General features: G+C 33.6%; 6 protein-coding genes across 8 annotated transcripts in view; 4 read left to right on the forward strand and 2 right to left on the reverse strand.

Annotated features, from left to right (window-relative positions):
* Positions 1–9,284: 9,284 nt before the first annotated feature.
* Positions 9,285–14,097, forward strand: LOC145615290 (uncharacterized). The gene is made up of 3 exons (XM_081670357.1): positions 9,285–9,721; positions 13,592–13,713; positions 13,802–14,097. The coding sequence occupies exons 1-3, from the start codon at positions 9,373–9,375 to the stop codon at positions 13,922–13,924; spliced, it is 594 nt and encodes a 197-aa protein (XP_081526483.1). The 5' UTR covers positions 9,285–9,372; the 3' UTR covers positions 13,925–14,097.
* Positions 14,098–31,486: 17,389 nt separating this feature from the next.
* On the forward strand, positions 31,487–42,572 carry LOC145624093 (ABC transporter C family member 14-like). 2 transcript variants are annotated; one of them, XM_081677050.1, is made up of 12 exons: positions 31,487–31,644; positions 36,150–38,293; positions 38,461–38,781; positions 39,055–39,141; positions 39,242–39,889; positions 40,067–40,231; positions 40,466–40,760; positions 40,863–41,077; positions 41,216–41,521; positions 41,606–41,669; positions 41,771–42,010; positions 42,106–42,572. In XM_081677050.1, exons 2-12 carry the CDS (start codon positions 36,218–36,220, stop codon positions 42,204–42,206), a joined length of 4,518 nt encoding a protein of 1,505 aa, XP_081533176.1. In that variant the 5' UTR covers positions 31,487–31,644; positions 36,150–36,217; the 3' UTR covers positions 42,207–42,572. The 2 variants fall into 2 exon arrangements, with proteins under 2 accessions (XP_081533176.1, XP_081533177.1); XM_081677051.1 differs by lacking the exon at positions 31,487–31,644 and adding an exon at positions 35,674–36,011.
* Positions 42,573–43,237: 665 nt separating this feature from the next.
* LOC145625273 (ABC transporter C family member 4-like) lies at positions 43,238–49,278 on the reverse strand. Its single transcript, XM_081678334.1, has 11 exons — positions 47,176–49,278; positions 46,712–47,032; positions 46,163–46,249; positions 45,458–46,084; positions 45,092–45,256; positions 44,650–44,944; positions 44,314–44,528; positions 43,891–44,196; positions 43,749–43,812; positions 43,420–43,659; positions 43,238–43,338 (listed from the first exon to the last, which is right to left on the reverse strand). Exons 1-11 carry the CDS (start codon positions 49,276–49,278, stop codon positions 43,238–43,240), a joined length of 4,524 nt encoding a protein of 1,507 aa, XP_081534460.1.
* A 6,453-nt stretch (positions 49,279–55,731) lies between these two features.
* LOC145624094 (uncharacterized protein OsI_027940-like) lies at positions 55,732–61,179 on the forward strand. Its single transcript, XM_081677052.1, has 6 exons — positions 55,732–55,890; positions 57,787–57,973; positions 59,002–59,179; positions 59,257–59,294; positions 59,373–59,451; positions 60,760–61,179. The coding sequence occupies exons 1-6, from the start codon at positions 55,886–55,888 to the stop codon at positions 60,858–60,860; spliced, it is 588 nt and encodes a 195-aa protein (XP_081533178.1). The 5' UTR covers positions 55,732–55,885; the 3' UTR covers positions 60,861–61,179.
* A 3,717-nt stretch (positions 61,180–64,896) lies between these two features.
* Positions 64,897–69,830, forward strand: LOC145615299 (putative U6 snRNA-associated Sm-like protein LSm4). The gene is made up of 8 exons (XM_081670366.1): positions 64,897–65,082; positions 65,214–65,256; positions 65,361–65,402; positions 65,575–65,673; positions 65,759–65,836; positions 68,858–68,894; positions 69,028–69,183; positions 69,440–69,830. Exons 2-8 carry the CDS (start codon positions 65,254–65,256, stop codon positions 69,457–69,459), a joined length of 435 nt encoding a protein of 144 aa, XP_081526492.1. The 5' UTR covers positions 64,897–65,082; positions 65,214–65,253; the 3' UTR covers positions 69,460–69,830.
* Positions 69,831–70,461: 631 nt separating this feature from the next.
* The window catches only part of LOC145615310 (WD repeat-containing protein GTS1-like), a 4,640-nt gene continuing 3,316 nt past the window's right edge, over positions 70,462–71,785 (reverse strand). For both annotated transcript variants that reach the window (XM_081670376.1, XM_081670384.1), the window contains exons 7-8: positions 71,232–71,316; positions 70,462–71,148 (exon numbers count right to left, since the gene is read on the reverse strand). In XM_081670376.1, coding sequence (XP_081526502.1) covers positions 70,789–71,148; positions 71,232–71,316 — 445 coding nt within the window. In that variant the 3' untranslated portion in view covers positions 70,462–70,788. The remainder of the gene's footprint in view (positions 71,149–71,231; positions 71,317–71,785) is intronic.

Here is a 71,785-nt window from a genome sequence, read left to right on the forward strand (position 1 = left end):
CGTCCCTATCGATACTTTGACTTTTGTTTTCGAAACTTGCGTTTCTCCAAACTCAGTCAAAGTGGGGGCTTCTGTAGACACCCATTTGTGTCTCCCCAAAACCAAACCCAGTGATGAGTACCTTTCACGTCGAATCATAATCGAATGAAACGAAATTGTGGAAAGGTCTAGTGTTGCGGAAAGTTTTAATTTCTTTTCTCTTCTTTCTGTTTTTGAAAACTTTATTTTAAGAAAACAGCCAATCCAGTTTGGTTGGTCCATGATATGGGTCCAATAGTGGTGTAGTTGGATAGGGCTTGCAAAGACCTTTCCAACGATATATTATAAGCCCAATTCCGATGAATATTGAGGAAATTATGGCCAAATTACCAAACTGGGCCCGATTTGAGCTTTATGTACGGCCCAATGATCTTGGGGAGGGCCTAATATGATTTATCATTCCTAATGCAATTAGAAATGGTTTTAGTCTTCTAGAATCTTCTATAAGGTTCTTTTCATTCCTAATTCAATTAGCATTGATAAGTTGACTTTGTTGACTTTTCAGAGTTTTAATCAAAATCAAATAGCATTTTCGAAGAAATTATATTATTTTATCCTCCAGTACGGGAAATTTATCAGATTTTCGAAAACGTGTTGAAATCAAGCTTGGCGTCCAACCCCAGGCCTTGGCGCCAGGCGCTAGCCATTGGCGCCTGGCGCTAGCCATTGGTGCCAGGCGCCAGCTAGCCAAGGTTGGCGCCAGCTCTGTTTCCTGAGCGTCAGACTCTATTTTGTTAATTTATCTTTTTTGGCTGATTTTCTCTATAAATATCGTATTAAAAACTCCGTTTTGAGACACCAATCATCATCAATCATCATCTACATCTACATTCATTCATTCACCAATTGAATCATTCATCTCTCTTTCATCTTTCCTCTAAACCTTGTTTTCATACAAAATTCCGCATTCGCAAGATCTAGAAACACCTAGCCATATTCGAAGTTGCCTTCACCCTAGACGTGAAAGGTTTAATTTCTGAGGGTTTGGTCCCAAATCTCTATTTCAATTATTTAACTTAATTGTTTGTTTTATATTTTTCTTGAAGTTACTAACGTGTGTATTTTGTTATTAGAAAGGGGTACGAGGCATCAAAGTAAGTACTTTAATTGATTTATTGATGTTATGATGTAGAATTCATGTTTATATTATTATTATGATATTCCTAGTATCATGTCTAGGGTAATTTTAATATTAAGTATGATTAAAAGTACGATGCCTTTTATATTCTTCCTAATATTTATGATTGTTAGTATCATGTTAGGGTTAAAGATTTGATTTTTATTGTTTAGTGACACGCTAGGGTTTGTTATTAATCTTGTTAGTATCATGCCTAGGATCTTGCTATGTTTATTATGCTTTAATGTTAACATGAACATGATTATGATTATAATTGTTATAAATCATGATGATTATGAATATTATTATTGTTATGATGATGATTATTTTATTGTTATAATTATTATTGATGATATTGATTATTTATTATGTTGCTTGATGATATTTATTATTTATTGCTTGATCACACCTCTATGCATGTTTAAAGGGAATTGGTACTTGTAATCACGCTTAATAAGATAATTGGTAATCTTGTTAGGGTTAATATGATTATAATTCAAGTGATCACCAATAATAGATTTATTTGTGCATTAAATTCAACCAACATAGATTAAACAGGTTTAGGGTTAATCCTATTGATTGTATGTTAATCAGAAAGCGCACATGAATACGATCAGAATAAAGTAGAGGCCTATTATTAGGGCAGGTTCAATCTCTTTTAGGTTGGATTTTATACCTTCATCCCCGAACCCTTATTTGGTTCTAGACCTTATGGAGTTGACGATCTCTTGGATCGTTAAGGGGTGTAACCTTCATCCTATGAACGGTTTACAAGTTCCTAAAAAACTTGTTGGCGACTCTTTTGCTCTATCTTCTTCCCTTTTGGACGCCACCGTACTTTAGTGTATGATCACAGTGGGATTCAAGCTAGTGGGATTTTAAAGGCTTGAAATTATTCCCTACAGTGTCAGTTTTGGATAGAGTTTCATATCTAATTCATATCATTTTTGTTATAGCTCGTATTTAATATTATAATATATCATTGGAAAGATAATTTCAAGATCTATCCAACCATATAAAATTTTGATAAAGATTATGAGGCACGAAAATAAAATCTGAATATATTCCATTTCGTACAAAATAAGGATTCTAAAAAGGAGTAGTTTTATTCAATTTCAAACTCTTTGATACATAATTATCAATCCTAACTCCATTAGGATTTAAAAGAACCTTATAGAGTATTCTAGAAGACTATAATCAATCCTAATAGCTTTAGGAATGATAATTAATAATAGACCCTCCCCTAGATCATTGAGCCGCATATAAAAACCAAACCGGGCCCAGTTTAGTATTTTGGCCATAACTTCCTCATTATTCATCGGAATTGGGCTTATAATTGTAGACACCTAAAAATGTCTCCCCAAAACCAAACCCGGTGATGAACAACCTTTCACCGCCAATATTGGTCGGGTTGAGTATTTAATCTTGGAGTGCTTAAATCCATATTTTCATTTCATAAACCAACCCAATTCCTAGTCCATTTTCCCAAACCATAACTTATTTTCCTCTTTTCGTGCCTTTAAAACCAAAATAATTCATTTCGTGTCCTTTAAAATCATTTATTTCGTGTCCTTTTTATAAAAACGTTTAATCCAGTTTATTTTGGTCCATATTCTTGGTCCAATGATTAAATAGTTGGATGGGACTTTAAAAGAGCTTTCCAACGATATATTATAAGCCCAAATCCGAGTTATAACGAATAAGTTATGGCCAAAATATTAAACTGATCCCAAACCGAACCTAAGTCCACCTTACCTACGACCCAATGATCATATGGAGGGTCCAAATTATTTAAACCCATTCCTAAACCAATTAGGATTAATTGGAAGATTCTATAAGTTTCTAAAAGATCTTAATTATCCGTTTTGAAAAGATAAGATTAAAGAGTTTGAAATTGAATAAAACTTTTCTCTTTGAAAATCCTATTTTTATTCGAATTGAAAGACATTCAAAGATAGACAGATATTATTTTCGTGCCTAATAGTTTTTATCCAAATTTTATATGGCTGGATAGCCCTTAAAATTATCTTCGCAATGATATATTATAATATCAATTCCGAGCTATAACAGAAAAGATATGAATAAAATGTCAAACTCTATCCAAAACTGACACCGTCTCACTATTTCGGATATATATTTTATTATATAAAATATTTTAATCTGATTCTAATTGGGTTAGAAAGTATACTTCAATATCTTTCCAATGATATCTTATTTATCTTATTCCGATTTTTGGATCAAAAGATATGATAAAAACAAAAACCGCAAAAACTGATGTCTATCACAAGAGTTTTAATCCGATTCGAACTCGATCTTTTCTTGATTCTTCGACCCTCTTTTTCCCCTATAAATAGAGGTCATATCACCCCTTTTTCAATCATCAACAAGCTTGATCATTAAATAATTTTCTTCTCCCTCTTTAGCCTAAACACTAGCCTCCCCGTTCTTTCACTATTCCTTCCTTTAAGCGCTCCAAGGAGTCCATACTTAACCCGAGGTTCCGTCCTTAAACCAAGGCGTGAAAGGTACAAATAACTGAGGGTTTGGACCAAATCAACTCTACTTTTTATTTAATTTAATTTCCATTTACTTTATATTTTTATTGAAGTTACTAACAGTTTATTCATGATGTAGCAATTTAAAGGAACGCGCGGAATGTGAGTAATTAATTAATTTAATTACTCTTATTTTATTTTAATATTTCTAGCATCGTGATTAGGTTATTATTATTATTTGATTTGACTAACGATATTATGGTTAAATTGCTTCCAATATTGATGTTATTCTATTGTTTTTAATGATCACCATATTGCATGTTTAAAGGGAATATGTAATTGAAAATCACACCTAATAAGATAATTTGGACAACCGGTTTAGGTTCCTTTTTAATCTTGTTAATTATTAAATCAAGTGATCACAATATTTTAGAATTATGTGTTGCATTAATATTCAACCAATTTAGCTTAATAATAGTTTGGAGCAAATTGAATCTCTGTTTGTATGCCTTTGAGATCGCAGAAATCACTTTTCACTATAAGAATCTATCGAGTAGAGGCCAATACTGGCAAATGTGACTTCATGACTCACTTCGTACCATCATCCCTGATCCTCCTTTCGTGGTTCCGAACCATATGGAGTTAGTAATCTCATGGATTATGAATGGGGTGTAACCTTCACGGGTCAATCGTTGTTGCCTTCGTTGTCCCTTTTTTGTGGTTGCCTTAAATGATCCGTGATCGGTTTACAAGTTTCTTAAAAACTTGTTGGCGGCTCCCTACTTTCCTTGTCCCTAATTGTATTATGTCAATTCCCACTTCCTATGAGTGCCAAGCATATTCACACATGCTTTAACGTAGGCGCACTTCGAGTGACGCCTACAATAATATATCGTTGGAAAGGTCTTTTAATTTCAAGCCCCATCCAACTACATCATTATTGGACCCATATCATGGACCAAACTAAAATGTAATGCACGTTTTTCAAAAATAGGGTAGAAAAGAAATATTTTCAAAAACAGAAAGAAAAGATATTATAATAAAAACATCCTCATCGCTAGAATTTTCACTCTTTCGCTTCGTTCGATAATCAAATGACATGAAAGGTATTCATCACTGGGTTTGGTTTTGGGGAGACACAAATGGGTGTCTACAGCGGTCTTCGACGGCATTCGCTAAGATTGTGGAGGTTGTCACCAAGATGTGAGAAGAGCGGTTCGTGATGACGCGGTCTTCGACGACTTTTGCTATGATTGGGAAGGTTGTCACTATAATTCAATAAAAAGGCTCGAGATGTAGCAGCATTGATCGACGGCGTTCCCTAGCTTGTGGAGGGTTGTCAACAACAACAAAGCAACATCAACAAATCGGTTACTACAGAGACGTGTGCTCGACGATGCAAGATACGCGTTTCTTAACTCTCTTATCTGTTTTAACTAACGCTAGTTTGCAGGTATCGGCGTTACAAGAATGATTTAAGATCGCAGAACGTTCTGAGTCATTCTCCGTCCCTATCGATACTTTGACTTTTGTTTTCGAAACTTGCGTTTCTCCAAACTCAGTCAAAGTGGGGGCTTCTGTAGACACCCATTTATGTATCTCCAAAACCAAACCCGGTGATGAGTACCTTTCACGTCGAATCATAATCGAATGAAGTGAAAGTGTGGAAAGTCTAGTGTTAAGGTTAGTTTTATTTCTTTTCTTTCTCTTTGTTTTTGAAAACCTATTTTAAGAAAACATCCAATCCAGTTTGGTTTGGTCCATGGAAAGGGTCCAATAATGGTGTATTTGGGTCAGGTTCGAAAAGAGCTTTCCAACGATATATTATAAGCCCAATTTCGATGAATAATGAGGAAGTTATGGCCAAATTACTAAACTGAGCCCGGTTTGATATTTATATGCGGCCCAATGATCTAGAGGAGGGCCTAATATTGATTTATCATTCCTAATGCGATTAGAATTGATTATAGTCTTCTAGATTCTTCTATAAGGTTCTTTTGAATACTAATTTAATTAGCATTGCTAAATTGACTTTAGTTGACTTTTAAGAGTTCTAATCAGAATAAAAGAAGTGTTTTTAAGGAAAATACGATTTTTCCCTCTCATACGGTTAAATTTTATCAAAATAAGAAAACGCGTGGAAAATTATTTCCAGCGCCATACGACAGCTCTGTCGCCTGGCGATAGAGATGGCAATGGATCGGATTTGGATCTGGTGGAACTTCACTCGCATCCATCCATTATCCTAATTGCTCCATCCACATCCATCCGTCATCCGCTTCACCCATCATCCATATCCGTCCGTCCATCATCCGCGGATGAAACGGGTGGAGCGGATGACAAATGGATGAGTACTAAAATGAAAAAAAAACTCAGATAAACTTTAATTTTCGGTTATTTATATAATAATTTTTTTAATTTATTAATAAAAAAGAAACAATAACAACATATTGTTTGAAAAATTAATTTGCAACAAAAAAAAGACAAGTAATTTTCTTGCACATTCTATATTTTATTAGTAAAATTCTTTGATTAAAATAAACGGATGGGTAGATGGTTAGCGGGTGAAAAAAATATCATCCACATCCGATCCGATCCATCATCCGCTTCATCCGTCACCCGCTTCTCATCCATTTAATTCGGGTTTTCGTCCATTTATTTTAAGCGGATGGAGCGGGTTAGCGGATATCCACTTAATATTGCCATCTCTACCTGGCGACAAACCTGGCATCTGGTGGCAGGTCTGTCGTTTGGCAACAGACGTGTGTTTGGCGCTACGGTCGTGTTTTATTCTTTTTGAAACTCTGATTCGTTTTTTTATCATATATATCCGGTTGATTTTCTCTATAAATAGCCTCCTAAAACCTCCATTTTCCATCACCAACTCTCATCAAGAATCTCTTGATTACTCTCTCTCTTTTCTAAACTATCCTTTTGCACACAAAATTCCGCATTCACAAGATCTAGACACACCTAGCATAGTTCGAAGTTGCCTTTGCCCTAGACATGAAAGGTTTGATGTTTCTGAGGGTTTGGTCTCTAATCTCTATTTCAATTATTTAATTTAATTGTTTATTTTTTTTATACTTTCCTTGAAGTTACTAACGCGTGTATTTTGTTATTAGAAAGAGGTACGAGGCATCCAAGTAAGTGCTTTAATTGATTTATTGATATTATGATATATAAATCATGTCTAGGCTGTTATTATGATTCCTAGTATCCTGTTAGGTGTTTTGATCTTCCTAGTATTATGTTTAGGGAAAAGGTTATAATATCAAATATGACAATTGTGATTCCTGCGATGCTTCTTATTTTCTTCCTAATATTCATGTTAGTATCATGTTAGGGTTAAAGATTTGATTTTTATTGTTTAGTGACATGCTAGGGTTTGTTATTAATCTTATTAGTATCATGCCTAGGATCTTGCTATTATTATGCTTTAACATGATTATTTTAATGATGATGATCATTGATTTTAATTATAATTGTTATGATTATGATATATAATGATGATTATTGATTATAATAATTATTATTATTGATTATTATGTTGCTTGAGTTTATTTTATTGTTATTGTTTGATCACGCCTTTTATGCATGTTTAAAGGGAATTTGTACTTGTAATCACGCTTAATAAGATAATTAATAATCTTGATTAGGGTTAATTTGATTATAATTCAAGTGATCGCCAATAATAGATTTATTTGTGCATTAATATTCAACCAACATAGATAAACAGGTTTAGGGTTAACCTAATGATTGCATGTTAGTCAGAAAGCGCGCATGAATACGATCAGAATAAAGTAGAGGCCTATTATTAGGGCAGGTTCTTTCTCTTTTAGATTGAATTTGTACCTTCATCCCCGAACTTCTAGTCTTGGTTCCAGACCTATTGGAGTTAACGATCTCTTGAATCGTTAAGGGGTGTAACCTTCACCCTGTGAATGGTTTACAAGTTCCTAAAACTTGTTGGCGACTCTTTTGCTCTATCTTCCTTCCCTTTGGACGCCACCGTACTTAAGTGTATGATCACAATGGGGTTCAAGTTTGGGGTAATGCTTGAAATATTCCCTACAGACACTAAGAAGGATCATGGCAAATTGCTACTATACTCACCAACAAAGAAACTAAGCGCGAAGCCCCTAAGTAAAGGATTGGGTGTGAAGAGTTAGGAGAGAAATTATTTGCGACAAATAAGAAAACTAAGAGGTTAAAGCTTGTATTTGGGATTGAAAAAAGGGTTTTATCGAGCGAGGTTAAGGTTCTGAAGAATCAAATCAGTAATGTGAGATTTAGGGGTGAATAGGATGAGATTTGTAAACAAATTGGTTGATTGTAGGTTGTAATGATCTTCTTGTTAATGATGATGATGAGACAACTGAAATGATAATGTGTGGGTCGACTCACCGTGTGTCTGACTCACATAATACTTTTTATGATTTGAGAGCCTTTAAAATATGAGATTTAAATTTAATACCAAAAGTATATATGTCAAATGTTTTGTATGGAAGTTATTGCAACATGAACAATTACATAACAATCCTTCCACAATGTACCTATACTTTATTTTTTATTTTTTATTTTATTTTGAGGAAACAATGTACCTATACTTGGCTTATTATTATGTGTCAAAAAAAAAATTCATCTCCTTCGACTCATACGTTTTCCATAAAATAAACAATTTACTTCGTATTCATTAATCTATTAGCTTTAATTGAACATCCAACAATATTAAGTTTCTAACAAAATATAAAGTACATGCTTGAAAATTTCTAACATTGGATATTATTAGGAAAAAAAAAAAAGTATACGTTAAGTTTTTAGTTGCTTAAGTCTTTGGGATGATACCCAAATTCAGATATTGAATCTCATCTACATATTTGTGTAATTAGACTATGAAAACTTAATAAATAAGTAGTACTACTTTATAATACTTTAGCATCAAGACAAGCTCATGTGTGGTACTTCTTCAATATTTGCATTACTTTCATTTATGCATTATTCATATACTTTAATTGACTTAATTTTCATACTATTATAAGCTGAATATATGTTATTGTGTAATGTATCACGGATTAGTTACATATACCATGTCTATTTCCATAATTTAATTTTGGGTAATGTTATATATAAGCATTAAATACCAATTGGGTGTTGGTGTAGTGGTGATTGGGACTACACTTGGTAGGGAGAACCTGTGTTCGATCCCCCGTAACAACAATTGGGAGGGGACTGGAACCTAACCACCCAGAACTGATCCCCGAATCCGGATTAGCCCAAAGGGTGAACCGGGTAGAACACCAAAAATATATATATATATATATAAGCATTAAATATACTTTTGAAAATTGTATAAAATTAGGAATTCATGACAAAAATACGCGTAAATCAGTGTTATTAGTGTTTATATTTTCATGATTTCTTAACTATTTACGATTTTCAAGTGTAAATTTAATATTTATATGTAGTCCTAAGGGCTATTTATAGCATTTTCCTTTAAATTTTACTAATAGTAATAGACAATTATAAATATTAATGATCAAAGTTATATCTCGATAAATCATTTGACCCAGAGTAGAATACTAATGGTCAAAGTTATATGTCCATAAATCCTTTGACCTAGAGCAGATGTAATTTAGGTTTAGTTGCCCTAGAACCCTCGCTAAAACCCTCAATCCCTCGTCTCCTTTCTTAGCAACACAACCTCCAAAACCCACAAAAATGGGGGGATCAAGAAGAAAATACAAAAAATCAAGAATTCATAAGGTTAAAGTAGGACTTCCAAAGAAGAACCCTAAAATCGTTAAACCAGCCTTCAATCTTCCCCCTAAACTTCGTGCTTTGATCGACCCATTAGGCACTAAATGGGACGAACAGGGCAGTGTTATCAGCAATTACAAGCAATTTGGGGTTGTGTCTAACCCTAATCTTCTCAGTGTTCGTTCTCGTACTTCCCATATGATCGAGAGTGATTCTCTTCAGGTTCCTCCTCCTCGTCCTGATAATCCTGCTGATGCTAAAGTTGATGAATTTGAGCCTGTTGATTCAGGAAGTGACCTTGAAGAAGACGGTTAGTTCTTAATTTTTCTGGGTTTTGATTAATTTTTGTGGGTATTTCTTAATTGTTTGGGTTTGATTTTATTTATTTGTTGGAATTTTAGGCATAATTTTCAAAGCTCATTGTTGTATTGGTGGTTGAAAGTTGAAACTTATGTGTTTTTATTGTTCAATGATTTATTGGTTTCTGTAAGGTTAGGTTTGGTGTGTAAAATTTGTTGCTTCTTGTTGTTTGGTTTATTTGAGAAACAGGTATGAGAGGAGTTTAGTGTATATGAGGGGTTTGGCTCAAATTGTTAGTGTTATCATGTTATTCATGATTTGGCCTTTTCGAGCTTTTCGCCGGCTGGTTGTTTTCGGCAGTTTCACGGCGAGTCCTAGCCAAAAATGTTCTGCTTATATAGTTTTGGTGGTTGGAGGGCCTTGGGGGGAGGGTGTTTGTGGTGTAGAAATATGGATCCTTGGAATGCTTCTTGTGAGCATGAGGGAGGTCTTTGGTTGGGTTATAGTAATGTTTCATTGTTGGAAATGTTGATTGATTCAACTTGAGCCCCATGAAACTATATTGAGCATGGTATTGACCGCTAAGATGCTTTGTTGTCACTGAATCTACTTTAGACATTTAGTGGTAGTATTATTAGCAAGAGAATGCAAGCAGATAAGACTTATATTTTTATGAGTTCGGTTCAAGAGCTACATGAAGTGTCTTATGAATGAAATTTGATGGCTTTAGGATTGACTAGTATTCCATCTAATCATGAGCTTGTTAGAGTAGTTTAAGAGATTGAAGGGAGGGAAGGAGGGGTTAGGGGGGCGGGGTTGAGCAATTTGAGCATCTTGGTTGCTTTTGGTTCTTAATGGATGGAATTTATAATTAAATGGTATTACACTTACTTGGACTGGCTTCCTGTCCTTAAGATGATTGAGAATTTAGATGTATAGATGCTTCATCAACCAATGATCTGATGATCTGTGTACTTGCCTCTTTTCGTACAATGTCTGTCAGAATGAAATGGTTGATCTACCTGATTTAAGGAAAACCTTATAGTCTTATACAACAAAATGCAATGAATACTTGCATTTTTTTAATACTATCTGAAGAATGATGAATTATCATGCTAGGGCCTGGGGGATGGCAAAAACTTTGAAGGAGATTCATATGCATCTAAACTAGCCTTTTGGCCGTTCGATGCACGGGTTGTTACTTGGGTTAATTATTTTCATATATAGGTATGCTTTTTAAAAGTTGAAACTTTTGATACAATATACGAAGTAATTGTTTCATTGCTAAAACTTAAAAGAAAAAAAAGAGTCCAGAGTAAAATTGTGAAAGAAGACAAAGGAATTTGGTTAGGTATACTATATATATATACATGAAGATTATGGGATATGAAATGATATATTAGTTTAAGTTATATTTTTAGTCTAGGGGATGAAAAGACAATTTTTATTATAATTCATATGTTTATGTTATGTGTACTAATTATGGTGGAAATGAAACACTTCATTTTCTTCCTTGAATTTGCAATTTGTAGAATGCATAAAGCATTAAACAAAATTATTAAGGGAGGTGACATGTAGCAAATAGGGTAATGAGTGACTTGTAATGACATGTGTCATGTGAAAAATTTATGGTTTGTGTTTTTAATTACTAAGTATAGATTTCCAAACGTTGTATGGTCTATACACTAGGAGAGACCTATGGATAATCTTTGAGATATTGTCATGTAGAGATCTCAAACAGCTTTTAGCCCTGTAAGCTGCGGCATGACAATGTATAAGGAGTTGATTCTATGTCCTCTCCGTTTCCATAAACATGATTCTTTTTGTTTCCCTTGAATTAAGGAGGCATACACTCCTGAGTCCAAACTTTTTTTTACTTTATTCTGTAACATTGTAGTAATATGTGTTGCTAAAATTTTTCAAGCAAGCAACAAATGTAGACCATGTTATCCTTTTCAGCTGTTCTTAATAGTCTTTTGCAAATTATTCTGTTTTCTGCTTTCCCACTACAAACTTTTAGAGTTCGTAAACATCCTTAGATGCTTATTATTTTTGTTTCCTGTCTCCTCTAATTTAAAGGTGGTAAAAATCTTTCTCTTAGGCCACAATCAATAGAGATTAGTCATGATTAGTCATCTGGCAATGACTAGTAAATTTGCTTTGCTGTTTCCTGCTGCACCTTATTCATTTGAAATAGGGATTGAAATGTTCAGCTGTAAATTTGACATATGGATGAGTAGTCTCTTTTGCACATCAGTGGTTTTATTATTTTATACATGATGTTGATCTGTACATAAAATTCTATGAGTGATTAGCTGAGCTAATCATTACTTGACAACTGCTTAGCAGGTAGTAACATATGGAGTCTTGATATAGAAAAACATGTATTGTTAATAGCTTAGGAGCCGTATCTCTTGTTGCTTTTTTATGCTACTATTTCTTGTCCGATTGACAGCTATTTGGTGATGGCCATTTGTGGACTGTGTCAGACTAAGGCCACTATTAGTTGACCGCCATGAGCCCTTACTCTATGCAATTTGGACTTGCATCCCTGACATCTAACAAAACATGCACTAGGGCTGTTTGCCACTATTTTCAGGATAGGCTTGGTTGGATTTCCCTATGAAGCAGAATAAGTCAGCAGCTTTATAGGTGTCCGCCTGTTGAACGCTGTATGGAACTCTATCTCGTGCTACAAGATTGGTAATATTGAGTTGGAGACTTAGAGGTGTGAAATACTGCCTATCATGAATCATGTAATCTATACACACAAAGTAACAAACACATTCAGAGGGCTGATTGATAATTGCTTATGCGGAGTGATTTGAATTTCAGTGGCCTGTTGGACTATGCTTTCTTTAGTTTTAGACTTCTACCAAATTTATAAAAGAAAATTCAGAAAATTGGGAGAGCAATTGAAGCAATTCATGTAATTTATTAAAAAAAAAAAATAATTAAAATTCTGTTTTAGCTGAACTTAATATTGCAGAAACAACATACGTTTCATTCTATATTATTTTAGGCTACATTTTAACGGGTTAGATTGCTTTTAAGACTATATTCCGATGAAATTAGGTTGGGTTGAGGACTTTAGGCAATCATAGTACTATAATTTCTCCTTCCCTTAAAATTGCAACAGATTGGCTAACATGTTTGCCTACTCATAGCTTTGGTTAAATTTTATGAAAGTTCTTCGTATATACCTTCACACTAGTCCATAACATTTTACCTCATTTGCATCAAAATAAATAAATAAAATAAAAAAAATTGTTTCCATTATAGAATCAATAACTAATAATGTAAAAGTCAATTTATATAATAATACAAAGAAAACAGATGAAGTATATCATTAAGTTTAAGTGGAATATATTGGTTGCTTTAAGTCAAGGATGGGTCTTGATAGATCTACAATTGCTTGTAGCCTTTGGGATGCTGAATGATAAGGACACCCTGTTTCAGCACTCAAATGAGAGCACTCAAATGATTGTTTTAAATCTTATCCCTTTTTACTTTTTTAGGCAACTGTATATGCATGATGCATAGACACTGCTGTGGTATTTTTAATTTTTTTCTGAATACCTGGTGTTTATGGGATCAAAGTATTATGTTTGTAATTACCGGAAGCCTACCCTACAAGTCTACTATCTCCTTCCCTCCTGTTGACTGATAACAAGTAGTAACTGGATTTAACTTGTTTCCCTCTGTAATCCTGATGTTTTATGTCGTCCTTTAATACTAGCTTCCATAGAATGCAAGTCTGCTAAACACTGGGCAAGCATGTTGTTTGCAGCGTGTATTCTATTTGCAGTATTATTGATTTATGGTTAAGAAAATCACTCACCATCAGCACATAATGTAGTACAATCTTTATTGTATATAGATTTGAAATCAGTGCTTGGGAAGAAAAGAAGGGATGGTAAAAAAGTACCATCACAGCCATTGACGACTATGCAGCGTGCTCATCTTCTTCCTTTAATTGAGAAGTATGGAGATGATTATGAGGTAATGCATGTGTGCTTGCTTTTGTACCATTTCTAATGCTTGCCATCCATTCTTCTCTGTTCTCACAAACTTGTTTTTTCTGTGACAGAGGATGTTTAGGGATACAAAGCTGAATAGCATGCAGCATTCAATCGCCACACTAAAGAATTTGTGCCAAAGATATTATCAGTGGAAAGACACAAATCCATTGATAACAGGCAAGCTTGCTTGAAATATTTTAGGTAGATGGAAGTACCCTGAGCCCCTGACTCAATGTTCCAAGTTCATGCATTGTATGATGAGATTATATTAGAGGATCAAATGTTTTTTTTTTCTTTTTCTTTACTCCCTACAGTTATATCAATTTTAATGATCGCAAAGAAATTGTGCTAATGTTACGCGTGATATCTGGCATTTTTGAGTCTTGGTGGATGCTGGTTCTGTCATCATGTTTGATGCAAACCATGTCATTTGACTACCATTCTTGGTTCCGAGCTCTTGGTCTTCATTTTGAGATTTTATGTGTCGTACTTAAATCAGTTTTACGAATTGTCTGTAAAAATTGGAGACTTCTATCAGTCTAACTCATGTTGAATTTCTAGGATATGATGTATGAGTACATTTTTCAGTAATGCATACGAAACAAGTTTGCGACTATATACCCACACGGCCACACCAACTTGTCTTTTCATTTCAGTTTGCGACTATAATCCTAAACTGAACTTATCAGAGCTGAACTTAATTTAACTTAACTAAACTGGACCGAATTGAAAATAATCTAATGAGAATAGACCTTTATTGGTTAAATATTCTTGTGTTCTACTTTCTAATCCCTAAATGCCTTAAAGGGTGTAATTTATTCATCGAGATGCAATAATAGAGTTTTGCATGCAACCATTAATGATGCATATAAACACTAACTGGATTTCCTTAAACAGTACCCCCTCCGTCCCTTAATACAAAGCCTCTTTTTAGCATTTATTACTCACATAATAAAGAGAAAGAGACTTTGTATTAAGGGACGGAGGAAGTATCGTATAAGTTTGCGAATTTATGATAAAAACATAAGTCGATTGGTATTATAAATGTTTATTTATTTTTCGTATTTAATGTTGAGAAATATGCCTTGAATCGGTGACCGAGTAGGTACATGATCGTGTAGTCCATTGTACACGATCATGTAGTCAGTGTTATTATGTACTCTTCAATATACACGGCCATGTGGTTCATGGTACATGGTCGTGTAGTTCCACAACTATAGACTTGTCACACGGTCATGTGATTCAGGGTACACGACCGTGTGGATGGGCGCACTATTTGACTACGCGATATACACGGCCGTGTGGGTCAAGGTACATGGCCATGTGGTTTTGGTTCGTGTAGTTATTAATTGGGCTTTGGCCGTGTGGTTTTGGTTTCCTGTGGTTTTGGTTTCTGTTTTGGAGAAATCTATATATACCCCTTAGGGTTATTTCCTAGCCGTGACAATCATAAGTTGAGTGATTATTCAAAAATCTGAGAGCCTTTTATGTATTTCTCATCTGTGAGATATGAGAAAGTTAACATTAGAAATATGAGAGACAATCAATCTGTTTCTGTGATTGGTCTCTAATAGGTTCTGAATCTGTAATTTGTATTCCCCAAGATCAATAAAATTATTACTCTCGCCAGTCCGTGGACGTAGCCAACATACTGTTGGTGATCCACGTAAATCTGTGTGTTATTTATTTGTTTTGCATTCATTAATTTGTTCTTTCTCGCATCTGTTATAACATTTAACTTTTTAGTTTCTTACATGTTTAATGTTTTCGATGAATTATGTCCTAACATCTATGACCACAAGGACAAGGTCGAGGTATTTCTTGAAAGAATTTGAAAAAAACTTCTTATTAAATGTGGTTGTTGGTTCTCTCCGAGGGCCATTATGTGTCAAGTGTATAAAAAGGTTTCTCAAGTTTTGCCTTGAATTGAAATTGGGTAGTTTGTACGGAGTTGTTTAGGATTGCAATGGTTAACAAAATTTCGAATAGGTTTCTCAAATGAATCATACAGAATTCATCCTTATGAACACAACAAATACTAGATTGTTTCGTAAAAAAAGTTGTATACGGAGTATTTCGTATTTCCGTCAATATGTTTAGAAAGATATAATACGAAGTACAATGCAAGATCTATTTAATGATTGTAATTTTGATGAAAGAACCATTGTTTGATTTAATTTTCTATGTATATGTTAATTTTGATTTACTTTGTAGATGTCATATGATTAATTTATTTTTAAACGAATCTAATAAAATCTCACTTGATTAAATTTTGTCTTACCTATCAATCACTAAAGATAATCAAATATATACTTCCTTAGTTTCTATTTAGTTGGCACGTTTAATTTAGGCACACATATTAAGGAGATGAGAGAGAGTAAGAGAGAATGAGACAACAAGTGGAGTAAGCTTAAAAAACAAGGTATAAAACTTACCCAAAAAGAAAACGTGTCAACTAAAAAAAACTTTCTAAAAAGGAATACGTGTCAACTAATATATATATGGAAAACATTTGTATACACCCGGTTTTCAGTAATTTACTGTACATCGGGTACACTTTTGTCAGATTTAGTGTCACTTTTGTCAAATTTAGTGTCACTTTTGTCAAATTTATCAATGAAGCATAAATAACTCTTAAATATGTCAGGGTAACTTTTGTGCATTTTAGTGTAACTTTTGCACATTTTATTGTTACTTTATAACGGATGTTCAGTAATTTACTGAACATCCGTTTTATTTAAAAGTTTGTCTATATATATATGTGTGTGTGTGTGTGTCAGTGTGTGTGTGTGAAGCACATGTCAAACTGTTCAACTGAATTTGATACTCCGTACTTGATAGTCTCTTTGGGCCCGTGCTCTTCAGCTTATTTTTCAGTTTAGTTCAGCTCAGCTCTAATAACTTCAGTTCAGTTCTTATCTTAATTTCCTTCTCTCATAAAATATTCAGTTTAGTTCAACTCCAATAAGTTCAGTTTAATTCAGTTCAGCTGAGTTCAACTAATCAAAATAGGCCCTTCGTCTATTCTCTAAACTTGACAATATAACTTTCTAATTATTTTGCAGTAATTTTTAATTCAAATATATATTATTATAATTATAATATTAATTAAGTGGGGTCAATTAACCCACGGGACAATTAATAATTCATGACAATAAAGCAAAAGGTCATCTATCAAATGTTCACCTAAAGCAAGTTCTTGATGCATGACAAACCACAAACACAATATAATAGGCCAAGGAATTATGCTTGTCAAACAAGGTATAAATCCCATTGCCTAAATGAAATTTCGAAGAATTAAATAAACTTCTACTAATAATAGTCTATAGTCGAATATTCAAATTCTTGATGTGCAAAACATGACGTTATGGTTGTTAGTTTGTTACTCCATATTGAGTAGTATTGTTTCACAAGAAAATTTACAATAAATTAAAATTTTCTAAAAGTGGACTAAAATTCTTTAGTGCTTTGTAATATTCTACAAAGATTCGTCGTTTACTCATAATTTGCTGTTGTATAGTACTTTGTAATTTATATATATTTAGATAGCCCCCACTAGTCCACTCCACATAAATTGGTACCATGAAAACAAAAATACATAAATAAATAGACAAAAACTAAACCACAAAAATAAGAAACTAACAAACCGCGCGACTAATAGGCAGGCTAAAAGACTTATATTATCAATCATTTTGTACTATAGAGTGGTTGTAGTAAATTACAAGCAGTAATCAATTTCATATGATCTCACCCGTGACGCAATCATCAACAATTAGTGTGTAGCACGAGTAATGTCCTGAGTTACAACTTACAAGTTAGTATTTTAATTAATTCGTATTTAATTTGATAATTATATTATAATTTGATTGTTTATATAGTTAGTGTGTAGTTCGGGCAGTTTGGGTGTTTTTTTACCTCATGTGTAATTATTTTCTAATCTATCATGTGAAAAATTAAATTATATAACCTCTAATTTACTTAATAAATGAAAGAAATATTTAATATTATGTGAAATTTAAAACAGTAATAAAAGTTAGTTGAGATGATAAATGTATGACTTTTATGATAAAGTTACCTCAAATGCAGTTTCAGGGGTCGAATCTAGCTCATCCTTTTAAAATATAATACGGAGTATATATTACCATTTTCTTTTCTTTTTTTCCATTTTAATTTTTTTAAAATAAACAATCACCCATTATTAATATGCGCTTTTATAATTTTATGGATATTTGTTTGTGAAAAAATTAAGAAATGGCGTTAAATATTTGGATCAAATGAAACATTATTGTCCTTTGTGACTCTTTTACAAAATACCATAAAAAAGGGTTTATTCTTTATTTTTATATGGAGACACTATAACATAAATCTAATATGAATTTTTAGAAATATTTGTGCAAGAATGATGAATTGGACAACATTGTGGTTAAACTTTGGATTATTTTATTGACAAAGCACATTTTATATATGTTTTTTGAGATTAGTATATACTCCATACTTTATTAGTAATTAGTAACATATTTAAAAACACAAATCACAAATATATACTAAGCCACATGTCACCATAGTTTATCACTCATATGTCACATGTCACCTCCCTTAATATGTTCTTAAAATAAAATAAATAATGTTTAAGCCTTTATGCATTTTAAGACATGCAACTTAAAAGAGAAAATGAAGTGTTTCGTTTCCAACATGATAATTTAAAGTTAAACTAGTTAGTGCACGTTACATAAACAATAACATAGTCTTTTCAACTCCTAAAGTTAATATATAACTTAATACAATATGTCATTTCATACCCGCAATATATATGTATATATATGCCTAACTAAATTCTAAAGTAACATCGATGCATAAATCACAAATATACAACAAATTTCAAGAAAAATAACCTAATTAATAACTCGTGCATCAGACGGGTTAAAAGGCTAGTTATGAATACATTGTGGCCTTGTGGGTTTACAATTGGAGTTTATAAGTCAAGTTTAAAAAGATTGACTGCATCTTGCTTAAGTTAAAAATTTAATGGGAGAATTCATGTAAGACTTAGCTTCTTAATAGCACAAGAAGTATTTGTTTATTTATTAAGACGAAATGGCACAAGAGGTTTAGTTGAAAGCAATCCATTGGTAAATGTGAGATGGGTTACTATTAATAAGCCAATGGATGATAGTAGGGCAAATAATGAGAAATTGAGAACATTATAAAGACACCATATCGCTTGTGTGACACATATATATATATATGGGTTCAAATGACAACTAATATCCTATACCCGATATAAAACAAGAGTTATAGCATTTGGGAAGATAATTGGAGATTATAATAAATTATTGTGCATGGATAACAGAATCATCCACATATTACTATTGCTCTCACATTAATTTGGAGAGCTTTTTGTTAGTTATGTAATTTTATCTCTACTTCCTTTGTTTTATTTTCAATTTCTTATTTTAGGTCAATAGTTTTTTCTACACGGACTTTTAAGAGTGTACCATAAATTAAAGTTTTTACACTACATATTATCCTTAGTTTTTCAAGTAATAATTAGTTGTATGCTTGATTATCCTTTGTACTTGAGTTAATATGATGCCTTCTCCGATCCAATTTCAATGACTAAATATGTATCCTCTCAACTTACACAAATTCTTATATGTAGCTGGCCACATAGTGTAGCCAAGCATAATAGGGGTTATTTCGTTGTGTTATAGGGTTACCTGATAAGTGTTTAGGGGTTACTTTGTTAGTGTTACAGGGGTTACTCCATCAACATTATAAGGGTTTTATAGTCAGAGTTATTAGGGTTACTTGATCAATATTTTAAAGGGTACTTTGTTGTTTTAAAAGCAGTCACACGGTGTGACCACTTGCACACAAGACGTGCTGCTCAACTTACTACTTATGGACTTATGGTCTAAGGTTAATAACCTCTCTCCAACATTTTTTTTTATTTGATTGGTTATCGTTTGAATGAATTATTTTCTGTAGGTGTGTTAGGTATTATTGCTAGATAATTTCATCCACGTTGACCACATGTATTTTGTTCACTCTTTATTACACATCATTTTCATTCTCCCATTCTCACTAATTTAAATTTTGCCAAACTATGTTACGGTCTAGTGCACGTAGTAGGGAAGGGGCAATTTTACACGTAATATTTCACACAACAACAACAATAATAATAATTTTATTTATTTATTATTATTATTATTATTATTATTATTATCTCAAAAACAAAAAGTCATACAACCTACAATAAATTAGTGGGAAGCCGAGATACAATCTGGGCCCCCACTCCTCTAGCTATAGCAAAGCCTACCCTAGTAAAAATATGAGCTGCAGCACGTGCTCCAATGTCTTGCGTCGTCGAGAACCTCTGAATTCGCTTAAGCAACGCAATAGCCTCCTTCTCTAATTCACCAAACGAAGAAAAGGAGAAGGGAATGAACCCATATCCAATCGCCTGACAACGAGCCTCATACTTATCCCGCTTCCGCTGAGCTGCATCAGCCACAACCCGTCCAGGAATAAAGTCAGATAACCTTGACTGAGTCAAAGGAGAAGATCCTGTCAAATCAACACAGACATCGCGACCACGATCCCAAGAATAAAGTAACACATCAGCAGGTCTGAGGGCATCACCGTTCCCTCCAGACAACCCAATATCAACCTCTTTCCTTGCTGAAATCCCAGAACGATAGCAAACATCAACTAGGGTATCCCGAACAACATTATGTCTATGTTTAATACCCACGATACCAGCACACGACACCGCGTGATCGCCAAAAATATCCCCTGGAAAAACCCTTGAACAAGCAGAGCACGGTGTCGAGGCAGAGAACAACGGAACACCCAATCGGTAGCATAATACACATCGATAAGTCTTTGCATTCATAATCTGACCCAATCCTGAAATAGGAACGGCCCGAAGCCAAGCAGACGTGTGATCTCCCTGCTGAGATTTCCACAATGCTGATAGACGAGGGGATAATGAAAAGGTGGATTCTGCAGATTCGGTAACCTTCGTGAAATATATATCTGCCAATTTCTTCATAAGTTTTGGGGCAGCGACCTCACTAGGATTACTTAAAAAATCAGACTCCACCACGCCATTAAACAAACCCAAGGCGTCTTCAAAAGCTCGACCATGACCAACAATGTCAGCATGTCGAAGAAGCTTTGTTTGCAACCCAGTAGACTGCAACCGAGAAGCAAGAAAAGCATAATGCCGAACATCACCTGCAGAATAAACACCAAGCCCTCCAAACGCAAATGGTAAAGTGGCAAGCCGCCACTGCCAATCGCCAAACCCAGGTCCTGAAGCAGTAACAATACGCTCCAAAGAAGATCGAAGAGCCTCGTCAAAAGTGCGCTGAGCCGCCTCAAAAGTACTAGGGGGACAAGTACGCAACGCAAAGTAGAGTTTAGAAACTCCGGTACAAGCCCTAAGTAACAATAGCTCACACTGAGGATCATAATAATTATAATAATAATAATTATAATAATACATCCGTTAATTATTAGTTGTAACTTTAGGGTATTATTTAAAAGATTTTAATAAAATATTTCAAAATTATAACTATTAATTATATCAAAGGTAGTAAGTAAATATTACTTTATCCTTTTGAAATTATTTCTCCTTTTTGGGTAAGTCTTGTATGTGGCTAGCTACACGGTGTGACCACATTAATTTATAAGAATAATTCTTAATTATATATATGATTAACCCTAATTATTCAACTTCATTTTGTCCATTAAAGTAACTCCAATTCATTATATGAGTAATATCAACTACAAGTAATTTAGAAATAAGTAACCTTGCTTATTTGTTCATTTGAGTAACCCCTATTTTTTGTTTTAAAAATTAAAAAAATTATTCCACTTATGTAAAAAAGGAACCCTTTAATATTTTGTTTTTTTTTTCATTCAAGTAATCCACATATGCAAGGTAAATTGTAGAAACCTAAAAATGTCTCCCCAAAACTAAACCTGATGATGAACAATCTTTCACCACAATTATTGGGCGGGTCGAGTATTTAATCTCGGGAGTGCTTAAAATCCATGATCAGTCAAACACAGCTCACAAAATAGTCAACAAAACAGTCCTAATGTTTAGTCAAAGCATCATAGTCCAATTAATATTTTAACCCAAGCCTTTTTTAATTCATTCTCTTAGTATTTATTAATTGAGCCCGATTAATAAATAATAAGCCTAAATAATCCTGGAACTCTGAAACGACATCTAAAGGTCATGTACTTAGTGATTAAGAATTAGGTTTAAAATTAATCTGGACGACGCAGATTTAAGGCAAAACTGAACACCATGTCACTGTATGCACATTGCGTGACGGTGCTGTGCACCGTGTCACGATATTCAGCATCGTGTCACGACACACATGCCGTGACACGTCGTTCAATTAGGGTTTTTCCGCAGCACCTTATGATTTCTAGGGTTCCGTGCAATATCCTGTTCATTTTCTCTATAAATACCCTACTGATCCCCTCAGTTTGGGGCATCAAATCATTCTCTCGTCTCTCTTCTATGCTCTACCCTATTCTTCCACAATACTATACATACCCTATGTTAGTTTTGACTTTTGAGCCATTTGCTACGTATTAAATATGTGACACACACACAACATATATATATATATATATATATGAGGAAGCAATAACGGCTCACAAGCTACTGCTACTCTATCTTACAAATTAAATAATATTTAATGTACCACTGAATATTTTTTTATGTACCACTGAAAGTGTATTTTATGTTATTGAGAGTGTAATTTGTACTAGTGAAGCTCCAATGGTATTGTTTGACATCCCAATGAGATATTTGAACCTTTTTAAAAATACCACTGACAGTGTATCTTGTGCCACTGAGAATGTATTTTTTGTACCATTAAATCTACGTGGAAAAATTTAACTCCCGCATGAAACGACCAACCTACCCATGTGAGACACCATTTAAGCGGCTCACAAGATGCCGTTTGGACTTTGGAATACCTTGTATGTTATTTCTTGGTTATCAATTATCGTTGTGGTTGTGGTTGTTGTTGTAGTTGTTATAGTGAATGTGGAAGATCATAGTGGGGTTATTAGTGGTTTGCTTGGATAGTAAAGTGAAAGAGAAAGGGAAGGAAGGGAAAAAGGAAGAGAGTGGAACATAAGGGGATGGAGAAGGTAAGATTACATTTTCTCTCCAAATCTTTTTAACATTATAAGGATTTGGTTTATTAAAAAGGGAAGGAATATGATTCTTCTCATTTCCATTCCCTTCTCTTGTATCAAAAAGTATCCAAAGGAAGGAGGATGAATCCTTTCTTTTCTCTTCTTTTACTTTTCCTCCAATTCTCTTAATCCAAAAAACAGTGTATTAATGTAATAGTAATTCCTTCGTTTTTGGTAATTAAGTGTAACAATATAAATTTTATATTATTTCCGTGTCTCACTTTGACCGTAATATTTTTACTAAAATATTAAAACAAGCGATACTATTGCATAAAAATGTTTGATGTTGAAGATGTTTTTGAACCATCACAACTTTTTGGTCAGCGACATGGCTAGAGTTTCTGTATCATAGTTCTATTAAATCGTCTTTACGCTAATCAAATTCTTTTGTTATATTTTCTTTTCTTTTCTTTTTTGGTGAAAGAGAGGGGACAAGCCCCAAAGGAACAAACAAAACAATAAAACAAAGACAAAAAAAAAAGAACACAAAATAAACGAAAACACAGCTGCTAAGGAACCAAGCACTTGGCTTATCCGACACCATCCGAGCCCAAGCCACACACCCCCAATTCCTCCAATAAAACGGCACGGAGATCCGTCGGGATCGCCTCAATCATAACCAGTTTCTCGTTCAAGGACGCTCCATAGTTAGCAAGCCAATCCGCAACACGGTTTACCTCCCTATTGTAACAATGGGAAATATCAATCTCCTAATCCCGACAAGAGATAAGAGCCTTGCATCTTCGCAAGATATGTATATAAGGATAGCTACTAGGTACATCTTCCAATAGCAAACGGACCACCACTTCAGAATCTACCGAGACTTCAACTTTACGACGCCCACCATCCTAAGCAACCATCAAGCCTCGAAGCACAGCCATGAGCTCGGCCTTATTACACGAACATACCCCACAGTCCATAGAAAACATATTGAACAAGGCCCCATTGCAGCCACGAATTACCCCTCCAGCTCTGCCTAGATTCCCCTTAGCTGCCCCGTCGGTATTCAACTTAACCCGGCCAACTCTAGGACACAACCACTTCACTAGCACCTCTTTCTTCTTGCGCACCATACCATCAGGGCTTTCAAGATTACAGTCCATTGCTGTTTTGATAACCCCAAACTGAATATAAATAAAACTTGCTTGATCTACATGAATGTTTGGGTGTTCATTAAAACATCTCTCATTCCTCCACCTCCACAACCACCAACATGTAATGGCAAAGACACGAGGCCACTCACTTCCTAACTCACTATTACTTTCATCAATATTGTCTAGTATCTAGTCCTTCATCTCCAAATTATTTCCAAGCACTTGCTAAACACCTTAAGCTTTCTCCAAACAAGATTAGCAGTCGGGCATGAATGAAGAATATGTTCAATAGTCTCCTCAACTTCACCACAAACGATGCAACGCAGATCATCAGTGGGATTTCTTATAAATCTATTAGAATTTGTCATCAAACGTTCCTGAATAGCAAGCCACATGAAAAATTGCATCCTTTAGGGAACTGGCATCTTCCAAATTAATTTCCAACCCTTTACCTCCTCAATATTAGCAGCCTCGTCATTCCGAATAATGTCTATAGTTGATTTTAATGAGAAACCTCCTGAGGGAGTACCCTTCCAGTACACCGTGTCAACCGCATCTTCATCCTGAATGATTTCATGGACTACTATTTCACCAAGCACGTCTGATGGGAGGAAGTCCGCAAAAATATCGAATTTCCAACCACAATTTTCATCCCACATTTATCCAACAGTCATATCTTGTAACTCAATTGGAGGTTCTTCACCCATGTAAGACAACAACGGGTCTTTCGTTGCCCACCTATATATGATGCCAAAAGAATTTTCTCTGTCCATTCCCCACAACCATGTTGATGCCTTTCCTCACAATATCAACACTACTCATGATCCCCCTCCAAGAAATTAAAGCATTTGCTTTCTCTTTGAACATGTCAATATCACATCTATTGTCACAATACTTGGCCCGAAGAACTCTTGACCATAAAGTATTAGGCTCCGCTAGCAAACGCCAACCCAATCTAGCTAAGAAGGCACTGTTAGTGTTCCGCATAGACTTCATCCCCAATCAACCTTCACCTTTTGACTTTCGTCTTCACTAGCTTGTCCCTTGCTATCATATGGACCTTTCTCCTACATATTGTCCGTGCTTCCCCACGGAAATTTTCTAGTCTTCCAGTCTATTTCATCACATGTTAAACGCTGAATTTTCGTGGACTGCATTGTGTAACAAGGGATCAAATTAAGGGTCGATTGAATCAACGTTGCACGGCCTGCAATTAACAACGTTTTAGTCTCCCAACCTGATACTTTCCCATTGATTTTCTCGATCAAATACTAGTATTCCCTTTTAGAAGTCCTTCCATTGATAGTAGGGACTCCTAAATATTTTCCAAAATCTTCAATCGCTTCCATTCCCAAACAATTGCACACTGCATCTCGAGTATTAAAATTCGTATTGTTAAAAAAATAGACACGAGACTTTTCTGCACTCACTTTAATTTGCTTCCCGAAACTTCACAAAACTTATCTAAACACTCTTTCATTACTCCAGCTTGGACCTCACTGGCTTCACAAAAAAAAAAAAAAAAAAAAAATCAAGTCATCCGCAAAAGCAAGGTGAGGGATCAAGGGACCATTCCGACTTGCTCTAACTGGTTTCCAACTTTCCAACTTCATCTCTCTTTCAATCAAATGCGCTAATCTTTCCATACAAATCACATATAAATAAGGAGACAACGGAACGTTTGCCTTATACCCCTAGATTGACTAAATGCCTCTAAAGGCTCCCCATTCCATAAAATTTGGAGCTTAGCCAAATTAATACAAATCTGCAAATCATGACAACTACCACCAAAGGATGAAGTAGCCGAAGTTCCGCCCGAGGGAAACCTTAATAAAATCCCACTTCAAACGGTCACATGCCTTCTCAAAGTCGATCTTCACCGCCATAAGACCACCTTTACCTTGTTTATTGCGCATAGTATGGAGTAATTCTTGCACAATATGTCAATATCCCATAATAAACTTTGTCCAAAATTAAAAGTGCGAATACTAAAAAAAACAATTCAACATTTTACTACCTCCATTTCTTTTTAGTTGTAACAAAGAGGTACTCCGTATTATTTAATTGCGAGACTAAAAAAAATCTTTTGTTGCAACTAAAAAAACGAAGCTAGTATTAAAACTTTAGTTAGGTTAATTAACCATATATGATTACCAAGGTAAGCATGTTTTTGTGTGTGTGTGTTTAGAGAGCCACAAGGGCGGAGGTGAGAATCGATTCCAAGATTACCTGAAATCGGATTGGAAGCTATAACCACTTGGGTTGTCCCTCAGTCTTACCAAGGTAAGCATGTAGCTCTATATGGATAGTAACACCTAATGCAAGCTCTTCACGTCTATAAAACACAATTGGCGAAGTGGAATATGAATTGACTAGGGAACTCTTTCAAGTCAATAAATAATTATCCATCAATTTCGCTTGTCAATCAAGGTATACTGTCTTTTTCCTCAATGAAATTTCAAAGAAGATACTCCGTTATTTAACATAAAACACATCTTAAAAGTTTTTTTAAAATGTATGTTATATGTAGTATATATTTTTAATCATTACTCCGTAAATTCAATAATAAGAATTATAAATTATGATACGAATTATACTTTTTTTTTTTATTTCCTTGGAATAACTAAGTAAATAATATTATTACTCCTTCTGTTTTATTTTTTTTTAGTGTTCCATTGGAGATTGCGGCACTATTCGCTAAACATAATTTGACTAATGTTTGTGAAAAATAGATAAGAAAAAATATAATCTTGCGGGTATTTGTTGAAATAATCGTCTTAATGAATAGATAATTAGTATTCCATTTTTATAATTTATGGAGTAGTTAAAGATATTAATATATTACTAGTTTTGTATTAACATATATGTTATGTCAATATGGGACACTTTAAAAAAAAAAAAGAAGAATAATACATATAAATTCAAATGTGTTTCACTTATAAAAACAGAAAGGAAAAAAAAAATGTATACTAATGGAATATTCAACTTTTCGAGGAGAAAAACTTGAGGATAAGATTGCTATATGAATAATTAATCATCATTTATCAGTATCAGTATAGTTCAAAAGTCCCACAAAAAGCTTACATTAAAAGTTTTACAAAAATCGACAAAATATTCCATAATTTTTATCTATTTGTATACGACTATAATGCAAGAAACGTCGTTTACTACTCATATCATTTGTACTACGTAATTAATTAAAATCGTGGTCTCCACATAAAATCTGTAACATAAAAATCTACGACCACGAAAATTACAAAACACACCGAATTTAAGGATTTATACACAAAATTGTTCATTGTAGTAATCAGTCTCACGTGACCTCACCCGTGACGTATTTTTCTCAACAACGGTTGCCCCATTTTTTCATTTTTGTTTTTCATAACATCTTGGCATGTACCACGTTGCTCTATTTTGTTACTATATCACACGACTATAACGTCTATAAGTCTATAATCCCCGCTTTATCTCTCTGTAGTATTTTATTTTTTACGTAACGGATAAGAAGATAAATTGATTGCCTTCTAAATGATAAAATGTTTAAATACAAAAATATGAAATAAGAAGTGTGAAGTACAATATTGTCTTTGATTTGCCCCTTACTTCGTTTTCATAGCAAACATTTTATTGTTCCATATCTAAGAGTTGGAGTGTTGGACAAATTAAAGATTGTATAAGCGTCGTGTGTGAGTGATTTTACCTTGTTTTTGCATTAATTAATATTCTTTTTGTTTTTTTACTGTTTCATATTTGTTTGTTTTTGGTGTTTTCATAGAAATTTTAACACAAATACTTTTAACCACGAGTTTGGCAAAATTTTAAAATTTTGATATATGGAAAATGCTTGTACAAATTGAGAAAAATCTATTAAAACCTTAATGAATTTAGAGCCTAGGTATATTCAACTTTTTAATAAAGTTTAATAAAATTATACACTTTTCTCCTTTTTAAAATATTACTTCAAATATTCTTTGAGAAAGCTTCACCATATCAATATATATTGAAGATTTAAAGCCAAGACATAAGGTTGTAGTGTCGCCTTCTAAAAACAAAACTGTCTTAGGTATTGTCATTATAATTAGTCAACCAATTCAATTACAAAAATTAGTTTATTGTAAACTAAGGACTTGTTTTCTTTAACTTATTTCACATACTTATTACTTATGGAGTATTTCTTAAAAAATTCAGATCAGTTCTGTAGTATACACAAGGCAGATCGTTTGGGCGTGCAAAAAGCTCATCTTATAGCGGGAGAAGCGGCGGTTAACTTTATTAGCTTTACTCTTAATATGTAATCTGTTTGTATTCCTTTGTCAAAAAAAAAATCAGGTCGAATCAGACCAGATCAGAAAAATTCGGATCAGACTAGATCATGACTTTAGATTAATATTTACTTATCGTTAAATATCGATCGTTAATTGCGTATTAAATATTTTTATAAAAATTACATATACAAGTTCACGATGAGACGAATCTAACAAAATTCATTTTGATAATGTTTTTCTTTATAGATTAGTATTAAAATGCAGTCAAAATTTAGTTAAATTGTTAAATCAGATCAAACCAGACCAGATCAGAAAAATTCAGAACAAGGTCTGTTCTGATTTACTGAACTGGGCTGAACTGAACTAAATTGAATTAAATCAGATCAAACCAGACTAGATCAGAAAAATTCAGAATAAGGTCTGTTCTGATTTACTGAACTGAGCTGAACTGAACTGAATATTGTGTGAGAGAAGGAAATTAAAAACTGAAATGAATTGAATTGAATTGAAGTTATTGGAGCTGATCTGAACTAAACATAAGCTGAAAAGAACATGGCCTTACAAAATTCAGACCAAATCTACTTGTTTATGAGGAAAACAAGTCCTAAACTTAAAACAAAAAATTGACGCCAATATTTTCAACTACCAGCCCATTTCTATAAGAGGTTCAAACTTTTGATTAGTTTTTTTTTTTTTTTTTTTTTTTTTTTGAGGGGAAACTTTTGATTAGTTAACACAATTCTAATTATGGTGGGTCTTTTCCAAAATGGTTCTAGACTTGTTATGACCCGTTTATTTGGTATTATATGATGTCTTGTGTCACTTAATTATTTATTGGTGATTATTGGTATCCATTCCGGTTTTTAATTTTTTTTTATTTTTTTATTATTATTTTTTTTTTATTATTATTATTATTATTATTATTATTATTATTATTATTATTATTATTATTATTATTATTATTGTTTTTTTAGGTGAACAGAAATAGCTTGGTTTGCATGCTTCGATATCTGAGTCACTAAAATTGTTTGGTTATGATTTTAGGGTCGTTTGAGGTTAAAAATAAAAAATAAAAAAAATAAAAAAATAAAAAAAGCTTAGGGTTTGTTCACTTCAGCTTAATTTCAGTTCAGCTCTTATCAGTTCAGTTCAACTCCAATCAGTTCTGTTCAATTCAGTTCAGTTCAGCTCTTAATTTTCTTCTCTCATAAAATATTCATTTCAGCTCAGTTCAGTTCAGATCCAATTAGTTCAGTTCAGTTCAGCTCTAATCAGTTCAGTTCAGTTCAATTCAATTCAACTCATTTCAGTAAATGTGAACATACCCTTAATCAAGTAAATTTTTTTGGCATGAGTAATTTAAAAAGTACTCCCTCCGTGTTTTTGTAAGTGTTACACTTTCCATTTCCGGCCGTGTTTTTTTAAGTGTTACACTTTCTTTTTTTGGCAAAAAACTACATTAAAATATTATATCTCTCTCCTCTCATGGTCCCTACCCAAACCCATTACTATTTTTTTATTATATGCTTCCTCTCACATTCATTACTTTTTAATAAACTATTAACCCCACTATCTTTCTTTTACAATTTTTTAATACTTCAACTACCACACTTACCTTTTATTTTATTTAAGTCAAATTAAATTGCCTAAAACTATGTGCTGGTCAAACTGTAACACTTAAAAAAAACTCGGAGAAAGTAACAAAAAATAAAGAAAGTGTTACACCAATGAAAAAAAAGGGGTGAGGGAGTAATACATAGAGTAAGGAGTAAGTTTAAAAAGTCAAGTATACCTTAAGAAAGAAACAAATCCCTAATTTTTCTTAAGACCCATCAATTAATTAGAAATTAAATGAAAAATGGAATAATAAAGTTTAAAATTTTCTATATTCAGTTTAATGGGAATTATGATTTTATTACATGACAACATTAGTCACTAGACAACAAAAAGTTGTTGCTTTATGTGGGAGATTTTTTTTCTATATTTTGTAAAGGTCGAAATTGACGACTTACACATAATTGTGTTTAAGGGACATTGAAACTAATGAAATTAATCTATGATTGTGCTAAAGTTGATGTACCAGAAAGAAAGGAAATCAAACCGACTACGATGAAAAGGGGAAGAAAGCAAGAAGGGATTCAAGGGAATTGTGGGTTGCATAGGGTTAAATTACTGCAAAACCAAATTGTTAAAAGCATTTTATCCAAGTTCATTTTCTGATTATCTGTTAACTTTTAAGCATAGTGAAATCACGTGTATCTGAATACTATTTTGTATTAATGCCACTACTATATATGTATTGTGATGTACTCCCTCCGTTTTTAAATACTTGCCCCATTTCTCTTAGACACGCATGCCGATGCTAATATTTGATCACTAATATCTTTAATTATCAATAAGTATAAATTCTAACAATTGAAAATTAATAATCTATTGAGATGATTCCAACAAGTACCCACAAGACTATATTTTTTCTTATGTATAAATCACAAACATTAGTCAAAGTAGGACAAATGAATAATAGTGAAAAAAATAGAAATGAAGCAAGTATTTAAAAACGGATGGAGTACCATGTACTGCTTTATGATGTACCTTTTTGTTTCCAATTAGGTCAATGAGCGCAAAAGACATATTAATATCATAAATTCCTATATAAAGTGTTAGCACGTTGTGTTTTTTCACTACTTGAATAAGGGTGCAACATGTTGTATCACAAATCCGAGAATATTCTACAACATCAAAGACAAGAGCATTCGACAGCGGACGATTAACTTCATGTAAAGTGCAAACACAAACTAAGAAAAATTAAGCCAAAAGAACGGGCAACAAACGCTCGTTTTGACTGCCATAGTAAAGTAAAAACATGGTAGAAAACTAAACACGTGATTTATATATCCAGTTAATGTAGACAATTCTGTTCAAATGATATACAGTAGTACGAGTATAAAATTAGATTAAATACACCCATTAATAAACAACTGACCACTCTTTGCATCTTACAATTAAACAAAAAAGCAAAACAAAAAAAAGTCTTCTGTTTTCAGTTTTCATTGCTGTCGTCCAAACAATATCTTGAGCCATAAAAATTTGACCACGTCGCTTACACTTTTAATTTTGCAACCTTTATTAATCAAAATCAGTCCATCTTTTTATATTTATTATAAAGTCCACATTTTTATAAATTCATTTTAGCCTTCTTTCTCTACCTCTCCTTCTTTCCTTTCTTTCTTCTCTCTCTTTTTCATTCATTAATCTCATTAACACTTGCAAAACACGAGTTTATTTGCTTGCAAATTGCTTCACTTAATCATCCTTATTAAGGTTAGTCGTTTTCTCATTATCATTTCTCTTTATTTCTACGTATTATGCATTTATTATTTCCTCTTATATTTCCTTCATTTAGGTTGGTATGATGATTTATATGAATTGTATGATCTTCTTTTTTTGGTCTATATCACGCGTTGATGGATGTTATTAATGGTTTACTACATGTCTATGCTTAATATGAAATTTCCTGATTTAAATCATTTTTCTAAAAATACATTCTTAAATTTATTTACACACCTTGCACCACTTTAATAAGTAAATAAATTTTCAAATTTATATGAAATATATATGGAGTACTTTTTTTTTTTTTGGAAAACGAATTACTTGTACAACCTCCGTTTCATATTATTTGCAACGATTACATATTTTTCTTCACTACCTTATTTAAATCGTTGCAAATAATATGAAATGGAGTTAGTATGTAATTTTTTTTTTTTTTTTTGCTTTGATTTAATTCTTCTTTTGGTAGTAGGATTCGTGAATTTTTTTTGGAGCGATTAGAAATAATAATATCTCGACTTTTCATTAGTTTTTTATAAGTTGTATGATTTTGACTGTTTTTGAAATATAATAATAATGTTTTTTTTGAGGGATTAATTTATTTTAATGTAAGAATGAAGATGTAAGAGTAGAATCATTACCTCAGAAAATAAAATAAAATGAAGATATAGAATCTTTCATCGGATCTCTCACTAATTCCGTATTTAATAAAAAAAAAAAAGTACTCGTATATTTTTATTTTTTTTTTATTTATTTTATTTTGAAATGAAAAAAAAAAATGTATTATGAGTAGTGCAATTATGTTTACTGCATTTGTTACTAATAATTGGATATAGTTTGATTTGATTGGTCAATGTTACTGCTAGATTTCATCCACGTAATTTTTTGTCCCTATTCTTCACTAGAATTTTACACTACCTAACAAAATACGAGTACAAGGTTTAAGTTTATACGAGTACGTAAAGTCGTTAATTAGTTTACAACATTAGTAAAATCATTAATAATGTTAATGGTTTTATTCATTTAATACGGGTACAAAGACAAAATGGGGCTTTTTCGATTACTATTGTTTCAGGATAATCGTGTTACGCTTTGAATATTTTATTCTGGTATGATAACAATAAAAGTAATTATTACGGAATATTAGATTAATTTGAAATAAATGGAGACATAACTATTTAAAATTTTATATTGACAAGTATAAAAATCAACAATTAGTTGATTACGATCTTTACGTCAGCAGTGCAAGTAATACTGGTAAAGTTGTATACTTGTAGAGTTGTAGTCCATGTTTAGTATGAAAAAGTCCGGTGAAAAAAAAATAGTCATAGAGGACTCTAATCACTCTATAATCCACGGTCATTTTTAAAAACTGTCAAATTACAATCACCTTAAAAATTTACGATATATCTTTCTAGCTAGTAAAAGTTTTTTGTTTTAGGACTTGTTCTATTTAGCTTAATTTCAGTTCAGCTCAGCTCCAACTAGTTCAGTTCTTAATTTTCTTCTCTTATAAACAATTCAGCTCAGCTCTATGTAGCTCATTTCAGCTCAGCTCTATGTAGTTCATTTCAGCTCAGCTCTAATCACTTCAATAATTATTTTCAGTAAATCAAAACAAATCCTTAGTAAAGCTACCACTACTAAATAACTCCATGAGTTTTGACCAAAATGATTTGGCTACTCGTTTAGCCTCTCCGTTATCCAACTATTTTTTTCCCTAATAATTTTTTTTTTTTGAAATAATTTTTAAATAAAAAAATTGACACATAAAGCTATCAATATTAGATGTGGATAGAAAATCATAATTACAATCACCGGCGCCAGAACCACCAAGGCTTTTAGGGTTGTCACGCCTTGCCGGTGTTTTCACAAGGGTCACAAATACCACAACAATCAACATTCATATCGGCTTACACTAACCGATGATTAGCTTGCGTAATAACTAAAAACATGTTCAAAGTTTCTAGTAGAAATAAAATTGTTACTTTACACGTCTAAAACTACGCGTTTTTACTTTCCGTCCCTTAAAGTCTGTCCCATAAAAGTAACTCAGAAAATAACAATAGAACAACCCTACCATGCTAATCAAGAATCAAAGACAAAGTAGAATGGTAAAACACATAATTTGTTGTTTTACACTCATTTTTCTATCAAAATCAAAAAGCATTCTAGAAAAACCTACCACGACACCACTAGTTAGTAGTTAGCAACACCTTATAAATTACTAGTAATAGATTAACTTTATGACTAGTCCTTTTAATTGTTGTCCAAACATCACTAACGATTTAAAATTTGACCACGTCTATCGCACATTAATTTAATTAATTATAAACAAAACCTTCTATTAATTGTAATCAGACTTTGGATCATTATATTTTCTTCATCTGTCTTTTTCTGTATTAACCATTTGTTTATCTGCCCAGTATTTAAACTAACGTTTGTTTCTGAATTTTGTCATTACTTCCCTGTATTTATTTTAAAAGTTTTGTCATTATTTTCTAGTGGGATAGGCCGCACTTTTAAACAACAATACGGAGTAGTAACATGACATTAATTTTTTAAGAGCCTTTAGTAGAATTTGATCCGCTGAATTAAACTTCATTATTGTTATTAAGGGTTTGTTCTCATACGTTGAAATTCAGTTCAGTTCTATTCAACTCTTAATTTTCTTCTCTTATAAAATATTCATTTCAGCTCAGTTCAGCGCCGAGTTCAGTCAATGAGAATAGACCCTAACTCTATACTTTTTACTATCAAGTTTTATTTTATATTTTATTTATTTTAAGATTACTCGTATAGTCGTATCAAGTACAATTTGTAAATCTCAAAGTGAAGATCTTTATCATTTATTTCCTCGTCCTTTTTTTATGCTGTTCTCATTTTATTTATAGTACTCGGTATATTTACAACCTTTTTTTGTACTTTCACTACTCCATATGTTAATTTTTATTTTCACGAAAAGCTTTTAATTTCTTCTTAAAATTTTTGTTTTGAGGCAATAATTTCTTTTTTTTAAGTTGGGTCCATTTAAAGTTAATACTACTCCGTACAATTTTGTCTTATTTAATTTATTATTATTATTTTTTAATTCACTTCTGCTCTACCCTTACATTCTCTTCCATTTAAGTTATGGAGTACATGCTAAACTTTAATTTACATATCTCATTTTTACCGTAGTTTTTGTACAAACACATACAAATAAAACTTAATCATAATTTATAAGATGCTTTGAGATCATCAATGTATATTTTCAATGTATCAACTTTATATCGTATCACAAATACGTTACTCGTAAATAATTTGATATTTTAACAAAGTTATAAATCGATAAGCTTGTCAATCGTATTTATTTTCAAAGGTGTCTATATTTTTGTTACTAATTTTGGAATATTTCCAACCTTTTTCTTAATTTATCTTCTCATACGTAAAATAGTTTGGGATTCTGAAATGATGATTTTAACCACCATTTGATTCCCCTCATTTAATTCTCTGTTTCGTCAATTAATTTTGGAAATCTTATCTTCTGCTCTTGATTATATTCTCTGAAATTTATTAATTGCTTTTTGCCTATTTGGAGGAGCAAGCTTATTGCTACGTAATTTCCCTTTCAAATTTCTTAGGTCTTTATCATTCATTGTCTCGTGACAATGTCTTGTATGAGCCGAACTTACAATATGTATGGAGTATTTTTCTTAAAGTTTTTTTTAGCGGTCCTTTTTTTAAGTAGCAAAATTTTCATACGGTTTAATTATTATTACGTATAAGTTTGTTTCACCTAAGACTTGCTACCTGGCCGAGTTGACGGGGTTGAAAAAACTCCATACTTGAATAGAATAGTCCATCTTGAGGGTCATTATCTACAGCTAGATTTCATCCACATGTATTTGGTCACTATTTATTGCATACATCATTTTCATTCAATCATGTCTTTATTAATTGCCCTTTTCTTTTTTTTTTTTTTTTTTTTTTTTGAGAAATATTAATTGTCAAATTATGTGTTCATATATAGTGCAAGTAGCAGAAAAGGGGCCAAGTACATATTGTATCTCCAAAAAAAGTTGTTATTAGGTGGCCTTTTTATTTTTTATTTTTTCATTTTTTTTATGATTTTTGACCCATACTTTTTAATGACATAATCAAAATGAACATAAAAAAGCTATATTTTGGTGACTAGCTTTTCTTCTTTTCCAGCCTAATTCACTAGATTTGTAGGACACTCACATTACAAAAAAAAATCAACTTTAATGCAAATAATGATGCTTTTAGTATTTTCTGGTATCAAATCAACTTTGTTACTATTTGTTTAATGCTTAACTTGTAGAATCAATACTCTCACAATTTTAGCTAATTGCCTAAAAGTTGGTACCCTTTTACCTCATAATATGGAATTCTTTTGAATTTAGTTTTATAAGATTTTGTTAATATATTTAGTTTTATAAGATTTTGTTAATATATTTAGTTTTGCTCTTAATTATTTTCTTAAACTTTTTTCACAGGAAGTTGAACTCAAGTATTGATACATGAAAAGTATAGAAAGTTAGCAACTTTGTGAAGAACATTAAAGATGTCTTCCAAATCTTGGATTACTAATCTTTCATGTTCAAATCCTTCATCACAATCATTGTTACAATGGGTTAAGTTCATATTACTCTCTCCATGTCCTCAAAGAGTTCTGTTTACTTCTGTTGATGTTATTTTCTTGGCTATCCTCTTTGGTGTTTTCTTGTACAACTTCATCTACAAGGTTGTCTTAGGAAATCGCCAAAACTCGAGCATTAGGAAGGACACCATTGTGAATCGAGCTCGTGTTCAGACAAATGTTTGGTATAAACTATCCATCATTGTAACAAGTTTGTTAGCATTTGCTTATTTACTTGTTGCTATCATAGCTTTTGGTAGTAAAAGTCATGATTTGTCTTGGAACATTGTGGATAAAACATTTGGGATTGTTCAAGTATTGACTTATGTTGCAATAGTGATCTTGATTGCTCATGAGAAGAAGTTTGAGTCATTGAAGCATCCACTCTTGCTTCGAGTATATTGGGTTGCTAGCTTTGTAATCTATGCCTTGTTTGTTGCTTCGAGTTTGATCCGTATAATTTCTTACAATGGAGATGTTGGTTTTGATTATTTGAGGTTGGAGGATGTAGTTTCCTTTGTCTCTTTCGCTCTTGCCATTGTTCTTCTTGTAGTTGGGATTAGAGGGTCAACAGGAATAATGGTAGCAGGACATGAGACAGTAGAGAATGGAACTTCATTGAGTGAACCACTGTTGGAGAAACCGAATGTTAGTGGTTTTGCTAGTGCTTCATTTGTATCAAAGACCTTCTGGTTTTGGATGAACCCTCTACTTAGTAAAGGATACAAAGCACCTCTCACGGCGAATGATGTACCATCCCTTTCACCACAACATAGAGCTGAGCTAATGTCTGACCTCTTCGAATCCAAGTATCCTAAGCCACATGAAAAGTGCAAGAACCCGGTTAGGACTACCCTTTTAAGGTGTTTCTGGAAGGAAGTTGCATTTACAGCTTTCTTAGCAGTTATTCGAGTTTGTGTCATGTATGTTGGTCCTGTTCTTGTTCAGAAGTTTGTTGATTTTACTTCGGGTGTTGGAAGCTCTCCCAATGAAGGGTATTACCTTGTCCTCATTCTTCTTGTTGCAAAGTCGGTTGAGGTATTGACTTCACATCAATTCAACTTCAATTCTCAGAAGCTTGGGATGTTAATTCGTTCAACCCTCATCACTAACTTGTACAAGAAAGGGCTAAAGTTGACATGCTCTGCTAGGCAGGCTCATGGAGTTGGACAAATTGTGAATTATATGGCTGTTGATGCTCAGCAACTTTCTGATATGATGCTGCAGCTTCATGCTGTTTGGTTGATGCCTTTGCAACTTTCTGTGGCGCTAGCTCTTCTCTACAACTATGTCGGTTTAGCTATGGTCACTGCATTTATTGGAATCCTTGGAGTTTTAGTGTTTGTTTTCTTTGGTACAAAGAGGAACAATAGGTTTAATTTCAATTTGATGAAGAATCGTGACTCTCGAATGAAGGCTACAAATGAGATGCTTAACTACATGCGAGTGATCAAGTTTCAAGCTTGGGAAGAGCACTTCAACCACAGGATCCAATCATTTCGGGATGCTGAGTATGGTTGGCTAGCTAAGTTCCTCTACTCTATAGCAGGCAATATCGTGGTTATGTGGTCCACGCCTATTTTGATATCCAGCCTTACATTTGGCAGCTGCATTCTTCTAGGAATCCCGCTTGATGCAGGGAAAGTTTTCACCACTACAACAATCTTTAAGATGTTGCAGGAACCAATTAGGACATTCCCTCAGTCTATGATTTCAATTTCACAGGCTATGATTTCACTCAGAAGGCTTGATGATTTTATGATGAGTAGGGAACTTGCGGATGAGTTGGTGGAACGAGTTGAGGGATGTGATGGTGTTACAGCCATACAGGTTGAAGATGGTGTCTTTAGCTGGGATGATGATGGTGGAGAGGAGTCACTGAAAGATATAAATTTAGACATAAAGAAAGGGCAGCTTGCTGCTATTGTTGGCACTGTTGGATCAGGAAAGTCGTCTTTGCTTGCCTCAATTCTCGGTGAGATGCACAAAATAAGTGGAAAGGTATATTTATTAATCTTGTGTTTCTCTCTTTGCATTACTTGTTAAGCATTTATGTGTGGGTAGCTTTACTTTCTGTATATAAAAGCTAAAGTACTGCATTACTCGAACAATATACTTTGGAAGGCATATGGATGTATGGTATAACTGATTATATTTCCTTACTGCAGGTAAGAGTATGTGGGACTACAGCTTACGTAGCACAGACATCTTGGATACAGAACGGAACCATTGAGGAAAACATCCTGTTTGGTTTACCTATGGACAGGGAGAAATACAAGGAAGTCTTGAGAGTTTGCTGCTTAGAGAAGGATATGGAAATGATGGAATTTGGGGATCAGACTGAGATTGGAGAACGTGGCATCAATCTCAGTGGAGGTCAGAAGCAACGGATACAACTTGCTAGAGCTGTCTATCAGGACTGTGATATTTATCTTCTTGATGATGTCTTTAGTGCTGTTGATGCTCATACCGGATCAGAAATATTTAAGGTTAGTGATATTTTGACTTGATATCTTATTTCTTGAAGTGTGTTTGTTTCCTACATTAACATTCGAGGTTACTTGTTAAGTCAAATCGGGGTACAAGGTTTGAAACTGTCTGAAAGGGAGTCTTGCAGTAATCCTTTGTAGACCAGTATATAATTGAGCTGTTGTTACTTTACTCAACATGGTTTATTTACTTATTTGACGTTCTTTTGATTCAAAAACAACTGATTCCGGTTCTTCACTATAATTCTGATCTTTTCTGTTGATCCACTGCAGGAATGTGTAAGAGGAGCTCTGAAGGATAAAACGATTATACTTGTGACTCATCAAGTGGACTTTTTGCATAACGTTGACCTCATCATGGTGAGCCATTTCCTTGCATCAAATTTTTTTTCAGGTGTCTGCAATGCTCCATATTATAGTTTTATCAAATTTGTAATGAGAAAATTTGTTGCCTGACCAGGTCATGAGAGACGGCATGATTGTGCAAGCAGGAAAATACGACAAACTTCTAGAAGCAGGCACAGATTTTAATGCACTTGTAGCTGCCCATGATACATCTATGGAACTTGTTGAAGCAGGCAGTAACACCGAGCTTTTAGAAGATTCTACACAACAGAAATCTCCTAGAGAATTACCTACTCACAGCGAAGGTAATGGCGTGAGCAGTTCCTTACAAAGATCTAAATCAGATGCAACACAGAAATCAGAAAAGGGAGATGCTATGCTTATCAAAGATGAAGAAAGGGAAACTGGGAAAGTCAGTTTACGTGTGTACAAGGATTACTGCACTGAGGCTTTTGGATGGTGGGGTGTAGTTGCAGCTTTGGTGTGTTCTTTGTCGTGGCAAGCTACTGTGATGGCTGGTGACTACTGGCTGGCTTATGAAACTTCTGAAAAGCATGCTCCTTACTTCGACCCTTCTTTCTTCATTAGTATCTATACTATCATCGCCTTGGTTTCTGTTGTATTAGTCCTAGTAAGATCCTTCTTTATCACTTTGTTTGGGCTGAAGACAGCTCAGATTTTCTTCTCTCGGATTCTCCACAGTATTCTTCATGCTCCCATGTCATTTTTCGATACTACTCCTTCAGGAAGAATTCTAAGTCGGGTGAGTTTTATTTTAGTTTATTTTCCCCCCTTCATATCCTTTTCTTTTCCCATATAGTCATTTATATAGTATTTAGATAGCTCAATTGTCCTTACTTTTTGTTTTCATACTTTCCTCTAGGCCAACTGCCAAGTAGCGTAATACTGAGTACTGATTGGAACTTCCTATTGCTTTCAGGCATCCAGCGATCAGACCAATGTTGACATTTTAGTGCCGTTTGTTTTGAACCTTACAATCGCAATGTACATAACACTGCTTAGCATCATCATTATCACTTGTCAGTATGCCTGGCCAACAGTGTTCCTCTTGATTCCGCTAGGGTGGCTGAATTTGTGGTACAGGGTAAGAGTACTGGCCTCGCTTTTGATCTTTATATTGTATTTCTGGATGCTAAAAATTAAGAAGGTTGTAAGTAATGGTCAGAACACTGGTAGCAGGATATATAATCTTCACTCTTTTTCAGTATAATAGGACTTAACTCATGTTTGACTTGGTTGGCTAAAGCTTGCTTACTTGACCTTGCTTACTACCCTTGTAACCTTGTATACTGTACTGAAATATGTGATTGATTTTCAGGGATATTATCTTGCAACATCACGTGAATTAACTCGCCTTGATTCAATCACAAAAGCACCAGTCATCCATCACTTCTCAGAAAGTATTTCTGGCTTCATGACAATACGTTGCTTCAGAAAGCAGGATAGATTTATTCAAGAAAATGTGAACCGGGTGAATGCAAACTTGCGCATGGATTTTCACAACAATGGATCAAATGAATGGTTAGGCTTCCGTTTGGAATTGCTCGGGAGCTTGCTCCTGTGCTCATCAGCCTTATGTATGATCCTGTTGCCTAGTAGTATCATTCGACCAGGTTATTTATAACTTCTGTGGCACATTTTCCCACTTTTTTTTTTCTTGGTGAAATCCATACATATTCTAAATAGGGATGCTGAACTCTAATCGTGCTTTTCAGAAAATGTCGGTTTGTCACTATCGTATGGACTGTCCCTCAACTCTGTACTGTTCTGGGCTATGTATACCAGCTGCTTTGTTGAAAATAGAATGGTTTCTGTTGAGAGAATAAAGCAATTCACCGAAATCCCATCTGAAGCTGAATGGAAAATCAAGGACCGCCTTCCTCCTCCAAATTGGCCTTCTCAAGGCAATGTTGAACTCAAGGACTTGCAGGTCAGCTAGTTTACATGCTGAACAAGAAAAATTCAAAATTATATGTTTATGTCTTGTATCTTCAAGCTACATACAATTTGTAGCTTGATTTTGATGCTCCTTTTCTTTATTCTAATCGAGGGTAACTTATGTTTACAGGTTAGATATAGGTCCAACACTCCTCTTGTACTGAAGGGAATAACATTAAACATTAGAGGAGGAGAGAAAATAGGTATTGTTGGGCGAACAGGAAGTGGAAAATCAACTCTTATTCAAGTGTTCTTTAGGCTTGTTGAGCCTTCAGCCGGGAAAATTATCATTGATGGTATTGACATTTCAACATTAGGCCTTCATGATCTAAGGTCTCGATTTGGGATCATACCTCAAGAACCTGTTCTTTTTGAGGGGACTGTGAGGAGCAACATTGACCCCATTGGTCAATATTCAGAGGAAGAGATCTGGAAGGTAAGATCAACTAACTGCTGTTCTAAAAATGTTCCTTGCTTCTTTAGAATCTTTCTGACTTTTGTTTCTTTATCGAATTCACAGAGCCTTGAACGATGCCAACTTAAAGATGTAGTGGCTTCCAAACCCGAAAAACTTGAAGCTCCAGGTATAGTGTTTATATTACATTTATATATATCAAGAAGCTTTTTGATCAAAAGCAAAATTAAACTGGGAAGTAAATGTCATTTTTTTGGACCAATGTAACAGTGGCCGATAATGGAGACAACTGGAGTGTAGGGCAAAGGCAACTTCTATGTCTAGGTCGTGTGATGCTGAAGAAAAGCCGGCTTTTGTTTATGGATGAGGCAACTGCTTCTGTAGATTCTCAAACTGATGCAGTGATTCAAAGGATCATTAGGGAAGATTTTGCAGACTGTACAATCATCAGCATTGCTCACAGGATACCGACAGTTATGGACTGTGATAGAGTTCTTGTGGTAGATGCAGGTAAATATTCTAAGCTCATTTGACTAAAGGGTACCTCACTACAATAAAGTATGCTCAAACAATATTAACTCTGAAAAGTAAATTATGTCTGACAGGATTAGCAAAAGAATTTGATTCACCAGCAAGGTTGCTAGAGAGGCCATCAATTTTCGGAGCACTAGTACAAGAATATGCAAATCGCTCATCTGGTCTGTAGTCTTCAGTCTGAACTCTCTACTACATCCATGCATTATCATTGAGATGATGAAGCTTCATCCTCTGAAAATGAATGCTTACCGTTCTGACTTTTGAGATAACGTCGCATATGTCTTCTGATGTTCTTGAGCATGAAGCTGTTTTGATCAATAACTACTGATGCTGAACATCTCACACGGCCATTTTAAGCTGCTGCTGCTTTTTGGGATTGGGTGATCAATTATACATATTACAAGGTAGATTAATAGATTAGAAATTCTTAATTGGAAGAGATAAATAACATATATTATGTTCTTTTTGTGAAAACTTGCTTCAAACAGACTAGCTCCATTTACTCCATAAAATGCTCTTCTGATTCAAATTTAAAGTCTATGTGCCTTATTTTTGAATTTCTCATTTGGTTATATATTAAACACAAAATTAATTAGCTTTTGATCAATTGGAATATGAATTGATATGATGTAATGACAATACTGCGACAACAGTGGGTAAAAACAGTGGTATGAATAACAGCATAAAACTTAATATTATTATCAGAAGAATATAGAAATAAATGAGGTTACCAAAGTAGTGGGAGGAAATTTCCAATTGCCATTTCAAATGGTTAATTGTTATTTGGACTATTTGAGAGAGCCCACAAGGGCAAAGCTGTAGACGGAGCTCAACCTTAGGTTTTGGGTATCGTCCTTCAAAACTTTAACCAACTAAGCTAGTTGGCATCCACATTTTCATTTGAACTATGGACTATGATTATTAAGGAGATAAGTCATTGTGCTGGTCCAAGCCTTCCAAAAAAACTTATACTCAGTATTATTTTGGTATATTTCTGAAGAAAATAAACTGAATAATTGCAGCCTTGTTGATCTTTCTAGATTTAGCTACTACAGCATACTAGTACATCCTACCGTCGTTCTCCGCCTGAATACTTTACCACATCAGTTCCACGCTGTTGAGTCTTTACCATGAAATTTAGCGAACTGTGTCTCAAAACTAGCATCAGTATTAGAGCCTGGGATGTATCAGGACTGAATATCAGAACCCGGATGAGCGATTGGCATACTCTTGAACCAGTGCTCCAAAGAGTGATGGCCTTGCAAGTAAGTGTGAAGGGGAGTCAAATTCCTTTGCTTTCCCTGTTCACAAATAGCATAAGTTAAGCTAAAGCAATTGTAGTAAACTTTTGAAAGGCCAAAGAACCAACTATATATGAGTACCTGTATCTATAACAAGAACTTTATCACAGTCCATAACTGTAGGTATTCTATGAGCAATGCTGATAATTGTACAAGCAGAAAAGTCTTCTCTTATGATCTTTTGAATCACTGCATCAGTTTGAGAGTCAACAGACGCCGTAGCCTCATCCATGAATAATAGTCGGCTTTTCTTCAGCAAGACTCGGCCTAAACACAGAAGCTGTCTCTGCCCCACACTCCAATTATCTCCACTATCAACCACTTTTTGAAGTTCAAAAGAAGGGATGAATACTTCTTCGTTTATAATTACTATGAAGACACAAACAGTAGGAGAGCAAAAAATATTTTACCAGGAGCATCAAGTTTCTTGGGTTTGGAAATAATCACATCTTTAAGTTGGCATCGTTCAAGACTCTGGATGAAATGCACAAATAATAAAAAACTTAGCAAAATTCTGAAGGAAAACCTATTGCACTTCTCAATGAGTTTTACCTTCCAAATATCATCTTCTGAGTACTGGTTAGTCGGGTCAATGTTGCTCCTTACAGTCCCTTCGAAAAGAACAGGCTCTTGAGGGATAATCCCAAATCGAGACCTAAGATCATGTAGTCCAACTTTTGTTATGTCAATATCATCAATAACAATTTTCCCAGCACAGGGCTCAATGAGCCTAAAGAAAACTTGAATCAGAGTTGATTTTCCACTTCCTGTTCGCCCAACCACACCGACTTTTTCTCCTCCTCTAATGCCTAATGTTATCCCCTTCAGTACAAGAGGAGTACTAATCCTATATCTAACCTGTAAAAACAATACTTTGTCAAAAAAATTAAAGCAAGAAAAGTACAAAAGTAATGAAAGCAAGATAGACAACAAGTGTTTCATTCTGTTTTGTTCAACTTTTATTTGTGCTTAAACCTGTAAGTTCTCAAGCTCAATATTGCCTTGTGCTGGCCAAGTTGGTGGAGGGAGACGATCATTGAAATTCCATGTAGCTTCAGAAGGGAGTTCAGTAAATTGTTTTATCCTCTCAACAGAAACCATTCTATTCTCCACAAAGCAGCTCATGTATATAGCCCAGAACAACACGGAGTTGAGAGACAGCCCATAAGATAGTGACAGTCCAACATTCTCTGAATCATGCAGAAAATGAACAACGCCCTTTTTTATGCATCAGACACATAAAGAGCAGAAATGACATTCGTACTAAAGTTCAAAATTGAGAAATTGATCAGTAAAGTTAGAAGAAGAAACCTGGTTTGATGATGCTGCTTGGAAGAAGGATCATAAATAATGTTGATATGCAAAGGAGCAAGCTCCCAAGAAGTTCTAAACGGAAACCTAACCATGCATTTGATCCATTGTTGTGAAAGTCCATGCAAAGATTCATGTTCACCCTCTTGACATTTTCCTGAATGAAGTCTTCCTGCTTTCTGAAACAGCGAATTGTCATGAATCCCAAAATACTTTCGGAGAAGTGATGAATGACAGGTGCTTTTGTGATTGAGTCAAGGCGTGTCAGTTCACGTGATGTTGCAAGATAATAATCCTAAAAAACACAGATAACTTCTTTTAAACACAGTTGTACTATAAACAAAACTACCTGCATGCCAAGATACTCTTGTCACAATTTCACCTTCTTTTTCTCAAAAATATGACAAGCAGGATCTATTCATGGACAGGCAAGTATGCTTACCCGGTACCACATATTAAGCCACCCTAGTGGAATCAAGAGGAACACGGTTGGCCAAGCATACTGACAAGTGATGATGATAATGCTTACTAGTGTAATGTACATGGCAAGTGCAAGGTTGATAAAAAGAGGTACAGACACATCAACATTGGTCTGATCATTGGAAACCTGTAAGACAGGAGGTTTTTTTTATCAGAACAGCTTGCTGTTTTTATCAGAACTGCTTGCGATATGTTTCTTTCCAATAGCATATTATTTGACACTCAGCAGGAAATAATCCATCCAAATATTAGGAAATTGTATAACAGAATAACTGTAAATAATAAAAACTCCATCAATAAAAGAAAAGGTATGGATCAATAAGCTCACCCGACTTAAAATTCTCCCTGATGGAGTAGCATCGAAGAATGACATGGGAGCATGAAGAATACTATGGAGACTCCGGGAGAAGAATATCTGGGCTGTCTTCAGCCCAAAGAACATAATGAAAAAGGATCGAAAGAAGACCAATATAATAGCAATAGCTCCTATGATTGAATAGATGCTAATACAGAATGAAGGATTGAAATATGAAGCGCGCTCTCCTGAGGTTTCATAAGCCAGCCAATAATCAGCAGCCATTATAGATGATTGCCAAGACAAAGAGAACAAAAAACCAGCAGCTAAACCCCACCATCCAAAAGCCTCTGTGCAGTAAACTTTGTAGACATGTAAACTCACTTTTCCGGTTTCTCTTTCCTCTTCCTTGATCAGCCTAGAGTCACCCTTTTTTGAGTTGGATCTAATTACAGAACAGTCCTCCCCACTTGTTTGACTTGACAATGCTTTAGGAGAATTCTTAGGTCGAGTTGAATCTTTCAATAGTTCACTGGTGCTGCCTGCTTCAACAAGCTCCATAGAGATCTCATGAGCAGCTACAAGGGCATGAAAATCTGTGCCTGCTTTTACAAGATTGTCATATTTTCCTCCTTGAACAATTGTGCCATCTCGCATGACCTGCTCAAGGAACAAACATTTCCATTTGAGCTAAAACATGAACTGTAAGAGACGCCTTATGCAAAAAGAAGGGCTCACCAAGATGAGATCAACATTATGTAAAAAGTCCACTTGATGAGTAACAAGTATAATTGTTTTGTTTCTAAGAGCTCCTCTTACACATTCCTGCAATTGATCAAAGAATAAGCTAAGAATTCATAGTAATGAACTTGTTTGTCATAATAGTATTTCTTCCTCAATTATAGTAAAAATCATAAGATTATCTACCTCATCAAAGACAAGCTGATAGGTAAAAAAAAGGTATACTGATGAGTAGTAGGAAATCTTAATTCACCGCAGCAAATTGGACTGGATACATTAGGTTGGCTCCACTAAAATGTTGACAAATGTATCGAAGTTACATTGACAGAACATAAAGAACCACTAAAAATCAATGATTTTGTAGAAAAATGTTTGAGTAATGTAAAAGCTTATAATTCTGGCTTTCGATTCTGACAATAACATTTGTAACCTATAGTAGTTCTGAAGTTCTTAGACATTATATATATTACAATTAAGTGATGGAACAAGAAACATAGATGACTATGACTGAAGAAAAGTAACTATTAAGCCCAAAGAATGCAAAACCTTAAATATATGTGATCCTGTATGAGCATCAACAGCACTGAAGACATCGTCAAGCAGATATATATCAGTGTCTTGATAGACAGCTCTAGCAAGCTGTATTCGTTGCTTTTGCCCACCACTGAGGTTGATGCCACGTTCTCCAATATCAGTCTGATCACCAAACTCCATCATTTCCAGATCCTTCTCTAAGCAGCAAACCTGCAAAACTTCTCTATACTTTACTTGGTTCATAGGCAAACCAAACAGGATATTCTCCTGAATTGTTCCATTCTGTATCCAAGACGACTGAGCTACATAGGCGGTTGTCCCACAAACTCTGACCTGCAGGAAAGAAATTCAACAGATTAACCACATTTCTTGTGCTTTGAATTTTTGCTTAAATCTATACATTGTGAAATTCCCTGAACATCAAAACAGATCAAATCTTGTATTTCATAGATATAAGACGTAAAAAACAAATTTACCTTTCCTTTAGTTTTGTACATTTCACCAAGGATTGATGCAAGTAGTGAGGATTTTCCTGATCCAACAGTACCAACAATAGAGGCAAGCTGCCCTTTTTGTATGTTTAAATTTATGTTTTTCAGTACCGTTTCCCTACCTTCATCATCCCAGCTAAAAAACCCATCTGTGACCTCGATTGCTATAGTACTATAGCCCTCAACTCGGTCCACTGATTCTTCCACCAATTCTCTACTTGTCATGAAATTGTCCAGCCTCGTCAGTGAAACAACAGCTTGTGAAATTGAAACCATGGACTGTGGGAAAGTCCTAATTGGCTCTTGTAACATCTTAAAAAGTGTGGTTGTTGTGAATACTGTGGCTGCATCGAATGAAACACCCAAAATGATAGCAGTGCCAAATGTGAGGGATGATACCACTAATGGTAAGGACCACAACACTACCATATTGGTCGCGACTGAGTAGAGAAACTTGGCTAACCAATGAAACTCTGAATCCCTGTATGATTGGATGCGCTTGTTGAAGTGCTCTTCCCATGCCTGAAATTTAATTACTCGCATGTAGTTTAACATTTCAATAGTAGCCTTCATTCTGGAATCCCGATTATTCATTACATTGAGTTGAAACTTTCGGTCTCTTTTCATGCCAAACAGCATATACAATAGAACTCCTAAGATTCCGATTAATGCAGTGATAACAGCTGCACCAATATAGTTGTACAGGAGAATTAGTGTCACACAAATCTGCAAAGGCATTAACCAAACAGCATGAAGCTGCAACATCATATCAGAGAGTTGTTGTGCATCAACAACCATGTAATTTACAATCTGTCCAACTCCATGAGTCTGCCTCGCCGAGCATGATAGCTTTAGTCCTTTCTTGTATAAATTTGTTATAAGGGCAGAACGGATTAGCATCCCAAGCTTCTGAGAGTGGAAGTTAAATTGGTGTGAAGTCAAGACCTCTACCAACTTTGCAAGCAGAAGAACGAGGACTAAATAATATCCTTCATAGGGTGAACTTTTTACACCCGAAGTGAAATCAATGAACTTGTGTATTAGAGAAGGACCGACATACATGACACAAATTCTAACAACTGCCAAAAAGGCAGTCAATGCTATATCCTTCCAGAAACACCTGAATAGGGTGGTTCTTACCGGGTTTTTGCATTCTTCATGTGGCTTAGGCCATTTAGATTGAAAGAGCATAGACATTTTCTCAGCTCTGTGTTCAGGTGAAAGAGATGGGACGTCGTTAACATTAAGAGGCCTTTTGTAACCTTTACTAAGCAAGGGGTTCATCCACAACCAGAAGACTTTAGACACTATGGAAGCATATGCAAAATCAGAAACAACCAAGTTCTCTAAAAGCGGCTCATTAACTGAAGTTCCATCATCGATAAAAGAAGCCTCTTGTCTTAAGACTGTTATCCCTGTTGACCCCCTAATGCAAACCACAAGAAGGACAACTGATAATGCAAATGACACGAAAGACAGTACATCATTCAACCTCAAATCAGGCCCTCTAGCATCATGGTCAAACTTAACTAAACGTATTATCCCTGAAACCATGAATAACGAATAGATCAAGAAGCTAGCAATCCAAAACACTTGGAGTGAATATCGGTGTTCAGTTGCTTCAGACCTCCTCTCAAGGACAATCATGCCAGCTATTACCACGTATGTTACAACTTGAATAATCCCAAATGTTCCCTCCACCATCTTCCATTGAAATTCACTACTTTTACTACTGAAGGCTAAGACAGCAACCACTAAATGAACAAATACTAATAAAACTGTTACAGTGTAGGACAGTTTATACCAAATATCAGTCTGAACCTGAACTCGACTACTGCTAGTTGTTACAGTTCTCGGTCTGTTTGAATCATGACAGTTCCTTAAGAAGACTTTACGAATAAGCTGATGTAGAAAGGTAACAAAGATCACAAACAAGAAAATGGCATCAGCAAAAGAAAGTAAGATTCTTTGAGGACATGGAGAAAGAAAGATGAACTTAGCCCACTGTAATACAGATGAAGACAGATGATCTTCTTTCGCAACTGGATTAGAACATGAAAGGGAAGTAATCCAAGAATCATAGGACATTGTTCTTAATATTGCTAGCAGGATTATACCCTTTATACTTTCTTGGTGTCTTCAACTTCCTGTCATATAAAACAAGAAATAAATCATACATGTAAAGAGAATTTACTAAACTTCAATGCCATGTTAGAAATTTTTAAATCCCAAAAAATAACCGATAAAGAAAACATACTAGTATAGTAGTATACATTGGGTGAATTGTTACATAATCATCTTAATGTTAGAAATTTTTTTTTTTTTTTTTTTTTTTATATGTTTAATACACCCGTTGTATACAAAACATTTTGGGTATTGATAACAAGAACTTTAAGAATTAATAAACCCATAATTACTTCGATGAAAGTGTATCAAGTGACACTATCATGTATATATCACTAAAGAAAACTCCCTTGACACTTACAAAGTACTAATCCGGTTAATATTTATGTTATGTTACTCGGACTCTTCACAATAACAAATTTTCCTTAACATATAAAATAATTTTAGAATTGAAAATTTTCAAATGATTTTTACTCGTAAAATAATTTTCAATTATCTTTAATCTGATATACTACCTCCTCCGTTAATGGTAATCTGCAACTTAAAGGGTATTATTTGTGAGAAATAAAATATTCTAAAGCTGGAGATAACCATTAACGGGTAGTACTTATTTATAAAACAAATTCAACAATTGCTCTTTTTCTTGAGCAAGTTTCTTCCTCTTGATCAAAAGCATCATTCATCTTCTTCGACTTCCTGATAGAGTATAAAAACATATTCCTGGGCCTCAACCATCAGTTTAAGCTTTTGGTTGAGTTGGTCATTTAACATGGTATCGGAGCCAGCGTGACATAAAGGTCACGGGTTCGAATCTCATCCACCCCCCCACTTTCAGGTGGAATATTAAGCGCTGGGTATGAGGAGGGCCCATGCTGCATCCACACTTCTAGCCCAAACGGGCTCTCGTGTGAGGGGGCGCTGGGTATGAGGAGGGCCCATGCTGCAACCCCTAACCATCCTTGTTGTTTTCTTCTCCATCTCTTCCCTACTCTAGTTTTTCTTTTTAGAAAATTTTCTCTTCATACCTCCATTTTTTTTTATAGTTGACACGATTTGACTTTAGCACTATTTACAGACTTTCTTTTGACCGTGTTTTGTGATTTACACGTGATGAAAAATATAGTCAAGTAGGGTCGTGTTAGATTCGTCAGGGTATATATTTTCAAAATATAAACTTTTTATAATTTTGTCTATCGGTAATTAAAGATATTAATGGTTGAATTTGTGCATTGATAAACGTGATTAAAGAAACGTGTCAACTAAAAATAAACAGATGAAGTAATATTTAGTAACAATAAGTTCAGTTCAGTAAAATTAATTTTAGTTTACTAAAAATAATTTTAGTTTAGTAAAAAATAAATTCAATTCAATAAAATTCAGCTTTCTAAAAGAAGAATTTTAATAGAAAATCAGTAAAAATTATATCAGCAAAAATAATTTCTTATCAGTAAAATTAATTTAAATTCAGCAAATATAATTTTGCTTCAAATTTTCAATAAAAATAATTTCATTTTAGTAAAAATAAGGTGAAAAGAACGGAGAACACCTAATTTCTTAAAAAAATAATTTTTTTTTTTGAAATTTGCGACTAACAAATATAAAATCTATGTAAGGTCTCGTTCACTTCACCTTATTTTTACTGAAATGAAATTGTTTTTACTAAAACAAAATTATAATTGCTGAACTTAAATTATTTTTATTGAAATTAAATTAATTTTACTGATCGAGCTGAAATTATTTTTGCTGAACTGAAATTATTTTTACTGATTTTCTATTATAATTCTTCTTCAAGAAAATTGAAATTTACTAAACTAAACTTATTTTTACTGAACTGAAATTATTTTTACTAAATTGAAATTATTTTTACTGAATTAAAATTATTTTTACTTAATATTATTTTTTTTAAGGTGAAGTGAACAGGGCCTAACAAGCTAAATTTGGTCTAGTGATGAAAAAGAGAATACCTTCCCCTCACTCTTCCAAATTGTCTAGCCTATTAAGGATATGTTCTCATTTACTGAACTGAACAAAATATTTTATGAGAGAAGAAAATTAGGAACTAAACTGAAAATAAGCTGAAGAGAACAGACCCTAACTCGGGCTGAGTTGACCCGTGAGGGGTTCTGGCCCAATAGGCCCTTCATCTTATTAGATATAAAAAAAATAACTACATTTTTTTTTAAAGAAAAAACGAAAGTAAAAATAAGAAATTAGGTATTATCAAAGAAATTTTCCAAAAAGAAAAATAAAGAGAAAGCAATAAAGTCCTATTTTAATTAAAATAACTTGATTATTTTTATAATAATTAATAATTTTTTAATAAAAAAATCACCACCCCTCCCCCATTAGCTTAGCCACCCTCTCCCCCTCCCTCCACTGCTGGCATCGGCCCACCCTTGCCTATCGTTAGTTGTTTTTGGCCTCCTGTCGACCGACCTTAGCCCAAGACCCAAACCCACCTCTGATTTTTCCCCACGGACTTGGGACACCCTCCTCCCCTTCCCCCACCACGACCCTAAACCTCGACCCCTTTTTGAGTGGGTTTTAGCGAGTAAGGGTTTGGTGGGGTTTTGATTTACGCCAAGCTTCCTACCCCCACTAGCGACCCCCCACCATTAGTAAAAAACCTACAAATTCTGGAAGTTTTTGGGTAGTCGTTCGTCATTGTTATAGAAATTTGAGGTTGTCATAACCTAATCGTGGCCTAATTGCCTAAGGCTTCAATCGAAGGTATTCCGACACTTTAAAATGTGGGAATTAGGATTTTTCGGCACGAAAGGCTTGGATCTATTCAGTCTTAATTTCAGAAATTCGTCGTTTTGATGTTTAATTATTCGTGTCAATTAATGATAGTCAAGAATTAAATAAAAAAGGCGATCATTAATGTTATAAAAGCAACTTAAAATAATAATACAATGTTATTAATGATAATAACAATTTTTACAAATTACCAGAAAATTTTACTCTAACATATAAAATAAGTGTAAATTTTAAAATAAAGATTAACTAAATTATTTTACTTGGACATATAAAGTACTACCTCTGTTACATGTTAAGTGCAACAAAGGGGGTTGCACATTTCCCAAGAAAAAAAATGAAAAAGCTAATCAACAAAAGTATGGGCATGTGATTATTGGATAATTAATTAATTAATTAAAAAGCTCCATCCCATCATCACTACCACCTACTGCGCCATTAGTCCACCGCTACCAGCGTACACCACCCACAACAACCACCATAGAAACCAGCATACCAACCACCAAAAACCACCGAAATCACCATACCAACAACCGAAACCACCATACCAACAAAGCAAAACCACCATACCAGCATACTAACCTACCCGAAACCTGCCATTACCACCCTCTCGCCACCACCAAGATCCGAAATCCACCCCACCTAACTCGCATCCACACCGCGAAGCTACCCCACACCCACCCTGTAACCACCACCACACCTTTCCTCTGGAATCGTTCCATCTTTCACTATTTTTGCTCTAGATCTAAGTTTTCAAGCTCAATCTCAAATTCTCTTTTTTGGGTTTCAATTTATGGTGACAGCTTTACATGTGAAGAGAAGATGGCGGCACTCTAACAAGGGGAAGATGGGGCAGCGACTCAGACGAGGAGGGGCAGCGGTGGTGTTGATGCGGTGGTTGTGATAGAAGAGAGAAAAAGAAGAGAGAGAAAAAGTGGTGGTGATTTAGAGGGAGGAGAGAGAAAAAGTGGTGGTCTTGGTGGTGGATGTGGTGGTGAGTAAGGAGAGAGAATGTGGGTTTGGAATTGAATAAGTGATGAATTAATTTTGGTTAATTAGTTAATAACATATGATTTGATGTGTTTATTAAAGTTAAGTAAGGGTAGGTTAGTAATTTAAAACAAAAAAATTTACTAAAAGAGGAAAGTTTTCATTTGTTGCAGATAATATATAGCATCCCTTTTTGAAAAATGTTGCACTTAACGTGTAACGGAGGTAGTATAAACTTTCAATTTTTGTAGGATTTTATTTCCTGAGTAGAGAGGTTAAACTTGGACAACCACCAATTTACATACACTATCATTCCCTCGTAAAAAGGTCTTCCTAATATTTTAGCTTCTAACTTTCTTTTGCTTAAAAATAAACACTTGGCATTTGGTTCATCAAGTGATCAAAATGATAAACGACTCGAATACCACCTTGAACAATCAAATGACTAATATACGAAACATAAAACTAACTTAAGTTTCATTTTCTTGCAATGTTCTACATTTCTACATTTTTTCATTAAAAGCATGAACAATTCAATATTGTATCTTTTTGTTTTTTGACGGCATTCAATATTGTATCTTCAATATATATAAACAAGAGCAAAATAAAAGATTAGTTGTAATAATAAGTGATAAATGGATGGCAAAATGACGCATACCATATGAATAGCTTTCTAAGTGACAATTCATAAATATATAAACATACCTTTTAACAATAATACATGTCATAAATAATCAAACATATAAACATACCTTTGAATATAAATGTCTTAGGCAACTGAGAAGAACAATATGTGTCTAATTCAACCAAGTCTGTATCTAAAAAATATACTCAATCCACTCAAGGTTTAGAAAACGAAGTAATTTTTTTTCAATTGAAACCTATTTGAATAGTGTGATCACGAGTATTTGGTAAGTTCAAATAAACAAAAAAAAAATTGAATTAATGAATAATCGTGAACATGTAAAATTTGTAAGGCTTAAGTGTACATATAATGATGTAATTTCTTTGGAAGACGTTACAATATGTAAAGTATTTTGGCACAACCAAAGATCTTCTGTTAGAGTTATATACTAGCAATAATATGCATTATTGCATATATAAGAACGTAGGAGTTGGAGAAAATGTATATAATGACGCAAATTTATGGAGCTTAAAATGGAGAATTCTAATCAAACATTACTACCATACTTGTATGTTACAAGCCTCGTGATATTTTTCATCACAAACAGCTTTTACATGCTTAGTTGTAAAGATTTGGTTGAAGTTATGAAGGAAAGGCCTTTTTGGTTTTTAGTTCATTATTGTTTCTACTAGTTAAAAATTACCTCATATTATACTCAATTATTGTAGCAACATAAATCAAGTAACACTAATAAAAAAAAAGGGAACCATAATAAGGAAGCGATTTGTAGCATCTGCTGAAGTATAAACTTCTAAAAAAACATATATAAGTGGTCATGTAAGGTTAGAGCTTTCCTTTCGGTTTTAGGAGATCATGGGATCGATTCTCACTCCCGCCTTGTGGCTCTCTAAACACACACACACACACACACACACACACACACACACACACACACACACAAAAAAAAAAAAAAAAAAAAAAAAAAAAAAAAAAAAAAAAAAAAAACATATGTAAGAAAAAAGAGTTACACAATTTATAAGGATAAGGGGTTACTCCTTCTATTGTCATATAGATTTGGGATGAAACCTTTTAGTCTTGTAAAGTGAACTTTCTTTCTTAATGACTGGTGTGGCCCAAACTTAAACCTTACATGAGACAAAGTTATGTTGACGATAAGTAAAAATGGTGAGTTATTAGGTTAAATAATGTTAGTGTATTTCTATGCGATGTATGTACTCAGTTTTGGTGATGCATGCTTTATATTGGCCTTGCATGTGATGGTCCATTCATGACAAGCAATTGAGATTGTCCAAGGCATGTTCACGTAGAAGCTTGAAGCATGTCAAGGGATTTTGTGCGGAGAGCTACAATATTTGTGTTTATATACTAGTATGATAATTAGAACTATTATACTACAATTCTAGTTTGTATTTAAGGTTTTTTTTTTTCCGTCAAAAAAATAATTTAAGTTATTTTGATTTAAGTTGGTTTGAAGTTTCTCCTCAAAAAAAGTTGGTTTGAAGTTATATTTTGATTTTGAAATGGCTTAAAAATTTTTATGTATATTTTAATAAAATCCTAAGTCGTTGTCACGGTAGCGATAATGTTATAGATTTTCTTATTTAAATAATCTATAAATAAAATGAAAATTTTGAAGAAAATGAATTTTTCTGGTGTTAGGCCCTTTTCACTTTACCTAAAAAAATATATTTAGTAAAAATAATTTCATTTCAGCAAAAGTAAGTTCAATTCGGCAAAAATAATTTTATTTCGGTAAAAATAATTTCAGTTTAGTAAAAATCAGTAAATTCAAAGAAGAAATATAATAGAAAATCAATAAAAATAATTCAACTCAGCAAAAAAATTTCAATTCAATAAAAATAATTTCAATTTATAAAAAATAAGGTGAATTGAACGGGGCCTTATAATACAATTATACAAAAATATAGAGCCACAATGAGAATTTATCGTAACATCGATGGGCCTTAAACAAAGCAGAAAAGAGGCAACCCATGGTCAAGTATAATTGGACCGATGAGTTTCCAATTTCCAACTGTAACAGTAATTTCACTCGACATCTTACTACTTTAAAACAAATCACCACATTTCTTTTGTGCTTCTTCTGCAATTATAACTCATTCTCATTTCTCTCTACCTCTTCTTCTAGGGTTTTCTACTTTCTCTCTCCTAAACCACAAAATGAGGTATTCTTCCTTTTCTCTCTCCTCTTTTTCGATCTTCATAATCCTTCAATGCTCAATTTTGTGCTTCAATTTTCTTTAATTTATGTGTTTGATTTTCCATTTTTAAGAAATGGCGGCGAGTTTTATTTAGGGTTTATCAACATTTTGAATCGCTTTTAGCAATGTCGATTTCGGCATTGTAATCTTGAATCTGCCCTAATTATAAAACTTGTTGAATTGATTGTGTTTAGAATTTGTGTTTTGTGGTTATTGTTGTTGTAATTTGAAAACCTTGGTTGGGGTTAGGGTTTAGGGTTTATCATTTCTGGGTTGTTAAATCTGGTTCGTTGTTTTAGCACATTTACTCGTGTTTGTGCTGTGTCATTAATTTTTGTTGATAGATGATAAATTTGAAGGTGAAAAGCGGGACCTTTGGGATTGTTGGATTTTAATTTTATCTGTAGTGATCCTTCCCATGATTATTAGGGATTAAATATGTGAACCTTGTTTTTCAACTCTACGTTTCGCCGTGCTTGGAGGATCCGTTATGTTAGCATTTGTTATTTACAATATGATGGAGCCATTTGTTTTTGTTTAATGGCTCCCGGAGTTTTAGGCAGTATTACTTGCCACATTGATTATGTCTTGTGGCTCTTGCGCCATTGTCGGAATACTGTTTTGTCATTTTATTTTTATTTAACCTATCTGTCTATAGGGTTAGCAAGTTAGTGAAAGTCAACTTGTAGTCCATAAATGAAAGATATTTGTTTCTTTTCTATCAGTAAGTTCTGTCGAATAATGGTTGGTGAAGTAACACTTTGGTATAATATAGACTAGGTAGGAGAGGTGCACAACTGACCTTTCGCTTTTTTTGTATGGTGCCAAATAAAGAAGGGGTGTGCTAAAGGTTGCTTTTGTGAATTATTCATTTCTTCATTTGAGTGCATGACTTGCACAAGTTCTTGTCTAATTTCTGTCTAGTATTTTAAGTTTTTTGAGTTGTGAGTATGAGGAATAGGTTTTCAGGTTATTGGATTAAGGTATACAGGTATAGCTTATGATTTTTGTATCTAGGACTGAACTCTGGTACTCTGCTTATTTTATGAAGGTATTGTAATTGGCTTTGTTGATCCGTTAGAACAAAAACTTCTGGTTGATTATTTAAGATGTTTATTTCATCAGAAATGAATTCCATAAACCCTAGTTCTGCGTAGCTTTCTGCAGTGTTTGTAACATTATGCAGCTGGTTTTTTTTAGCTTCTTGGGCTTGTATAAGCCACATTCTCATTTTTTGCCTGTATGAAAATGATGCTTCTCAATTTTATTTTATTTTTAAAATGCAACATGTAGGTGAGGTTTTTTTTTTTTTTTTGGGAGATAGAAGAGAGATAGAGAGATATTGTAAGGTGGTCCCGTGTGATAAGGAGAGACCCGAGTGAGATAAAGAGAAATCTTTCCAAAAGTATTGATGTCGCACTTGTTATGAACTTCCAAGAAAAATTACTTGTTAAAAAATGAAAGAAGTAGATTTAGTAAATTAAGAACCGTTCTAACTCATGCTACCATTAGTGATATCCATGAAATTCTGCAATGGTATGATGAAGATGTTACAATTTCTAAGAGTGAAGGATATTTAAGGTTTCTCAGCCAATTCTTTCATATGATAGCAAATCAAAAAAGACCTGTGATTCAAGAACAGTTTGAGTAACTGAATTAGAATGGTTTTTTGAATTTTACTGAATTCATGCCTCCTTAAGGTAGTAAATTTTTGTTGCATGTAGAACTATGAGCCATGTTTAAAAAAATTTCTAAACTTAACAGTGTGCTGACATTGTTTAAATGTGAAAGTGGTCTAAACTTGTATCTTTTCTGATGTAGCACTTCTGCTAAATCACTTTTTATTCCTGTTTTATGCAGTCGTCATCCTGAAGTTAAATGGGCCGAGAGGGAAGACAAAGTGTACCTGACTGTGATGCTTCCTGATGCAAAAAACCCGAAAGTTAATCTGGCTCCTGAAGGAATCTTTACATTTTCTGCCACCGGTGGAGCTGGTGATAATGTTTATGAACTTACACTAGATCTCTTTGACAAGGTCGATGTAGAGGTAATTTTAAGGGTCATGGCTTATCTTACTAGAATGTTGTGTGCATTTCTTCTCAATTGTTGCTATAGTTAGCTTGTCTTAATTAAATTTTTTAATTTAGCTAAGCTTTTTTTATAGTCTTTTTAGCTCTTGTGTACATTGACTTGGTATGTAGTTTTGAACAGAGTTAATCTGGCAATGTATATGTTGTATTGCGTTGACTCTTACTCCGTTTGTTTTTAAATACTTGCTCCATTTCTCCATGCGCAGAGCTTTACAAGAAATTGGAGAAAGTAATAATATATGGAGGGTAGTGGGGTAGGGGGAAGAATAAAAAAATTATAAAAAACAAAAGTAGTTGAGATAATTGGAGGATAAAGAATATGAAATTAATAAAATATGGTTTATATTGGGTCCACTAGGTGAGAGAAATGAATTAAATATCGTAAAAGATTGCCAAACAGGGAAATGGAGCAAGTATTTAAAGACGGCCGAAAAAGAAAAGTGGAGCAAGTATTGAAAAACGGAGGGAGTACCTTTTTAAAGCATATTTTCTGCACAATATTTCTATTGGGGTTATACAAACTACAAATTATTTTCTGCTCAATTTTTACATGGTGATGGTGACACTCTCTTTGGCCCCCCGTTTTTTTTTTACTAATTAGTCCTTAGGACTTGCATCTTCCCAATGGATGTGAGAAAATTCATGGCCCTACAACATTGTGAGGTCAGTGCCCATTGAAGAACACAAGATTCACATGTTTTTTTAGTGCTTCTTTGAATTGAAGGTTGTTGTAGTGCCCTTTACTTAGCCAGATTTGCCTCTTTTAAAATTTCACATTGGGACAGCTGCATTCTTTGACCATAACTTCAGAGTACTAGATATATGCAACTATGTCCTGGAGTCACTGGGTCAATTTAGGTTCTGTTTGCTCATTGAGTTCTATTTATTTATTTGGGAGTTAATTATGTTTGGGCAATCATTTCTTTCCTTAATTTGATCTACTCATCATTTATTTATATATTTGTTTTTTTATATAATATTTTAGGAAAGCAAAATTAGCTATGGAGTAAGAAGCATATTCTGTGTTCTGGAGAAGACAGAGAAAAAATGGTGGAATAAGCTTCTGCGTGGGGAGGGTAAGCCTCCACATTACGTGAAGGTTGATTGGGACAAGTGGGCAGATGAAGATGATGATGCTGCTGCTGGTGCACCTGGTGGTGCTGGTATGTGTGGTTTCTTCATTTTCTTAACAACTTCATGTGGTGATTGTAGCTTATGTAACATGTCTTTGCTTCCTCAGGTCCAGGAGATTTTGATCTTGGTGGAATGGACTTCTCGGTAAGGATGGTTTTTGTTTTATACAATACTCATACCCCTGCAGTTTGTTTTGGCTTCTGATTCATTTTAAATTTGCAGAAATTCGGAGATATGGGTGGTGCACTTGGTGGACTTGGTGGTGGTGGTGGTGATGAATTTGAAGACAGTGATGATGATGGTAAGCATATTGATACTATGTTATGATTACTTTAATTTCTTGTTTCTCTCACTTTCAATATATTAGTATTTACTTCATGCTTCTTGCACTTAATCTTTGAGCTGTTGCATTAGAGATATCTTTTTTTCTTATTATGTTTTGCCTATTTCTCTTCAAATTGAAAGTTGGGCAACATGATCTGGTTTGTAATTTTGTATTATCAACGCAACAAAGCAATTAGCAAAAGAATGTGACACATACTTGAATGTTTATGCCCAAAGCATTCAGGCAATAACCAATTGTTGCCTTTGTTTTTCTTTTCTTTTTTTTTCTTTTCTTTCTTTTCTTTCTTTTTTTTTTTTTTTTTTTTAAGGAGAACCAATTGTTGCTTTATTATTGGATTTTATGCTGTGGCAGTCTGGTGCTCCACTATTTCAATGTTGGTAGTATTGTGCTATTGCTTCAATTACCAAAGTTGTCAGATTGAGGATACAAAAATTTTATACTTAACCTTTCAAAAAATAACTTGTCTTTTCTTCTTTCATATTCTAAAACCAATTAAATTACACTATAAATGTGTCTCAGACAGATTCCTTCCTTTTCTTCCATATGTACGTCTTGGTAGTTTTATGCTCTCGACTTGCAAGTTGAACAGTGAAATCAATGTCACTTTGCAAGTATTTTTACTGGACGGAGCTGATAAAGTTCCCAACAACGCTAGCACTTTGAATTATTATCACAATACCGATCATGGGGATATCTTAGCTCCATTATCTTCTGTCTAACTCTCTTTCTTGGTGTTTGTTCATCTTGTTAAGCTGTTGTATACTACCTATGTTCTGTAATGATGAAACTTTACATTTTTATGCTTGCCAGTGTTTTATTATAGCATTAATATATCGAATTGTGCGTTTATAAAAATTATAATAAGTTGAAAATTTGAAGATAAATATCTAGATGAATCTTAACAACACAACACATCACTATGCTATATGTTGCTTTGCATTTAAATTTTAAAAAATGATGTAAGTGGAGTTTGTGAATAATGCGAAAATTCAAAGTAACATCTGAACTCTGAAGGGGTCTGAACATCTATGAGAATGCCTCGCCTACTCAATCCATATGATGGTGCTATGATGCATTTGCTGTCATCTGTATGTTGGGCATGCCTGTGAAGAAAGACGAGAACTATGGGATAATACTTTTCATGCTCATACATATGCTTAATCCATATGTCTGTGCTCTGCTCATTTGATTTAATCTTACCTAGCTGGAGAGACAGGTATCAGTTTCCTTGTTAACGAAGTTTTATTGCATTCTCCTATGCAGAGGCAGAAGTGTCAAAACCAGAGGAGGGTGCTGAAAGAGAAGGAGATGAGAAGCTGGAGGGAGCAGCTGCTGCAGAGAAGACTGAAGCGTCGAGCGCATAAGGTTAAAAGCAGCCCAGCCACATGATTGGGCCTGCTATTATAGTGGTTTGTGGCGTAGACTGAGCAGTCTCTTCGTCTTTGGAATTGTTTGCTTCTGTATTTTGGGAGTGGGACAGATTTTCTGTTAGCGGTCCTTTTCCCAGGAATCTGGCAGCTACAGGCGTACCCAGGCTCATCTGAAGCATTCAAAGTAGGATTTATAGGCTGTCTAGATATTCGAGTTCTCTTTTTTATGACAGCTGGTTTCAAGACCTTGTTAACTAAATATTTCACATGGATTTTATGGTCAATATGATTATGATTGTCATGTTTATGTCTAGGATACTGAGGGTGCTATGGCCTATGGCATTGTTCTTCCACTCTGTGTTGCTAGTAAATTCATTTGGTTTCAACTTCCTCTAAAATACGAGTAGTAAGTTACCGACTATTGAATTTTGGTTAGATTGGATGTTGAAATTTGAGTCGGGTGAAAGCTTACTCGGAGTATCAACAACGGTGATCTGTAGTCAGCAGTAATAAAAACTATCCTATCATAGTTCATTTTTCCAAGATAAAGTTACTAACCTATTTATACTCTCACATGGCTAACTTAAAGGTCACAAGATTCACAACTCTGCTCGTTACATGTTTTAGTTTTATGCTTGGTACTTGAAGCTTTTTTAATTGTACCATTTGGAGTTTTTGTTTGTCATACAAAAGTGATGGACATTGATATTACATAATTATTTGAAAATTTCCAAATGAATTATATTCCCTCCGTCTAAGAAGTATGCTTAAACTGTGAAAATGAGAATTGTGAAATTTGAAGAAATATCCGGACAATAAGTGTATAAAGTGGGTTTACATTAATTTTATTGTTAGACGGTCCATTTAAAGATAACTTTAATAATTTTTATGTCTTTAATCTCTTTAATAGTACCTTTTAATAATATTGATTTGATTGTATATTAATACGTAACTAATCTTTTGTGCAATGTACGGATTGTTTATAGGTATATTATATAATTTTTAATTTTATAACATGTTTTTTTATTGGAAAATGAATAGTTTATAAAAGATAAAAAGAGGTGAAAATTGAATGTAATTATAGAAGATATTTAGTTGGGGGAAAGTAAACCAAACATTCATTCATGTATTGAATTAAAGCTAATGTATTTTTTTTAATATGAGAAAGGTTAAATGAAATGACATATGGCATTGGTGAAAAATATAATTTACATGTGGCACTATGAGATGATGATTTGTGTTTTTAAATACTAATAAAGTATAGATATAGATAGATATAGATATAGATTTTCTACTAAAGACCTGTTCTCATTGATTGAACTCAGCTGAACTGAACTAAACAGAAATGAATATTTTATAAGAGAAGGAAATTAGGAGCTGAACTCAACTGAACTGAAATGAATATTTTATAAGAGAAGAAAATTAGGAGCTGAACTGAACTAAACTGAATTGAACTGAATTGAATTTCAACATATAAGAACATGCCCTAAGTGTTTATAAGGGTAAAATTTGGATAAAAAAATTATAACTTTTGTAATATATAAGAGTAAATTTAAATACGATCCGAATAACTTTAACTTCTTTTTATAATAAACTAGTTTTGTGCCCCGTGCGATGTTCGGGTTGTTTATTAAATTTTAAGATAAATTTTTAATCTATATGTCAAATTTTAAAATGTATACCAAAATAATTAGGAATTGATGTGTTTTTTGACTATTTAAATTATGTAATAGACAAGTAATGACTAATAAGTAATAATAATATTAGTGAAAATGTTCAATTATATATATTCAAAATAGCAAAGTAGGCCTGAAATATTAAAAAAATAGCAAAAATAAACTTTTAAAAAAAAAAAAAAAAATTGTTTTAAGCCTATTGGGTCAACCCAAAACCTTGGGCTAAAGTTGAACATTTCTTGACCTGTAACCTGAAATGACCCTATCGAAATGAATCTTAACTCGACCTGATTGACAGGTCTACATTTCAAAAAATAAATTTTGAAGGCAGTAATAAAATTATATTAGATTGTGAAGTATATTATATTTTAATGGATTAAAATATATTATAAATGGATGTGGTACGTTTTTAACTACTTCTTTTGCTCCAAAATATTATAATACAAAATATAAATTTATATGATAATTATTGAGAGTTAAAATCTAATTATTTTGTGGATAAAATTATAATTCAATTTGTACCTATGAAATATTAGTACTTTATTGAAAATAAAACTCTAAACTAACAATTTTATCCTAAGATTCTATCCAAATTTTATTGAAAACAGAATTCTAAATTAATTATTTTTTTTTTATTCTGTGAATTGAAGTTTATATAAATCTAGGTGTAGGAGGTTACACCTAAGAATATGTGTATTAGGTCTAAGTAAAATCCATTCCATATGCGGATATAACCTTTTCATTTAATATTTACTAAACTTAAATTATTTTTATTAAATTAATATAATTTAACTCTTTTTTTTTTCCTTAATTAAAAAAAAAAGTCTTGATTTTAACTAATTCGTTATTGTTTATGATTTTTACTAAACATAGTTTATTTTTGTTTAGCAAAGTTATTTTTTTGCTAAACTTATACTTTGTATTGTTTTTATTAATTGAATCACTAATTTAATACTGTTCTAATTAATTATTTTTTTTTAAATAAAATAACTAACAAAAATTATAATAATTAATATTCCATAATAATTATAAGAAAAACTTAGACACTACAGGTACTAACTATGAACATTCTTTTTTAAAAGTCAACAATCAACACTATCGATTAACTCAAGGTAGTCCCAAGTTTTGGGAGGTTCTTCTTAAAATAGTTTATAACTTACTACCTAGTAAATAGGTTAAGATTGTTACGTGTTGAATATTTAGTGGTCCGTCTTACTAAAAAAAATTGTTTTAATGTGAAGAGAACAAGGCCTAAACGAAGGGGTGAGTGTTTAGTGTGTTGGAGCCCTTGGGAGGTTTTTTTTTTTTTTTTTTTTTTTTTTTGAGAAAGACCCTAATAATAGAATTGCTCTAAGTTATTCATATTCCCTTCGTTTCATAGTGTTAGTACCATTTAAAATATTTTGATTATTAAAAATTAGAGGAAACCTTCTAAATTTTTCTCTATTATATAAGAACAAACCTAATTAGGGATGACAATTCGGGTCAGTTAGTCGGGTTCGAGTCAGATTTCTGGTTTTGCTTAGAAAATATCAAAATAGTGTAAAACTTAATATTATTGTGAAATATGAAAATTTAGGTCAAATTGGGTCGAATTTAGGTTGTTAGGGTTCGGGTTGGGTTTGGGTTTCTCTCAGTAACTTCGGGTCGGATCAGGGATTGCCAACCCTAAACATAATCATATGAAATCTGGTTTTATTCGTCTTGATGACTATGATGAGTACATTATTAATATCCGATTTTTATAATTTTTGTTAGTGTGAGATTAAAGATATATGTAATTACGTAAATAGTACTATTGTGAAACGAAAAGCAATTGGTCTTGTATGGACCCGGTCTACAATAAATTATTGTAGACCCAAAATTTGACACTTTCAAATAGTATAATCACATTTTGGATGATATAATCACTTTTTTAGACGATATAATTATCGTTTTGTGAGTCATATTTTGAATTATATAATCTCATACTTATTAACCATTTAATGGGATTATATAATTATATAAAATTTAAAAATCATCTTTTGAATTGATTTAATTTACTATTTAATTTAATACTTTTTATAATGATAAATTCACTTTTTGAAAGGTACAGTTACATAACAGTTTCAGTTTCAGGAAGATATAATCACTTTTGTAGTGATATAATCATATTTCGTATGATATAATCACATTCGTATGATATACTAGAAGGTTGGGTCTACAATAAGTTATTGTAGACCGGGTCTATTCTAGTCTTTACCAACGAAAAGAGTAGTATAAACCTTGTAAAGTTGGGACTGTTGATGGTAATTTTTCTTAATACGGATTAATATAATAATATTAATACGGAGTAATATTGTTTGCAACCCCTAAATACAAACCCTAAAGTATATTGAATTTGGAAAATTGAAGTACTAAGTAAGAAGTACTCCTTCGGAATTCGAGTACAAAAGCCGTGCCTTTCCTCCTTTCCTCACTATTATTTCCCCAAATTCAGGATTCGATTGATTTAGGGCACATTCAAATTTTCCCAGAAGTCGAACTCTTTCACTTTCTAGGTATTAATCGCTTTCTTATTTTATTTCATTGCTTAATTCTTTCAAATTCTAGTTAATTGTATCTTTGAATCCACAATTCGCTCTCTAAAATTTAATTGAATTTCAATTTTTGTTCTTGGTATTTGTTGCAGTTCTTTGCTCTTTGATCGATTTATCTAATTCTAGTTCACAATGGTAATTCATCTCTCTTTAATTTTAGTTGATTTTCTTATTCTTATGATTTAAACTACGTATCTTATTTTTTCCAAGTAATTCAATTTTATGCTTGAAAATTTCAGCTTCCTCTATCATTACTGAAGACTGCGCAAGGCCATCCTATGGTTAGTACGCTTAATACCCAATATTTATTTATTTAATTTATTTGTTAAATTTTAGTTTTTTTTTTTTTATTTTTTTTTTTATTTTTATTTTTTATTTTGTTTTGAATTTTGGGATATACCCAAGATTGAATTTTTTGTTTTTTTTTTTTTTTTTTTTTTTTATAATTAATAGTTGGTGGAGTTGAAGAATGGGGAGACATATAATGGGCATTTGGTTAATTGTGATACATGGATGAATATTCATCTTCGTGAAGTCATCTGTACCTCTAAGGTAATTAAGTCTGCCTTTTGATTGATTAGTTAACTTTAATCGAGTTTTCGGGTGTGAAATATGAGTTTTTTTACGCGAATTGCAGGATGGAGATAGGTTTTGGAGAATGCCTGAATGTTACATCCGAGGAAATACTATCAAGTATTTACGAGTGCCTGATGAGGTAAGGTTTCGTTTCTTTTTCATTTGAGAGAGTTGTGTATGTTGTATAGTACTTATTCAATCTTATTGATTTGTTAGGATCCTGCTTGTCTCTCTTCCTTATTTCCTTTTTGTTGGGGTCGGGGGGAAGGTGTTTGAATTGTGTGGTCTATAGTATAGAGGGCGCATCCATTGATGATCACATTATATTAGTCTTCAATGACAGGACATAAGGTTAGTTTTCAATTTTGAAACTCGTGTTGAGACCCAAACTTCCGATGATGTAACTTCCACTTTAGTCTCAAGAAGTCACTTCACAATCATTGTAATAATACTTGCCTCCCAAATCCCAATTCAAAATCTTATAGTATGGAATTAGTCTGAGGGGGCTCTCTTATTCTAATGTGGGTTTTGTTTTTAGCATCTGGATATCCTGTGTATGTTTCATGGAGTTGTTATGTCTTCCTTTCTCTAAGATGAAAGTTTTTTCTTGGACTGCATACCTGATAATGCTCTAGGAAAAACACTAGAGCTCACCACTTACTTTATAGCCTATGGCTGCTTAAATGCAAGAAAGTATGTAATCTACATCATGTATGTGCCAACAAGCTAAAATTCAATAAGGTAGTTGTAAAATTTGTCCAAAAATTGTAAGGTATCGCTTATTACAACTAATTATGGAAACAAGGTAGTGATATAAATGTGCTTTTTCTGCATTGTCCATGCTTCTCATGAACATAATTCAGCTGCAACCTGCAGGTGATGCTCATGTTTCACTTTGATAACCTTGAATTTACGCTGCCTTGATTTGATCTTTTTTAGATAGGGATGTAAATTATTTTTTGAAATCCCAATTAGACATCAATTGCAGACTCATACTCTTTTCTATCAATTTCGATTGATCATTCTTTGGATAGGGATGTAAATCTTTTTTTTTTTTATTTAAGATTCCAATTAGATATCAATTGCAAAATCATACTCATTTCCCTCTATGTATATTTAGTTCATAGTGAGTGTAGTGACATTCATCTAGTGTAAGTTGTAATGGATGGTTTTTTTTAGTACTCTTGTTTTCTCATATAAGTAAGTATATTAAACCGGACCTTCAATGTTTTCTAGAACTCTAATTATGGTGAAGGATTTTATTTATTTATTTATTTTTTTTTTTTTTTTTTTTTTTGTATTCAGTTCCTTCTTAGACATCAATTGTAAAACCATGGCCGTATTTCTTCTATATGTTTTCTTGAACTCTAATGAGGGTGATACCGTATCACATTTGATTTACACACTTAGTCGCTTAGGATTAAATTATGTTTTAGATGGTCAAACTCGATGCAATTCTTGCATCACATTTGGTGAATTGGTGCCTTCAAAAATTTCAGAAGTCATCTCTCTCCCCTACATGGAGATTTGCCACCATATAGCAGTGGAATGACCATTAGAAACTCTGGAATTTTGTTTCAGCTCCAAACTTCAGTTTTAAAAATATCTAAAAATCCACTATGACAACCTTTTATGAGACGAGCACATCTACTATGTTTATAGATTGTTTTCTATTTGTGACACCTCGCCTTCTCTCTTGAGAATGTTAAGTGTCTGCTCCTTGGGATCTGGTTGTGTTGTAATCAGCAATTGAATCCTTACTTCTGAATACTGTTGTACTTAGCTACCTGCTAGCTATAGTGAACTTTGGCCATTTTTCATAGCTAGCTGTGTTTTGTTATTCACAACGTAAGTGAAAGGCACTTTTTCTCAGATGCTTGTATGTAGTCACCAATTGTAGAAAAGAGGTGTGTTTTCGGGTTTCAATTAGCATCAAAGACACCCCTTAATATCCATCAAATCTCAACAAAAGGAAGCCTGGTTGGTTTATTTGCAACAGAAGAGCAATGGTAGTAAATAATTAATTTTCCATCGTTATCTTCATAGGACTCCAATCAGTAAGAGGTTTAGATCCCACATATCTCCACTCACTGAAGTAATACCATGAGAACATCTATATGTTCTAATATGCTTTTCAATAATCCCTATTTTCAGCGTGTTCCTTCCACCTCTTCTCTTAGAGCATTCTTAGATTGGAATTAATGAAATTAAGGGGGTAATACGTGACAAAATGAAAGGAATGAAAATGGATGAAGCTGAGGTAGTGATGGAGTTAGGAAGGAGAGAGGGGGGGGGGGGGGGGGGGAGGGTTTGGCAAATTGTTACTTTTATTCTGGGCATCATAAGCCTTGGTACACCCCTATATATATATATATATATATATATATATATACACACCCCACTAACCTAGGGCTTTAAAAAAAAAAATCTCATGACTATTATTATGAACTTGAATTTAAAAAAGTCCCTCTTCAAATGCCTGGTATATCAATTTCTTTATAGCATATTTAAATTCTGGTAATTTGCACCCAAATTTGTTTGGATCTAGTTTTTTAAATGGAAATGTCTCTCAAAATTTACTCTCTTTATAAAAAGAAAATGGTAGTTTGCAAGATGACTTTACAAAAGGTTAGGGTGAAGGACTGAAAATAATTGAAGCAAATACTTTGAAATTTGGAGGTGATAATTTTGTATGTTGTGTACCTCCAATTAGATGGCCCTTATATGTTACAAATCTTACAATGCCTCTGTATTGGTAACTTAACATCATAATTAGTCTTGCTTTCTGCTTCGGTTATATTGATGTAGCTCCATTCATAGTTGAACAATATATTATACTTCCTCTGTTTGTTTTTAGTTGACACATTTTTACCTGGGCACTAATCACACTCTCCCTTGACCGTGTTTTGTAATTTGTACATTGTAAGAAATACAATCATGTGGGATTTTATTAGATTCATCACAATTTACAATTCAAAAATAAGTAACTTTTTATAAATTTTGCAAAACAATAATTAAAAATATTTATGGTTGAATTTGTACGTTGGCAAACATGAATAAAGCAACGTTTCAACTATAAACAAATGGATGAAGTACCTTTTTTGCGGAATCTTGTTTCATGAGTTGTCTCTAATTTACTTGTGGTGCTTTTACTTTTCAGGTCATTGATAAAGTCCAGGAGGAAAAGAGCCGCACAGGTACTATTCTGTCATATTTTAATTTTAATCGGCTACACAGTTTTTATTATTTAATTGCAAAATTGAAAATTTTATAAATTGGTGTATAATCCTCCTTTGTATTGGTTCTTGATTCATGATTTGCTCTTTTCAGATAGGAAGCCTCCTGGTGTAGGGCGTGGGAGAGGAAGAGGTAGAGAAGATGGTCCTGGCCGGCAGTTAAAAGGCATTGGACGCGGTATGGATGATGGAGGTAAAGGTGCTGGAGGCAGAGGTCGGGGTGGTCCTAGTGGGAAGCCTGGTGGGAAAGGTATGATTTGTTTCTTTTTTTGTTTCTGCTAAATTCTTCTATTAAGAATCTAGATTCCAATTATAAGAAATTTAAGTGCTTAGAATATGTTGCTGCATTGTCTGTGTATTTAATTTGTTGGTAACTCAGTATACAATACTGATCCAAGTTTATAGAAGCCACCTCCCCCATCCCAATGTTATATATACAAGTATTAAGAATGGTGAGGCCACTGTTTGAAAAGTCTAATGTAGATCATCCTTGTGTTTTTTGGCAGTTGGAGGCCGTGGTAGATGAAATGCAGCTGGGTTTTGAGCTGAGCTACTTGTTGCGGTGGTGTTTTGCTGGTTTTGATGCATTAGCCACCACTTATGGAATTAAGCTCGTTTTGTCAAGATAGGGTAATCAGTGTGTGCAAGGTGGTTTTGTGGATTCTACTAGTATGATAATGTATCTTTTGGTAGGTTTTACAACAGTTTGAGTTGCCGCTTAATTTTCTGTGGTTGAATTGTCATTTTAATTCCCTTAGTGTTCAACCTGGTCATTGTGATTTGTGAAGGCCGAAAGCCAGTGATATATCTACAGCACTTGGTAGGCATAGTTCTTTGGTTGTTGGTGGCGAATAGCAAACATGGTCCTCGTTTATAAAAACTAATTTCATTTGACAAGTATGATTTTATACTGCATTGATTATCAAAATCAATCTTTGGACAGTTTTTTTACTGACCAAGAACTTGGTTCTGGTTTATATTCAGGCACATGTTTTCAGTAAAGGCCATCTATTAACACTCGTAATTTCAGTAACAAATCATATTTTCTTTAAGGCAAATAGGCAATATCAAGGGCACCATTTTTTTTTTTATATATAAAGGTAAGATAAAATTCCCTGTAAAATAACCTTACCTTCAAGCAAATTTAATTGGTGAGGCTCCAATGTGTGATTTTAAAGTCACAAAATGAGTTCCTCCTAATTCAAGCATATTTAAGGGAACACATTTTTTAGCACTACTTAACCTCAAAAAAGTACTCCGTGACCTGTTAGATTAGCTCGGGTGAGGTAGTAATAAGTAACTTTACACCATCATCGACTTTTCACCAAAAATAGGGTTCAGACTTTTTGGGAGAAGTTATTTTGTTGCACTAAACAAATAGTGACCGTCATTAGATCTTAAAATGTTACTGTCAATAAAAAAATATGAATGAGCATTAGCCCCAGCAGTTCATGCCATTTTTCTTTCATGATTAAATGAACGCTGTTAATTTCCACGAAAATGGACATACATTTGGAGTAACTGCAGATGAAGTCCATTCTTTCTTCAAACCATAATCTATTTTCCAGAAGTCCTTGTATTTTCATGAATGTAATTTTGCAAGTAGCCTGATCTGCATATGCAGAGTTTTTCTTATATTTTGAAACTATCGAAATACAGAGAATAACATATTTCACTTAACAAAAATTGTAACCCTAATAAGATAAAGAATTAAGATAACATAATATGTTTCAATCCATATGAAACACACATGGTGGACCAAAGGTCACCACTGGCGAGTGAAGGGATATATAGAAGCGCATCAACACGATTAAGACGTACTAAAGAGCAGAAAACATATCTATTGAACCAGTCCCTAATAGGGTTGATGCCTAGTTTTTTTGCGAGTCTTACTTGGCTTCACTGCCAGGGAGCTTGATATCCATGCGCGGTTCAAATCAGAAGTCGCATCAGACATCCAACAACATAATCGACCATCCTCGCCACCTGTCCACCCAAACATACCATTGTTTGATGACTGTCTGGGCAAGCCAGAGGCAGGCAAGATGCTCCTAACAATGCCAGCATGACCACCCTCGAGAATAGCTTCAGGGGAAGACATAACTCGCCCATTGTAGTTTACAGGAAAGTAGGCAATGGTGCCCGAATTTGTGCCTCCAATCACCCATAAGCAATCATCTTCTGATGAGCAATGACAATCAATAAAATAATCAACCTGCAGGCATCACAATATTTCCCAGAGGCATAAATATGGGCTAGATCAAACAGAACGTGTATAATTAAGTTAAGCATCATTACATGATCCTGAACCCAACTCTCAGAGGTCAATGAACGAGCTTCTTGGAAGTCAGCTACAACCTTTTCCTCTTTCCAGTCCCAGACACTGCAGTTGATGCCAAATTACACGCACATATGAGGACATTTCAGAATAAAGCAGAGAAGGCATGTATATTGTAACCAACAAGAGTGAATTCAGATAATATCTGAATTGCTACCACAGTACTGCAATACAGTCATTCAGTTTTCTATAACTGATACATGTACAATGTACGTATACATCCTTGTCCATTATTCCCTCAAGAAGAATATGATTTCACTAGTAAAAGATTGCTTAGATAAACAGCCCAAGCTTTACCAATACACCATATGTTGGCTTGATTGCACAAAATGTTATTCTGTACTGTTCATAAAATTAAAAACAGGGAATACTCCTACCGTTTCTTTGAATTATCCCTGTTTCACTATTTACACAGTTTTCAACAAGCTTGCCCCAGTTAATCTCATATTCTCAGTGATAAACAATTTTCTGTTTCACATAGCATTTTTGTATATATATCAACAATTTCATCCAA

This window comes from Chenopodium album, chromosome 3 (assembly GCF_948465745.1).
Source record: "Chenopodium album chromosome 3, dcCheAlbu1.1, whole genome shotgun sequence".
Lineage (NCBI taxonomy): Eukaryota > Viridiplantae > Streptophyta > Magnoliopsida > Caryophyllales > Amaranthaceae > Chenopodium > Chenopodium album.

What these genes read in the sequence shown, in the direction of transcription:
- LOC145615299 (XM_081670366.1), top strand. An exon ending in ATTTACGAGTGCCTGATGAG is followed by an intron (nt 65,837 to 68,857) that starts GTAAGGTTTCGT and finishes TTTACTTTTCAG; the next exon opens with GTCATTGATAAAGTCCAGGA. An exon ending in GGAGGAAAAGAGCCGCACAG is followed by an intron (nt 68,895 to 69,027) that starts GTACTATTCTGT and finishes TGCTCTTTTCAG; the next exon opens with ATAGGAAGCCTCCTGGTGTA.
- LOC145625273 (XM_081678334.1), bottom strand. Translation starts at nt 49,278, where the DNA reads ATGTCCTATGATTCTTGGATTACTTCCCTTTCATGTTCTAATCCAGTT. An exon ending in TGTACAAAACTAAAGGAAAG is followed by an intron (nt 47,033 to 47,175) that starts GTAAATTTGTTT and finishes TCTTTCCTGCAG; the next exon opens with GTCAGAGTTTGTGGGACAAC. An exon ending in ATAATGTTGATCTCATCTTG is followed by an intron (nt 46,085 to 46,162) that starts GTGAGCCCTTCT and finishes TTCCTTGAGCAG; the next exon opens with GTCATGCGAGATGGCACAAT.
- LOC145615290 (XM_081670357.1), top strand. Translation starts at nt 9,373, where the DNA reads ATGGGGGGATCAAGAAGAAAATACAAAAAATCAAGAATTCATAAGGTT. An exon ending in AAGTGACCTTGAAGAAGACG is followed by an intron (nt 9,722 to 13,591) that starts GTTAGTTCTTAA and finishes TATTGTATATAG; the next exon opens with ATTTGAAATCAGTGCTTGGG. An exon ending in AGTATGGAGATGATTATGAG is followed by an intron (nt 13,714 to 13,801) that starts GTAATGCATGTG and finishes TTTCTGTGACAG; the next exon opens with AGGATGTTTAGGGATACAAA.
- LOC145624093 (XM_081677050.1), top strand. Translation starts at nt 36,218, where the DNA reads ATGTCTTCCAAATCTTGGATTACTAATCTTTCATGTTCAAATCCTTCA. An exon ending in CAGGAAGAATTCTAAGTCGG is followed by an intron (nt 39,890 to 40,066) that starts GTGAGTTTTATT and finishes TATTGCTTTCAG; the next exon opens with GCATCCAGCGATCAGACCAA. An exon ending in AGTTCTTGTGGTAGATGCAG is followed by an intron (nt 42,011 to 42,105) that starts GTAAATATTCTA and finishes TATGTCTGACAG; the next exon opens with GATTAGCAAAAGAATTTGAT.
- LOC145624094 (XM_081677052.1), top strand. An exon ending in TTGACAAGGTCGATGTAGAG is followed by an intron (nt 57,974 to 59,001) that starts GTAATTTTAAGG and finishes ATAATATTTTAG; the next exon opens with GAAAGCAAAATTAGCTATGG. An exon ending in TGGTGCACCTGGTGGTGCTG is followed by an intron (nt 59,180 to 59,256) that starts GTATGTGTGGTT and finishes TTGCTTCCTCAG; the next exon opens with GTCCAGGAGATTTTGATCTT.